The sequence below is a fragment of the Pinus tabuliformis genome, chromosome 5_2, assembly GCF_031772625.1.
Source record: "Pinus tabuliformis cultivar Carrire ecotype Pingquan chromosome 5_2, CPIR1, whole genome shotgun sequence".
NCBI lineage: Eukaryota > Viridiplantae > Streptophyta > Pinopsida > Pinales > Pinaceae > Pinus > Pinus tabuliformis.
In genome coordinates this window covers 848,177,578-848,241,621 of record NC_142306.1, presented here as the reverse complement: position 1 = coordinate 848,241,621, position 64,044 = coordinate 848,177,578, and the positions used below count along the sequence as shown (strand labels likewise).

The 64,044-nt window shown below is 38.0% G+C and overlaps 2 protein-coding genes across 4 annotated transcripts; one reads left to right on the top strand and one right to left on the bottom strand.

Moving 5' to 3' along the window:
• Positions 1 to 13,877: 13,877 nt before the first annotated feature.
• On the bottom strand, positions 13,878 to 24,553 carry LOC149161956 (uncharacterized). Of its 3 annotated transcripts, none has more exons than XM_089435602.1 (7): positions 24,170 to 24,553; positions 23,541 to 23,671; positions 23,243 to 23,323; positions 22,496 to 22,933; positions 14,642 to 14,870; positions 14,462 to 14,525; positions 13,878 to 14,301 (listed from the first exon to the last, which is right to left on the bottom strand). In XM_089435602.1, the coding sequence occupies exons 2-7, from the start codon at positions 23,582 to 23,584 to the stop codon at positions 14,120 to 14,122; spliced, it is 1,038 nt and encodes a 345-aa protein (XP_089291728.1). In that variant the 5' UTR covers positions 23,585 to 23,671; positions 24,170 to 24,553; the 3' UTR covers positions 13,878 to 14,119. The 3 variants fall into 3 exon arrangements, with proteins under 3 accessions (XP_089291728.1, XP_089291727.1, XP_089291726.1); XM_089435601.1 differs by having other exon boundaries at positions 13,895 to 14,301; positions 22,496 to 22,942; positions 23,541 to 23,602; positions 24,170 to 24,550; XM_089435600.1 differs by having other exon boundaries at positions 13,899 to 14,301; positions 22,496 to 22,942; positions 24,170 to 24,550.
• A 17,992-nt stretch (positions 24,554 to 42,545) lies between these two features.
• Positions 42,546 to 44,860, top strand: LOC149161955 (uncharacterized). Its single transcript, XM_089435058.1, has 2 exons — positions 42,546 to 43,800; positions 44,106 to 44,860. The coding sequence occupies exons 1-2, from the start codon at positions 42,546 to 42,548 to the stop codon at positions 44,858 to 44,860; spliced, it is 2,010 nt and encodes a 669-aa protein (XP_089291184.1).
• Positions 44,861 to 64,044: the final 19,184 nt, after the last annotated feature.

Here is a 64,044-nt window from a genome sequence, read left to right as displayed (position 1 = left end):
CTCCTCTAAGAGTTGTCAAGCTAAAGAGCTTTCCATGGCTCTGATACAACTTAATGGCAACCAAACTCACAGACCGGCGCCAATATCCCCAATCTATTCCACACACTCCAATTCAACAATATTTCATGAATCATTTAACATATGCATTCAATATAGGGAATATGAATTTATTATGATAAACTCCATGAGAGATTTTTCTCTGACCTTCCACTTTATCTCACCTCATTTCATAAATATGATTACATACGTTTCAACTTAACAAATGGTGTAACGGGCAGAGCAAATGGGGATTTAAAAACCAAACATGCAGTCCTAAAAAAAATTTGTGCAATCATTACGAAATGATTTGATAGTGCTTGTTCTCCAATTTACTGTTTCGTTGCTACAAAACGATTTCATAGTGCCCATGAAAATTTTGTATTGTGGTCTCGAGGAAGATGAAACGACTCGAATCTTTTCCCAGATCGACCCCCAAATGTCCCTAACTCATTCCTTGACTGATCCAAAGGATCAGTTTACTGCTCAAAAATGCTCAAAACATGTACCAGTGCGTAGATCTCGTCGACCTGAATCCAATGCAACTCGTTTCACTCAAAACCGATATCGTATGGCACCTGATATCGTGTTTTGATCGAATTGCCAAACAACTAAAATTTTAAAAGTTGAGTTGCAGGTACGCCCAGTCATCCATATGCTGTGGGCAGACTGGTGTGTAATTTATTGGCCCATGGTTTGTTGACAAGTGTCTCCTTATGATTGGTTCGTGAATGGTGAATTTTCAATGACTAAGGATTCGAACTTTTTTATTAATTTATGGGTTCTTGACTGTGTAATTGGAGGACCAATGGGGGAGGGCCACGTGGGCCAACCAGAGGCAGCCACGTGGCCTCCCAAGGGTGGTCTAAAATTTTGTTATGGAGGTCGAGCAGCCCACCAGAATCGAACTCTCGACCAAGCATCAAACACCAAGCCACTTTTCCAATGTGCCATGCAATATTTCTTAATCATCATACTTCGCAGCTTTGATTTAAGTGTTAGCGCATTTCACAACAGAGGTTAGGGCCAGGGATATGCCCAGCCCTAGTTCCTGTGCCCTCAGAACCAAGGGGCAGGACCAAGAGCCAGGGCTTAGCCCTAGCCCCGTGGTCTAGCCCAACCCTAAGAGCCAACCCCGAGTCACATGACCCTTCACGGGACCAGGAGCGCGGCGCGCAGAGGGGGCCAGCCCTAGGCCACATGTGCGCCCATGAGACCATGTCACAGTGGAGACAGGGGCGTGTTTTCTAAGCCTTCAACCCAGAATCTTCAACGCTAAACCCAGTCACATGCGCGCCCATATGACCCTGTTTTTCAGAACTAGGGGGGTTAATGAGCAGTTTAACTGTCCTACAATTTCGCTCGTCGGGTGGGATTGTAGGCAAGATTTACGCGCCGGTTCGGGTTTGGGGCACTCAAACCAGGTTTGGGTTGAATTGGAGGATGATTAGCTATGGAATTGGGTAAAAACTTGTAACAAGCATAACTTTCTCAATTTTTGGCCAAATGAGGTGCAGAAAGAACCCAGATGGGGGTTTTTGACAGTTCTGGATCCATTGGAGACATCAATTCTGTTGTTTGAACATTGTTTTGAGCACTTAATGAAAGAGGCCCTGCATTGGAAGCTGGACCAAAAGATGTAGCCCAGGAGAGGAGTGAACTCCTTTATCATGTTTTGTGTTATGTGTTTTAAATATGGTTATTTGTCTCTGTTTAGCTGTAAAATTTGGTTAAAAGTCACTTGCTTATGTGTTTAGTAAATTGATCCATTGCACAAAACACATATAAAATTTCACTTGCAATTTGTTCAAATCTCCAGGTTTTCAATTATAGATCATTTTGGTATCAAGCCTAGGTTATTGTGAAGATTTGATTTGTTTGCAAGTGTTTTTTTTATGCTTACAAGGTTGAAGCTTAAAAGAGGAGAAGGAGAACTTGTGAAGCCAAGATCTCAAATTGTTTCAAGGAGAACAAATACACCTCAAGCTTCAATAGTTATGGCACGTGAAGAAGGTCCTAAAGGGATGTCTAAAGATGAGAAAACATTCAGAAAATCATTCTTTGAGATGTCTGAAATGGTTAAGGTTCTTTATGAAGAAAGGAATTCAAGATTGTATGGAGAGAGCTCAAAGCTTTCAAAAGGAGATAGAGGAAAAGGAGACAAGCCTCCAAAGGGAATGGTGACAAACCACCACCTTCACCTCCATCATCATCTTCACCTTCATCTCATTTTCTTATACCCTTACACAAACACCTCCAAATTCTCCAAAGGGACATGGTAATACTCCTTTGCTTAAACTTGATATAAAATTTGAATTGCCTATGTACAATGGGGAGGTAAATGCTGAGAAATTGGATAATTGGGTTCATTAGATTGAAGTGTATTGCAGGATACAAAGAATCAAGGATGATGAGACCAAAATTCAACTTGCTTCTCTTATATTGGAAAGTACAGCACTTATGTGGTGGGAAGCCAAAACTCAAGAGGACATGAAGAAACATGGTAAGATTATCCTCTTGGAATGATTTTGTTGTTGCAATAAGAAGGCAATTTTATCCATTAGCATACATGCAAAAAGCTATTATGGATTGGCAAAACTTTAGGCAAGCTAAAGGTCAAAATGTGCAAAGCTATACTCAAGAATTTAGAAAAAGAGCTTTGATTTTGGGTATATATTTATCCTCTCAAGACACTCTACTCAAATATATTGGAGGATTGCATAGTTATTTGAGACACACAATTCTCATGTTTAACCCTACAAAACTAGATGAAGTTTTTGTACAAGCAACTCATTTAGAAGCAAGAGGGAAGAATGTTCCTCAAGAGGGCAGCAAAAATCCATTTAAGAGTGGAGACAAAGGAAAGGGGAAATTCAAAGGAAAAGGAAAGAAGAATGCTTCAATCAAGAAAGAGGGAGAAAAACTCATATGTAAACATTGTTCAAAAGAAGGCCATGATGAAGACCACTGTTGGAAACTTCATCCTGAAATGAGACCCAAAATTTTAACAACAAAGGGAAACAAAAGACTACTGCAACTACACAACATGATTTAGGATCTGACTCTGGGGATGAAACAAAGATCACAACCATGGGATTCAAGGTAAGGACTCTATTGCAAGTACTAGTTCTTCAAGTAGTAGTCTCAATGAAACTCAACATGAAAAAGAAAGAATAGAGCTTTTCCACATTAGAGTCATTTCAAAACATACCAAGATAGATACACTGTAGTGGTTCAAAATCAAACCTCATTTCTAAAGACACTGTCAAGAAATTGAATTTGGAACAACTCCTCATCATAAACCATATCCTTTAGGTTGGATATGTGACAATACAAAATTACATGCGACAAAAAGATGGAAATTAAGATTTGCCATCACTGCAAACTTTATAGATGAGGTAGAGCTTGATGTCATTCCATTTGATATTTGTGGCACTGATTTGGGAAGCCCATATCCATATGATAGGAGAGTCATCTTTCATCGCCATGAAAGCAAATATCACTTGTTAAAAATGGAGTTGAGTACATTGTTAGAGCACATAACAAGAAGTTGAATTTGTCACTTGTGAATGCTGGACAAATGAAGAGGTTAGTCAATGCTAGTAAGAACTTTGTACTCTTGATGATCAAACCCAAAGAGAATGTTGAAAATGAAGCTTTCCAAGGATGTGATGCAAAGTTAAAATCTGATTTGTATGAGGTTGTTAACACATATGATGAGATGTTTCAGGAGCCCAAAGGATTGCCTCCTAAAAGAGGTATCCAACATGAGATCCAATTGCAACAAGATTGTCCTCTTCCAAACATTGGCATGTACAAGATGTCAGTCATGGAGAATGTAGAAATCAAAAGACAAATCCAAGAGTTGCTTGACAAAGGGGTCATCAGACCAAGCACATCGCCATGCGGGTCACCAATTGTTTTAGTACCAAAGAAAGATGGTACATGGCGCATGTGTGTAGATTTTAGAGCCTTGAACAAGATTACGATAAAGAATCGTTACCCTCTTCCTCAAATTGATGATTTGCTTGATCAATTGAAAGATGTTGTGTATTTCACTAAGTTGGACTTGAGAAGTGGTTATCATCATATTAGGATTGCTGAAGGAGACACATGGAAGACAACTTTCAAAACAAAGCAAGGTTTGTTTGAATGGTTGGTTATGCCATTTGGGCTTTGTAATGCTCCTGCAACATTCATGCGAGTTATGAATGATGTCTTAAGGCCTTTTCTTGATGATTTTGTAATTGTCTACTTAGATGACATATTGATATTCAACAAATCTCATGAAGAACATGTTAGGCATGTGAAACAAGTCTTAGATGTCTTGAAGAAAGAAAAATTGTTTTTAAAGATGTCTAAATGTGAGTTTGGAAAGACCTCATTAGTTTATTTGGGACATATTGTTGGAGGGGGTGAATTGAAGATAGATCCCTCAAAGGTCAAAGTCATTGTAGATTGGCCCAAGCCCAATAATGTAACTGAGGTTAGAAGCTTTTTGGGAGCAGCCCAATATTGGAGAAAGTTTATTTCTAACTTTTCTTCAATTGCAGCTCCATTACATGCCTTGACAAGCATAAAGCAAGTTTTTCAATGGGGAGGCAAGCAACAAAAAGCTTTTGATGCATTGAAGGAGAGAATCAGTATAGCTCCAGTTCTTGCACTTCCTGATTTAAGACAGCCATTTGAGATACAATGCAAGTGACTATGCCATGGGAGCAATCTTGATGCAACATGGTAAGCCCATATGTTACCATTCTGAAACTTTTAATGGTGCAATAGTTAACTATCCTACTTATGACAAGGAACTGTATCCATTGGTGCAAAGTGTGAAAAAGTGGAAAAAATATTTGATGGGAAAGGAAACTATCATTCACACTGATCATCAACCATTGCAATACTTGCAATCACAAACTAAGCTACAGCAAGCGAGGCACTTCAAATGGATGGGTTTCTTGCAACAATTCCACTTGGTGATAAGGTATAAGAAAGGTATCTATAACAAGGTTGCTGACATGCTTTCTAGACCAATTGTTAGTGCTTCAGTTATTCTTAAGCATAATTCTATCATGCATGAGAGCTATGTTGAACAATATGCTTTAGATGATGACTTTAAAGATGTATATGCAACTTTGTGTCAAGGCAACCAAGTAGAGGAATTGGATTACCATGTGCATGATAAACTTTTGTATCATCTTGGCAAGCTATGCATTCCACAGGTGAAAGAGTCAACATCATAAGGGAAGCACATACTTCTCTTATTGCTGGCCATTTCGGTGTAGGCAAGACGGTGGCACAATTACAAAGGTATTGTTATTGGCCTAGAATGAATGAAAGTGTATCACGATATGTAAGAGGATGTTCTTATGTGCTACAAATAAGCCTAGCATAGAAAGATTAGGAATGTATACTCCACTTACAGTTCCTTCCCGTCCTTGGGAAAGTGTCTCTATGGACTTTGTAGGAGAATTGCCTATGTCTAAAAAAAATCATAATTATCTTTATGTTGTGGCGGATCGTTTTAGCAAGATGTGTATTTTGGTGCCTTGTAAGAAGCGGGTTACAACTGAAGAGACTGCACAAATGTTCTTTCAAAGTGTATGGGTACATTTTAGGTTGCCCAAATCCATTATTCCTGATCGAGATTCTCGATTTGTCAGGAACTTTTGGTCAAGCTTATGGGCACTCATGGACACCAAGTTGAAAAAGAGCACAACTTTCCATACACGAACCAATGATCAAACAGAAGTGGTGAACAAAACGGTAGTACATCTTCTTTGTGGTTATTGCAACAAAAACCTGAGCTTTGGGATGGACGCTTACACTACATTCAGCATGCTTATAACTGGGCAAAGCATTCATTGACTCAAACATCTCCATTTGAGGCACGCTTTGATTACTTACCAAAATCTCCTTTAGATCTTATCTTTGGGAAGGATGTTGCTATTGATGGTCATAATGACATTGATAAGGCCAAGCAGTTCATTGAGCAAGTTCAATTGGTGCATTAAATGGTTCAAGAACAGTTGGAAAAGAGCCAAGCCAAGTACAAGACAAGGCATGATAAGCATCGTGTTGACCACAGTTTCCAAGTTGGAGATGAAGTTTGGCTTTACATTAGCAAAGAGAGGCTTAAAGGATAAGGTAAAAAGATAAAACCAATAAGGTATGGACCTTTTAAGATTCTGGAAAAGATTGGTAACAATGCCTTCTGTTTGGGTTTGCCTCCTTATATGCAAATGTATGCAGTTGTTAATGTTGAGAACTTGAGATTATATAAGCCTCCTTTGATTGATGATCAAGGAGAGCATGTTCAGATTCCTTCAATAGAAGATTTCTCGCAAGAATTTCTTGAAGAATTGCAACAGGATACCATCCTTGACAAAAGCACAAAAACTTCAAAATGAGGGAATGTGGAGTACCTTTGTCTTGGTCTCAAAGGCACAAATCCAAGCAAAGCTAAATGGATTGAGGTTGGAAGGGTGAGGGAATTGTACCCTCATCTATTTGTTGACTAAAAGTAGTCTTTTAGAGGTCCAAAAGCTTCCAATGGGGAGGACTGATCCAAGGGATGAGTTTAGTGCTCAAGAAGGCTCAAAACCTGTACCAATGCGTAGATCTCGGCAACCAAAATCCAACGCAACTTGTTTCACTCAAAACAGATATCGTATGCTCCCGATATCGTTCTCTAATCGAATTGCCAACAGCGAAAATTTTAAAAGTTGGGTTGCAGGTACGCCCTGTCAGCAGTCTGTACGTTGACTAGGCAGGTGATTGTGCAAATGACTGCGTAATTTATTGGCCCATTATTTATTGACAAGTGTCTCCTTATGATTGCTTCGTGAATGGTGCATTTTCATTGGTTGAGGATTCAAATTTTTTTATTAATTTATGGGTTGTTGACTATGTAATTGGAGGACCAATGGGGGAGGGCCATGTGGGCCAACCACAGGCAACCACATGGCCTCCCAAGGGTGGTCTAACATTTTGTTATGGAGGCCGAGCAACCCACCGGAATCGAACTCTCGACAAAGCATCAAGCACCAAGCCACTTTCCCAAAGCGCCATGCAATGTTTCTTAATCAGCATACTTCACAACTTTGATTTAAGTGTTAGCGTATTTCACAACGGAGGTTGGGGTCGGGGCTAATAAGCCCCAACCCTGGTCCCCACGCCCTCGGAACCAAGGGATAGGGCTTAGCCCCAGCCCGTGGTCTAGCCCAACCATAAAACCATGCATTGGGAGCCAATACAAAACCACGAGCGGAGATAATGGAAAGGGGCCAGTCCTAAGAGCCATCCCCGGGTCACATGACCCATCACAGGACCAAGAGCGCGGCGCGCAGAGGGGGCCAGCCTTGGGCCACATGTGCGTCGATGAGACCATGCCGCAACGAAGACAGGGGCGCGTTTTATAAGCTCTCGACCCAGAATCTTTGGCACTAATCTCGGTCACATGCGCACCCATACAACCCTGTTTTTCGGAACTGGGGTGTTAATGCGCAGTTTAACTGTCCTACAATTTCGCTTGTCGGGAGATATTGTAGGCTAGATTTGCACATTGATTTCGAGTTTGGGGCGCTCAAGCCAGCTTTGGGTTGAATTGGAGGATGATTAGCGATGGAATTGGGTGAAACTTGTAACAGACATAACTTTCTCAATTTTTGGCCAAATGAGGTGCAGAAAGAACCCAGATGGGGGTTTTTGATAGTTCTGGATCCATTGGAGACATCAATTCTGTTTTTGAGCATTGTAAAGCCATGTAAACACACTTTTGAGCACTTAATGAAAGAGGCCCTGCATTGGAAGTTGGACTAGGAGATGTAGCCCAGGAGAGGGGTGAACTCCTTTATCATGTTTTGTGTTATGTGTTTCAGATATGGTTATTTGTCTCTGTTTGGCTGTAAAATTTGGTTAAAAATCATTTGTTTATGTGTTTAGTAAATTGATCCATTGCACAAAACACATATAAAGTTTCACTTGCAATTTGTTCAAATCTTCAAGTTTTCAATTATAGATCATTGACACATGGAACGATTTCACTTACCTTTCTTCATCAGGTTTGCAATGCTAAATTTGCCAAACGAACAAAGTATCAAGAAGGTTTTTTTTTCAAACAAGATATTTTGTCTCTGTAACAACGCTCTAAAATCGCTAAAGACCATGCAACCACTATTACAGAATGCAATTGACACGTTCCTTTGTGGGTTTCTTTTTAAGCTGGCACAATAAGAATCAAAACGCAAATGGACAAAATACAACAACCGAAGCCACCAAGGTTTGAATTTTTTTATATAAATTGGTTTAGAAAGCTACAAAATTTCAAAAGGACCAGTATTCAAATGAACAAATGTACAAGAATAGAAACCAGGAGTTCACAAGCAGAAATCGAATTAGTTAATCACAGGAATTTGATTCAATCTCAACCATTTAGCAAGCACACAACTTACAGTCCAAAATTTTTATTCATTTATGCCATTCACACATAAATACCTTCCAGTTCACACAAATTGAAGGTACAGGCGGGTCTGCAACTTCAGAACTATAGTTACAGAGAGAAACAACGAGGCCCTTTCTTCCCCTCTTTTTTTTCCTCCTCTCTTCTCCTTCCCTCTTCTTCTCCTTTGGAACTTCTCCTCACCTCAGGAACTTCCCAAACACTCTTTTCTTATTGTTTCCCAAAAGAAACTGACCATGAAAACCAAGAGTCACAAAATGTGAATCGTTTTCCCTTGCACAAAATAAGGGCAACTAAAAACTAATAAAAAGTTTCTCCTACAATAGAAAATTTCTCAAGATGACTAAAATCAAAACCTATTCCTAAATTAAATATTATGACTTTCTTAACAAAACATTTAAAAATTTTCCAACATTAGTGACCATCCCATCACATTGGTAAGCTCTTGTCCAGTCTTCGTCATTTTTTTTGTGCTCGGCCTAGGCACCTACATCAAAAATCAACAATCATTAAGTTCAATAACCATAGATGCATCATAGTGGACCATAACTAATGTTGCGGGTTCAATAATACTTCACAAAGATCTCACCTTCAAATGTCTAACTAGATCAACTCCCATAAACAAGTTACCTCCTTATGTTAGGGATGGTTAGATGGATAACATTATTAGATGTTTCCAACCCCCAAGGGGAAATAACAAGCCCCAAGTTAGCCCATCAATCCATAGGCGTCTACAAAAATGGTGGCAATGGAGTGGGAATGACTTCACGGCAAGGTGCCATAGCCAAGTGACCAGCTAATGGAGGTCCAACATCCTGAGTGTATAGATGTAAGGAGGGAGCAATCGTGGAGGCATGAGTTAACCCTTTCCTCGACCTATTTTCCACCCCTTTGGTGCACTTTTTACTTCTTTATGATTTGCTTTAATTTGGGTGCATAGTTGATGCAGGAGCATCAACCCCTTATAGTCAAACAACCACGACGAGCTTCTAGAAGGGTGACGTTATTGTAAGAGGATTAGATCCTCATTAAAATGCCTTTGAAAATGCCACATAATCCATCTTGTTAGAGATTATTGAGATCTGTGAAGGATCGTAAGGAGTTGTTAAGAGATTTTAGGAGGTATTTATGGATCCAAAGTGATCCACGAGGTTGTATTGTTTTTATTTATCGTACGCCTGCAATGTGGTAAGACAGGTAAGGCCCATATGCGGCCAAGAAATGTAGATAAGGCCGTAAACCAGAGGCACCATGATCGTGGCAAAGTGTTTAGTGAAACAGAGTTCATTTTTTTGTTTCATTTAATATGTTATTTCAAACTTGTGTACCGAGTCTGCAAATGGTTATAGGATTATTGATCTTGTACGAACTCTGTGTTGAAATAATTATGCATGGAGACTCGTTATATAGGCACATTTTTGTTCCTATGTTGAGTGCGCATCTATGTGAATCGTGGTAGTTTTGTGTGTTTATTCATTGATCCCTACACATAAACGAATCAGCGTTGAATCTCTCACTGTGTGATAGTGTCGGATCGTTGAATCTCGCTATAGCAAAGAACGAATGGTTGTCAACGTAGAGAAGATCATTGTCGTTGTTGCTCAACTTAAGAGAATGCAAGTCTGGCCATAACCACAGGTACTAGAATCAAGAGAAAGAAAATGAGAAAACAAAGGACCCAAGAAACTGTTTTCATCAATAGCTCAAGAGCCCAAGCCTGCTTTTTGAGATTTAGCATTTAGTACCCCTTAATGATGAGTCAATTTATTGCTCATCAAGGTTTGGACAATGCACGAGTTACTTTAATAGATGAAGCATTCAAATGCTCAAGGAACTATGTGATGCCTAATGAGGGGGGTAGAGCTCATGCTCAACTTTTGCCCACACGCTAATTTAATGTCCCAACCATATTTTGCATTTTATCTTTTTTTTTTGGATTTATTATGCTTTTATCTTTCTTTTAGCTGCATCAACCTCTAAGGCAAAGTTTTCTAACCCAAACTCAAGGATCACGATGAAAGGGTGCCAATCCCCATGACCAATGACCACTCACCCGAAGAATGGAGATAGAAAAACAAGAAAGATGGAAAGTGGTAAGTATGGAATACCATGGAATGCTCCTTCAATCAAAGCCTCCTCGGTAGCGTCCTTCCTAAAACCCTAAGACCTCAAAGGATATCCCACTAAACTAGAGGCAATGACTAACCTCCCAGGGGAAGTGAGGGAACAAGAATATAGTCAAGATCGATCAATCATCGAGTTATCCCCTTGATCCATATCAGTGTACCCAAAACATTAAGTTAAAGCACATGATTGCAAAATGGTTGAAGCACCCACTGATGAATGACCCACCTTCCTTCAAGAAGGAATTTTGGATGGGAGAGAGAAATATGACCGAAGCGATAAACGGACGATCCTGCATCCTATCATGTGTTCAAATAGGACTGTTGGCTAGAAGGTTGTCCAAGGAGGAGAAACGTTCTCCCCTAAGGGTTCCCGCCTTTTTGGTGGGTAGCAGTCCACTCATTCATCATTCAACAAACAACCCACTCCTCCAAGTTTTAACAACTCCTTATATGGGCAAAAAATCTCTCCATTCAAGGAAATATAATAGGTGCTCACTTCAAGAACTCAACTCAACTATGCCATGTGGATGTGCATCATCTGCCCTCAAGTTCAAGCAAGGTTGAATGACCAATTTGACTTATGCACCAAAACATGAGGATGCACATCCAAATATCCTAGTTAAGCTAAAATCATCTACTCATTACAGATACTAAACCTTACAGCTTGGACACACCATCCCTAGGACCATTTAGTTCTGGTCTTGGACACACCAAGACATCCTTCACTCAACTCAGATACACCAAGCAAACCATCAACTCAAACACACCAAGAAATTCTTTTACAACTGATATCATTTCATAACCAACGAACTTTTTGACAGCACACACAATAATGGATCAATACACATGCTCCATTTACCAATCAAGACACACATAAGATAACAAATGAACACCATATTTGTGTAGATTGAAGCCTTCTATGACATGCACATAAGCTCAACATCTAGAACATGACCACTATTTTTGCTACTGCAACTCTGATTATGTCATCCAACAACACCATATCCTCCATAACTTGAAGATGGAAACCAACCACATCATCATACGATGTCGATCTTGAAAGAATGGGTTATCCAAGCATAGGACAACAGTTGTCATGCTTCACCTTCTGCACAAACTAGCCAAGATTCCACAGATCTGGGTTATTCAGCATTCACCTGCAGCTGCACCAATTACGATTCCTCCACCTTGATAGCATAACCCTTGATTTCCTCCTTTTTGGTGGTGAATTTTTCTATGCATAGGTCTCCCTATCAAATCATGGTGCTACTCCTCAACTCTTTAACTACCAATATATACAATGTGCAATGGATTCAATGCATGCTTAGTCAACCTTTGGCAGATCAAGGCTCATGATCACACACAAACACTAAAGTATCCATGATTGCCATTCAAACTCCTAATTTGATTCATGATCTAAACAGCTGTAATGCAATCCAAGACGTATCAGTGCCAAACCACAACACTACATCCAACAATTAGAAGGATCCCCTTATATGAAAGACCACCACACACGTACCAAACATTCATATGATCCCATGGAAGGCAATTGATCAACAAAAAAGCATGCACCACTTACTAGGTTAGGTCCAAATGGAATTTGCGGTAGATGAAGATCAAGCTCACCTTTGAGAGGAAAAAGACTTATTCCATGATGGTTGGAGGAAAAACACAAATTTTTCTTGGCTTACATCTTTTCCTTCTGAAGATCTGCAAAAACAATGAGCTTGTGGCACAAAGATTCCTTCTGACACCTGACAATTTTGCACTACCTCTCCAGATTGGATGATCAGACTGTAATCATAGTGCCATAGTTGCTAGAGATCAGATGCCAGAGAGCTAGGCAATATGTCAGAACGCTTATGAAATGAAGCATTCTTTTCAGGCACAACCTGGTGACCTTTCCCGTTGAAATTTTGGTCTAAACTCACTGATGAATAATTTCCTGTTGTGCACATCCAACTAAAATCTAACATGAACAACTCTGCAAACTACTTCCAACCTAGTCAATCTATTTTTGCCATACCAACAGATCCATCATATCTGCATGCCTCTCCAGCAAATTTAAAACAACTAGAACTTTACCAGATCCTCTTGATCACAATGGCAGCAATGCTAGCATGTGGTGGATCTAGTGTTTCCTAACGTGGGTGTCTTCACATCAACCCCTTGACTTATGGGCGTCTCTTATTTCCATGATGGTGTCTAACTATAGTGGCTCTTTTCTTGGTGATGACTCCACCAAGACAGGTCTCCTTCACTCTATGCCCTTCAAAGAAACGACATCTCTTATATCAAAACCATTTAACACAGGCGCATCCTCCATCTTGAATTGCAGCAGGACAAATCTAGGAGCAATTTCACATTAAGAAGCAATGCAAAACAGCCCCCACCAACGCATCTGTCATGTTGTCTTCCATTGTGACAACCAAAAGAATCCACAATGCACATGGTCTCATTCAATGGGCATCGGAGCTAGCAATTTTAGATCATGATCATTGTACCAATGTGATGAACAACGTTCACATACAACACCATTGATAAACAATGGTTCTAAAACACTACCACAGACACCCCATAGTAATCACCCATAAAACAATCTAATCCTCTACCTACAATTATCCTAGATCTACCTAGGATTAACACTGTGGAATTTTCAGGATCACAGCACCTCTCATGACAGAGTCAAGACTGTTCCTGCTCTGATACCATCTAGAGACATTGGCGAGTAGATATTGTTTCCAAACACACAAAAACTGTGCTCAATAATCTGTTAAACCAACAATTGTAAACATATAAATACATGAAGCTTTGCCTTAGACTATAAACACTACCTTAGCACACTAACAAACTCTTGAGAGACATATAAATACATGAAGCTTTGCCTTAGACTATAAACACTACCTTAGCACACTAACAAACTCTTGAGAGAACATCTCAATCACAAACCAAAATAGGAGCCAACAACTCTTGAGAGAACATCTCAATCACAAACCAAAATAGGAGCCAACTAGTTGATGAGAATCTCTTATATCCAACTAGATCTAACAATCTACTAAACCTTGGAAGCAAACTACTCATGCAGAGACAAACTCTACAATACAGTGATGAATACAATAACCACAACCTTCTCATACAAGATAAGTAGAAGTTAATAATTACAACAGCCTGCATCCTCATGGTCCAGAGAAAACAAATTGGATGAATGGCATGGAATTAGGCATACTATGTCTCATATCATCATCATGTAGTTAGTAGTTTCAGACATTGGTCATAAGAATCAGATTTTGACTTCCTAAATACTATAGTCGGTCCACTCCTTGCGAAGAGGTTCAAGAATAAATTGGTAAAATTACATACACTTTAGCATTAAAAAAAATTACACTTTTCTGCTGTTTCATGGAAAATTACTTGTTTCTTATTAATTGTGATGATCCAGAGATAACACATACAGAAGGCCTCTGGAAGTACGCTGACGCTAGGTTGTTGACCTTTGCAATCAGTTGAGATCAGGACTCACGATGTATTGTATTCTCTCATTTATAATACAGAAATAAGAGATAAGGATCACTATGTAGTAATAAATAAGCATGAGCTTCTCATTGTTGGTGGTAAAATAGTTCTTCCTTAATTTACTCATGTGTGTCCTGGGAAGTTGCCTCAGTGTTGAGTAATTTGTGTCTGAATCAATAAAAGACAAAAAGGATTTTGGGCACTTTAGTTTAGTTGGAATAAAGAAATATGACTGCCCGATGGACATTATGAATCCAATGCATGAAAGTGAATGTTCCCGAATTACAGATTAATAGAAATAATTGCACATATGACCAGCATAACTTACAATGAGGGTCATTGAGGTATTCAATAGATGACGGACACATCAATGCTGTACAAAGTCCTAGCCCCTGCATCCGTTATTTTCTTAATGAGTGGAGCTTCCAGAAATTTCCATTAAAAAAGATTTCATACACAACACATTCTATTAAACCATACAAGACATTTTAATGACTAAATAATGTACCTTCTGGACAAGAGTCGACTTCCTTGGTTTTCCTGTATACTTGTGGCCCGTTATTTTCATCCAGTCTTCCTGGATTTCCTTCCGAGTAAGGACAACATGAAGCCTGGGGAGCTTCAATGGTGGTGGTGGAGGTTCCTCTTGAGCTAACCGTTGTGCCACTCTCCTTGACCTCTTCATACCCTTGCCATGTGGTAGATTTGGCGGCGGAAATATCTCAGATTCACTCTTTCTGAAGAAGCAACAACATCAAAATAATTTACATGAGTTTTTGTACATGATATGGCATGCAGAGACTGCAAGGGCCTACAACGTCCATATATTTAGGTTTTGAGATAGTTTTTGTCACCAAATCTCATTTTAGATATCGTGATTATGATGATCGAAGTCCATAATCTGAAATTCATAACTTTACATTTGAACTCGAGGATATAACTAGAGATTTCTAACTACTCTCGCCAACTGAAATATATCCTCAAATCCTTGAGGCTTATGGAAATTCTTTTAGAACATGGAGCATATGTCCGCATAACTTGTTGCAAGATTCAAAACTTTTCAACATGTACTTCCCAAAATAAGTATTTTAGTCTTAACATGATACCAGCCCAAAGTTGATATTCTATTTCCGATTAGTAATAGCTAGGTACAATATTTGAAATGTCGTATTCAATATTCAGATGGCCATACCCGCAATAACCATTTCAAGTTATTGATCCACATAAAAAATAATTTTAGAGCGTTCCCTTTGAATTCAGATGTTCTGAGTTTCGTTGCCCTATAATTGAAATGATATAAAGAAAGTAATATTTTCCTCAAATATACTCATATTTGTCAGCAAAACCCCCAACTTCGACTAATTAGTAATAACTACCCCCTAATTAGCCTGAGAGATTTTATGATGGTCCAGAGTGCTTTGATGAATGCCCACACACAATATACTGCAAACATGTTCCATAGATGTATAGCAGGAGTGAAATGCTTTATTGTTAAAAGCTTCTGGTTGCCTTATTTTGAAATTTTTAGGGTATCAAAAACAAAGTTAATTTATTGTAATCAGGAACTTATCGCAGGGAGCCTGAAATATAAATTATCGGCAATATCAGGGAAATTATTCGAAGTTATCAGAAATTATCAGGAAACTTCAAACAAAAAAAATCATTTTTTTAATTTTTTTTAACCTTTAAAGCAATATCATATCAAACAAAATAATTGCCACATAAATATGAAAACAAAATTGACAAGATGTATAAGATGTCAAGTGGTACATCACAGATCGATACTGAAACATGACATCCATCCTGAGTAATGAAAGAATGGATTTCCCCTTCTTTGCTTGATAGAAAATGATCACAACATCCTCAACAATGTTATCAGAACCGGACTAGTCAACCCCCAAAACTTGATCTGGACTAAAAGACCGGTCAACCAAAAATACATAAAACATTTTAACTTTGAAAAAAAAAGACATATGTATTCATGTGCATCCATATGAATCCAAATCAGCAAAGTTTTTCCTGTATATAGAAAGTACAGGTGCATATAACCAAAATACAACCTAGTGCAATCCATCTATGAACCAAAATACATCAATAAAGAGGCTCTAAATGGCCTCTAGAGTCCAAAAAAAATAATGCTTCAACAAATAGCTACATAACAACAAAATCATTGTCTATATTGGGATCCTCATCATAAATATCACCCTCTAAGCATTAAAATAAGATAGAAAAGCTTAACATGCCTAATCAGTGATTTTGCTTGAGTGAAGGGTACATTTTACTAGGGTAATGACAGAGGAGTTCAACAATCAATGCCACCAACATCAAGGTACATAGAGGGCTTGGTGCTCTTGATTAAATGTCAGTACTATACACTCATATGTGACAGAATCTAGTGGAAATGTTGTAATGCTGCCAATCTGAAATCCTGACAATATCATAGCCTTTCAATATCCTGAAATCCATGGCCTTTCAAGCTGGGATTCCACAAGAAAAACAGAGCTCAATCCAAATTCTAGGTTGAATCTATGCACAGAAGATTAAGTCATGTGAATAATGCAGGATAAACAGGCAAATCTAAGTAATAACAGCTAAGGTTTCGCAGACAAACACAACTAAACCTTAGACTTCATAAATCTCCCGTTAGATCAATACAACAAGCTCTTCATGCTATCACCATTTATCATACAGACAAATTTCATACACCACTCAAAATCATTCTAAAATACCTTCTCCCAGACTCTTCACATCTTCAGTACCCTCTACCCCTATTTCTCAGCAGTCTCATTGAACTACTTTTGGTCATTTATTGGACATTAATAAAAGTATATTATCTTATCTCCCCCTATCTGCGTGAAGAAAATGAATGTGCTCATAGAATTTTTTTAAAAAGGTCATCCTTACACAAGGTGGAAGGTGAGGCTTTAACTGCCTCTCCAGCTACCAAAATTGAACCCAGACGAATTGAAATTCTTGTAGGGAAAGCACAAGCGTCAGGTCATAACATTACTGTAAAACCTGCAAAAAATGGCATGTACTAAGAGAAAAAATAAACTGCAAAATTCTCAACAAACACAAGGCTCCTGCATCAGTTACTATGTACCATTATTAAAATATGTTTGGATCTCTTATGAAGATAAATTTTTAGTCATATTATTTTAAATTTTTATTATTTTTAAAATTTGAAATTGATTATTGAACTATTTTTGGTCATTTGTTGGACATTAATAAAGGTATCTTATATTATCTCCCCCTATCTGCATGAAGAAAATGAATGTGCTCATAGAATTATTTTAAAAAGGTCATCCTTCCACAAGGTGGAAGGTTAGGCCTTAACTGCCTCTCCAGCTACCAAAATTGAACCCAGATGAACTGAAATTCTTGTACGGCAAGCACAAGCGTCAGGCCATAACATTACTGTAAAACCTGAAAAAAATGAGTATGTACTAAAAGAAAAAATAAACTGCAAAATTCTCAACAAACACAATGCTCCTGCATCAGTTACTATGTACCATTATTGAAATAGGCTTGGATCTCTTATGAAGATAAATGTTTAGTCGTATTATTTTACATTTCTATTATTTTTATAAATTTGAACTTAATCATTTGTTTTGGACTCGAGTATTTATTCTAAGCCTTTGGCCCACAAAATGAGACCATTGGTTAATGTGAGTGGTTGCATCAAATATTAAATACCGATCAATCCCAAATGCAAGTTATATGTCGAAGGCATGAAATTCCAAGTGCAATTTCTCCTCCTGATTTAATGTAAGTTCCCATAATTACCTTCTGTTGTTGAGTTGAGATCTAAAATGCAAGAGCAATGATGCACACACCAAAAAAAGAAAAAAAGAAAAACTTTTGGTAGCAAGGGTGTGTCACTATGCAGTGGCATTGCTTATAAGAAATCTGATTATGTCTTCAAAGTAAATGATGAAATGGTAACATTGATGTTGTGTTTTAGTACAATGCCGGTCTTAAAGTGAACTGAGTCACTTTTAATTTGACTTTATCGTCTAATGACTGCAACTATAAATGCAAGTTAACCAATGAATGCAGGTGCATCTCGTGAGTCAAATATTAATGCTATTACATACATGTGTCAGTTGTTATAACTTTGGACACCAGATGAAAGTATATAGTATAAGATATAGAAATAAAACCAGATTTATATGCTCTGACCAAGGATGACAAATAGAATCCCTTTTCCGTATTTGACTGATAGGACTCATCACGAGTAAAATTAGCTTCCTATCCACCAGGCTTCTCAGCCTCACAACAGGATCTGTGTAAGCTTTTTGGATTTACTATTAATATACAACAAGATACACAAGAACATTGAGCAATTCCATGATCATAATTTCCATATCTCCTTGTTTTATTCACCATTATAAAAGAAATGAAGAGTTATAATTGAAAACAACCTTATTCTTTCAGAAGTTTCAAAAATTACCTGAAACTCAAAAGAGACCCTTCAGTACTGAAACTTTATCTTGACAAATATGAAAAGTTAAAATAAACTTTAATGCGATAATAATTCTTTAAAAGTGTCATAGAGTCCTTAAAACAGGAAAACTACTGTAGTCACTGGACAATCCCATCAATATTTTTCCTGTACTACAATGGACTAAATTCAGCTTGATGAATGTAGCAAAATCAAAGGCTCCATTGTAATCACATGAGAAACAAGGCCATGCAACAAACTGAAAATCCTTAATGTGAATCCGACCTTTATGACAGGTAACAGACTTCAGCAATGGTCAGCAAGTTCCCCGGGGCTATCTCAGTGATTGTAACCCGTGGCAAACATAACCTTCTTCACGGGCTTGAAAATATCAGGTTCAAAACTTGTAAGATTGATTCAAAACTTGGAGAGGTATAGTTCAACCATGGTATACTCAATATAAGGAAAGGCCCCTGAAATCAACAAATTTAACCTTGGATACAAAATTAGAAATTCTTAATAGCACTGTGGCATTGAACACAAATGCAAATCAAAAGTGATTCAGTGATATTTTTTAAGGAGAGACTTATTTGAATATATATATGGTTATTACAAGAAGCATGCCTACTGGCATATGCACAGACTACCAGTGCCAAATTCACCCTCCCAAAACCTCTTCCCCGTCCCATGCTTAAAGTCCTAAACCTCTCAGTATCCCCAACATGCCTAGCTACCCACCACAAACCAAACCATCTCACTAAGCCAAACTTACTGTACCACTGCACAGGTCCCTGCTTTCAAGTTGGGGAAACTTCTCCACCAACTTAATAAAATCAGGATTCAAGGCACAAGCCTAGTTAATTTCCCTTACAACTAACGTCTTGGCTCAATCTCTTCAAGCTTCACCATAACTCTGTCCAGCCGTACTTCTTGCATCTATAAATTATTGCAGCTACTGACTTGATACAATTTCCTTCAGCTGTTTCTGCTCCTTGAAAACATTGTGCAAGCTGGCCCCAACTTCACTGTATGAAGCATAAGATTCACAACAGCCACGTATATATTGCAAAACTCCTGACCAATTGCAGGTAGGATTGTCTCTATGCTTTCTCTCATCTCCTTATCCAAAATAATAAGATTCCTATGGGTGCTTACTCCTTAGGGGCCAAAATCCTCAAACATTGGTCCTATCCTTGCATTACTATCTATTGCCAGCTCTTTCCCTGACCTTTGGCACCTTTCACAACCCTTTCAGAATCAATATCGGAGTCCTCTGATCCCTCATCCTCCTTCACAGTTTTGAGCTTATGAAGAATCCATACTTGTAATTTGCTCATTTCTACAAATAAAACTATAATAACTTTCGTGACATTGTGATTCCTTTATAAAGACTAAAATTTAAGCTTCCAAAGAGACCTTGTTGCCGTTTGTGTTCCATCAACGTCTCAATTCAATTATAATGAGAATATATAAGGTAATGATCCTCAAGAACGTAGTCATTATATGTAGCCCATAATCACATGTCATTCCAAAAATAATTTTTAAATACACCTTAATACTCTAGTCCTGGTAGTTTATCCCATACTAAAAGGTCATTATTTTAGATAAATTGGCCCTAATTTAATCCCCACACTTGCCATTTTACCCGCCAACCTATCTTGCCCCTTCTGACATCATCCCGTTTTAATTATGTGAACAGTGATACAAGCTCCCTACTTCCTCAAGAAAATCTTGGAGCTTTCAATTTTAATACAGTTTCCAGCCATTAATAAAATCCCTCAAACTTGACAGCTTTCTAGCATTCAGCCTACAGATGGTCCTTGCATCACTATAATCTCTGCTTCATAGTTTGTTGCCTAACCGATTCCTAAAGCATAATGGTAAATTCACTTATCTCCTCCTTCCTGATTGGCTGCCTCATCAAATTTTAAACACGCCCACCTTTTAGGGACTGATTACAAAATTGGCCAGTCTTTTCCTGCCTTTTAACAGTGAAGGAAATTCTTCAATACTAAAATAGACTCCAAAGGGATATCCTAATTAATCCCATATTTATAAACCCTCACCAATGCACTGAGTTAAGCCTACCAACTCTACTACCTAGTCAAAAGTTAAGCCTTAAAATCTGACCAACAAGAGCTTTTGCAAACATGATACTAATCTGTAATGAATAAAAAATCTAATCAACAACTGATCAGTGATATATTGGGTTATCACAAATCCAAAATGCTGATTATATACAAAAATATGCTGTTAGTCATGAAAAAGAATTGACTACCTAACCCTAACCCTAGCCAGAGATTGAAATCACAGTTTAATAACCCCTGATAAGTGTAACGTGCTACTAACTCCTGAAGTAGCCAATAACCACAAGAGCATTTTGATGTCCTTTATTAACCTCTCTGTCTATCATATTGGGACCCTTGCAATAGATATGGATTCATAAAAAACTTGTGGTTTTCAGTTCCATATTGATCAATTTAATGTGCCCTTCTACCGGCTGAGCTACAGAACCAGTACTACCAAGAATGATGCTAGATTTCACCTTAAATGACATTTGTATTACTATAAAATGTTGGTGATGGATTCCACTCTTGCAGATTTGCCAATTGTGTCAACAGAAAGAGAACTTTGCTGTATAAAATATACAGCACAGAGCTGGCAACCTTAATTGAAGCAGCCTCTTCATAAAAATATTTTAGCAGATGCACACATATAAGCTACAAAAAAAGGAAGCTGTAGTTGGCAGGGAATTTCTGTACCAAATCTTAAGGGACTTTCATGTAAGGTTTATTGCCTTTTACATAGAAACGAAGTATTCAAGAAATGGACACAAAGAAGAAAATCATACTCAAGAAATAGACACAAAGAAGAAAATGATCTGCACATTTATAGTTTTGTTGAGGCTCACATTTAAAGAGAAAAATCTTAGCCTATATTTATTTTAATGTTTTGGTTCATTTCAATTTTCTGACCTTTAAAGAAACCTAAGTTTAACAACAAACATTGGGATGGTTCAATTTCAGGAAGATAAAGAGACGTCAGAAGCCAAAAGGGATTCAATTTTCAATAAAAACGAAACCTTTGAGGGCCTAACATTATAGTTTTTTTTTTAGTTCAGGGGACTAAAGTAGTTTGCCTATATAAAACCATATATCCCTTGACCAAATGTACAATCAACTTGTGAAAGAAAATGATCTGCACGCTTATAGTTTTGTAGAAGCTCATATTTAGAGAGAAGATTCTTAGTCTATATTTATTTTAATGCTTTGGTTCATTTCAATTTTCTAACATTTAAAGTCATATAATACTCTAGCATGCTACAGGAGAGCAGAAACATAAGTTTAAACAAAAAACCCTGGGATTGTGCAATTTCAGGAAGATAAGAGACATCAAAAGCCAAAAAGGTTTCATTAATCAATAAAAACAAAACCTCCGAGGACCTGACATTATAGTTTCTTTTAGCTCAGGTGACTTAAGAAATTTTCCTATGAAAACCATAAATCCCTTTTACCCAATATACATTCAATTTGTTAAATAGATCCTGGAAAAGAGAAGAGAATTCGAACAGAGAAATATTAGAACAATGACAAATGCTAACAAAGTTTATAAAGAGTTTATTTGCGTCCAATGACTTTCAGAACAGCTTCCCTCAAGCCGGTCATTGTACTATAGAACTGCACTTCTTTGCTTATCCTTTTTTCTATCTTGCCTATATGTATTCTCCATTAAATGTTCTCATAGCTTTCTCAGAGAAGATCTGACGAAGAACAATAAAGAACTGAAGTAGACGCTTGGCACTAACTTTAAAATTTCAATATAGTCATTACTGATTATCCAATGTGGCATGTGGAGCAAAGCTCACCCTAAAAGAAATTGTTAAGTTGACATTTTTCCAGGAAGAAGTTTGAGATTTACCGTTTTGGGGTCCTTGGACATTGATTTACCCTGCCCTTTTCAGAAGCAGCTTTAGGAGCTTGCCTTCGTCTTTGTCTGCTAACTGGCTGATTTATTTGTTCTTGTTGATTATGATCTGATGCGACTTCTTGCTCATGCCTCAAGTTAGATCCATGATTTTCCTCCAAGTTCTGTTGTTTGCGCCTCCGCACCCGCACTCCTAAATCTGTAGTGCTTAATGTGCCATTGCCATGGCCAGTTGCTCCTCTTTTTTGTTCAGGTTTATTTTCTTTGAACTTTTTTGTAAAAGACTTTGGTCGAGGTTGCAGAGAATTATTCTCTTTATTAGCTTGATTGGATGGGAAGAATTCAGCATCCACTGATTCTATAGGCTCCGTGCCATTAGTTTTTGTGTCCTCAGAAAATTCATGGGTGTGTGGCTTGGCCGCATCACCATTACTGCAATTCCTGCAACTTAGACATTGTTAGGATCATGTACGTAAACCATGTTTAACATGCATCCACAGGAAAAACAAGGGCTAAATTGCTAATTGATACATGTTTTTATGTTATTAAGTGAATTCAACTTGTTTACTTAGAATAGCAACCTAACTGGTGACTTTTAAGTACCCAGCAGGGTACAAGAAGTTTCCTATTAAAACCCTATAAGGGATCAGACTGAATTTGATCAAAACAAATGGTAACTCAATGATGATATTCTCGGTTGCTTGAAATGGAATACATATAGCAGTTTTGTCAGTTCATTACCTTTTACAATATGTCAGTTTGATGCTACTGGCTTCGGTGCCTTCTGCATCGTCAAAATGCTTTCTGACCCCATAGGAAGTTCTGCAGCGTTTGTGATGTTAGAAAGATACATATGCCAATGTACTAAACCTAATACATTACCAAGAAAATAAAATCTTTATTGCTAGCCCCAAATACTTGACTTTCGATTCGAAATTAGCACCAGGTGAAAATGAGTTTTCCAGGTACTATAAATCTACAATTCACGTTATGGAAAACTCTATTAAAAAAAATAGTGCCAAAACAGAAATATATTCACCTGCCTAACTCACACTGCCAATCCATGAACTTCTCGCTTTCCATCAGTAATCGATGGTTTGGCTGAGAAAAGTGGCCAGACAAAGGAATTAAGAATATTTTTGGCAAAAAGATTTATTTGCAGCTTGCCACCTGTGATAAAAATAAAGTCAGACCAGCTGTAAGCCTATCTAAAACTTTTCGAAATCATATTGAACTGTAGCAGAACTCAAGATTCCAATATAAACTGAGACAGCAAATGATCAAAAGAACTTCTTGGGTACGATTGGAAACAACTGGTAGAAGCATCCCAATAATTTTCATCCATTTTCCAAAAGATTAACAAGAAACCCAAGTGATTTTCATCCATCATTTCATGAAATAACAAGAACCCATAACCTCTTCCATTGTTGACTGCAGACCCAAATCAAAGAATTGAACTAATCAATAATGCCCACGCGAAACAAACACAAAGCAAGGCATCATTTGCATTGGATTAAACATTATCACAACAGAGTTTTGGGAAAGGCAAATTTATGTTTCACATAATACATGAATTGGATAATCAAGCAAGACTAAGTTTCACATCAGCCCAAATGGAAAAATTCAATTTAAATGCCTAGGGATAAAAAAAAAAAGGAATAACATTACCAATCAAAGATTTGATGTAGCAGAACCTGGAAGGTTACACCAACTGTATGCTCCTTTGCACTGAATTCTATTGCAGAGATGGTAGTTTTTACAAGTGCCCACCACTCTTCAATAAAGAATTCCAAAAACCACTTTGGTCTCCTAAATAGATCCACTGGGAAACAACAAAAAATTGAAAAACGACCAGGAGAACAATCGAATTGCCAATGAGGGAATTAATCATGTGCGAGACAGGAGATCTAGGGAGAGCCTAATGATGAATGAAGAGACTAAGGAGGACCATGATCCGCCCGTAACCAAAATAAAGAAAAGTATAATAGAGAAAAAGAAATAGCATTAGAAAGTAAGCATATCACTCCTCAGCCAGTGGATAATCCGGTCTATTCCTGTCAACTTCTTTTTGATGGTTTTTCTTTTAATTTTTAATTAACTACTCTATTTATTTGGGTACCTGTTTCCCAAGTATAACATGGTCCCATGTAAGGTTTCTAAGTGTGTTTTTTGACTTACACATTCTCTCGTTTTTATCCATACAATGTTTGACCAATGCAAAAGCAACATCACAACGTCTCTCTGGCTGTGGGGCCTTTTCATTTTTCACCTATTTAATTATGGTTTTTTGTTTTTTTAAACCCAGGAAGTTGCATTTCACCTTTGTGTGTGGTTTTCTTGTTGTGTCAAGTACATTGGTCAATTGTTGAGGCCATGCTCACATAGGCCTATCCTTCCACCACCTTCGCTATTTGTGATAGCGATATTTTGCATTAGTCTTTCGGAAGTCAATCGATACAATACCCCGGTTATTCTGAATTTTGTATTCTGTGTGCCATTGTCGTACAAGATTATGCTCAGTCTCTCCCCAAGATTCGCTGAACAGAAAGACTTTTAGGTAACGCTCCCACAAGCTAGCAGCTCATATCTCACTGGACATTGTTGGCATATGGTGCAATCGAGAAGAGCGTTTCATAACAAAATTCTATAAGCGAAAATGTCTCAAAGAAGAATTTGGGTATCTAGATGGGCCTTCAATACACGTGCATCCACATAGGCTTTAGATATTTTTTTTAATGTTGGCATATGTTTGGTTATTGTGCAATAAAACTTTCACCCACATAAAAGAAAATTTAAAAATTGCTTTTTTTAATTAATATTCTTTAAATAAGTTATTTATTTTTGTTATAATGTGGTTTAGTTAAAATTTGAAATAGTTATTAGCAAGATCATCCAAGTTCAAATTATGGTGGCTAATTTTTTTTACTGGGGTTTATCTGTACAATTATTGTACTGTAGTTAGTTTTTGTGTAGTTTGTGTAGTTAGTTTTTGTGTAGTTTGTATTTTCATGGGATTTTGTATCTTCTTGTTATAGCTTACGGAAGATGATTGCCATGTGTGGCTTTTTGAATTTGTGGTTTTCTGGTTTAAAAAGGTTGATGTGTTTGTTTGTATATTTGTATGTATATTAGTGATGTTGGTTAAAATTAATAAAATTAGTTCAATGCCAACATCTTCATTTTTTTTTTATTTTTTTTCATGATCACTGGTCCAAAGTTCTAGGCAAGGCCCACGATGGAATCACAATGGTTGCCACTATTCACCTCAATATCAAGATATTCAAATTTTTGTGCCCCTTCGAGCTTATAGGAATTATTCGTCATGATTTTCAACTTGTTCAAGTTTTGCCACATGAGCTAACATGTCTCCAAAGGATAGAACCCCGGTGGGGAGAGAATTAAACCCTCTAGCTACCACTCAAGCTATTATCCTTTCACCAATATCCTCATTTTCACTAGTAAAAATATATGGCAATAAGACATCTTAGTTTTTCAATCCAATAGGTTGTTTCCTTTGATCCAAAAAAGAAGAGAAAAAACAAGCAACTAACTCATGCATTTTATTATAATTCCAAAAATTGACTTTAATTTTTGCTTAAATGTTGTAAAATATTTTGGAATACTTACACAATGATAGAAAAAGTACCTAGTTATTCATCTTTCTCTAGTTGTCACTATTATTGTTTTTTCAAGGTCATTTGTGATTATAGGTACTACACATTTTCAAAATAAAAGCGGAAGCATCCATCTTTCTTCTCTTTCTACATTAATTCCTTGCAATTAGTAAGTACATGATTTTTCTTTTATTTTTTTATACAACTTTTTAATATTGTACAGATGGCCATATCAAGGATCAAGAGTTATCCTTCATTTCCTCCTAATATCTTTCCAACTATAAGAATGCAAAGTTGCATCATTTATATCTCAAATGATTCAATGGAGTTTGTATGTGAAATATACTAGATTCATGTAAGTCATAGTTAATGTAAAGTCGAGCCAATATTAACAAAAAAATATCCATGGGGTGGCAGGAGGGGGAGGGATTCTCATTAATCCCGAAGGAAACATAGAAGACAGATATGCTTGGGGCCTGGGTAGGAAGACAAACAATCAAGCTGAGGCTTATGGTATGTTTCTAGGACTATCCTTGGCTCAAAAAAAGGGCATCAGAAAGATCCAAGTCTTAGGAGACTCAATGTTGATTATAAAACATATGAAATACAATTCATCAGCAAAAAAAACATGAATCTAAATCAAATCATTCAGATATCCCAAGGTATGATTCCCCTCTTTGATTTGGTGTCGTTCTTTCACATCCTAAGAGGGAATAACCAGGAAGCAGATAAGCAAGCAAATTTGGCTTGTCAGTTGAATGCAGAAAGAAGTATAGTGAATGAGATAGAGGAAACGCTATGCATTCCCTAATCTTAGTCATGGGTTCCAAATATTGGACTGAGGTCAACATTCTTGGCTCGACCAAGAGTTTAGGAAGGCAAAGCAATTTCAAAATCTTAGGGTATGTAAATCAATATCCCTTACCCCCTCTCTCCACTCACTCTCTTTATACCCCCCCCCCCCACCATCTCCTATTTCACCTCTCCTCCCTCGCCCTCGTCACCCTTCTCCTTCCCATCTGGTTAAGCCTCCTTTCCATTTCGTTCTTCCTCCACTCCATTCAGTTATGACACCCTTCTCCATTTCATTCCATCTCTCACTCCTCAGTCCTTGTCTCATCGGCCTTTACTCGACCCGGCCCGTCCTCGCGCCTCGTGGCATTGAAAGACTCACCTCGCTACAGCAACGTGGCTGCGTCCATCACGAAGGTACTACACTTGGTTTAGGGAGATCTCACAACGTGAGAACCCAAACTCCACAGCATAGAAGTTGTTGCAATAGCCAACGATCCAACATAGGGGACGGTAAGATAATGGGAGAGCATGAGAAACATTTAATCCCTCTGCTCCGAACTGCTCAGACTATGTGTGGGAGGAAGGCGTGGGTTAGGATGAAGGACGAGGAGAATAGATGGGAAATTATGGTGGAGCATTGGGATCTCAACTTCATGAGTACCAATCTCTAGTATTGCATCAAAATCCAGACTTGCACCTTCTATAAATGGGGTAACGGTTTGATATGTTGTCATGGTTTATGGTTAATCTCTTCTCAGGTGGTCTTTGCAAAGGCCCAACGACTAAAGTTGGGGTCACTGAGCAATTGTTGCGGGTCTCGAGTCAAAGCGTTAGCCATCAAGGTGGTCTCTGGTGGCGTATGCAATCGAGAGGTGAAGTTGGGTGTTGATATGCAGAGTGTCCCTAGGCTGAGTGATGTAAAGAATTGTGCTGGTAAGTTGAGTCGGGCGGGGGAGTTTGGATAGCAAAATGCGAGCTTTGGGTTAAGTGTCTAGAACATTCCTGAGTTGGGGGTCTGCAGTATCTTGGAGATTAGGCTTTCGGGTTGTTCCCTGGTGAAGAACATGAGCATGCATAGTAACTCAACGAAGGAAAGTTCTTTGTTCGGTTCCTGGGGCTACCTTCGGCCTATGATGGGGGGGTCAAGGGAGGGCAAAGCTCGGGAAGGTGGCAACAACATGAATACCTGTAAGGTCTGTGTGCAAGAGAATTTGGAAATTCAGGAAGGTTTAGCTATTCTATAGAGTGTATCCACCAGTAGCAAAAGGAGGCATTGGCTATGCAGGAGCAGCAGCTCAAAAAGGAGTGCATCCGGCAACTGGAGCACGAGGTGGGCGCACTAAGACAACAAATTGAGCACCTGAAGCTCAAAATGGAGGAGAACATCTCAAGTACTGAAGAAGAATTCATTGGATTTGATCTTAACAATCCAACGCGGATGGAGGAGTAATATGTTCTCTCACTCAGTTTAAAAAAGTTTATGTATGGCAAACTATAAGTGTAAATATTTATTATTTCAATATTGTAAAATGTATATCCACAAGCTATTAGTAATGGGATATTTTTGTAAGAAGTATGGGGAAAACTCTCAGGGAAGGGATAGGGAATAAATGAAGTTTCAGATGACCTTAGCAAGCTTTAAATTATGATGTAAAATCCCAATTTTGAACGTGAATGAGCACGATTTATATATAAATACACTATTCATTCTGTTTAAAAAAAAAAGAAGGATAGGGAACAAATGAAGTTTCAAATGACCTTAGCCATCTTTAAATTATGATGTAAAATCCCAATTTTGAACGTGAATGAGCACGATTTATATATAAATACACTATTCATTATGTTTAAAAACAAAAAACAAAAAACTATCCAACTCTAACCCATGAATGAGAAGGATAAAAAACTATCCAACTCTAACCCATGAATGAGAAGGATAAGTTGTAAGGGGTTAGGTAGTTGTAAATGGCAAGGTTACAAGAAGCAAGGAATGAGTTGCATGAAGCAACATACATTGACTTTGTTAGTTATGCTATATTCCACCTACACCCATGTGCCCTACCAATTATGTTGGGTTACACCTGCATCCATGCTTATTTGTAAAGCATTGATATATCTGGAAAAAAATTATGTAGCATATACAAAATACTTGTTAGAAATCAGATCTTCTCAAATTTGGGATACTAGGATCCCATACCTCTCACTTTCTATTAAAAATGCCATTTACAATTCATGCAATCAATTGTTGTTGTGTCAAATGTGATTATTAGGTTTTCTTTTTCTCTCTTTTTACATATGATGTTTTGCTTATGGATATAAGTATTTACATTAATGAAAAGCCCATTTTTTTTCAAAAAATATGGCCTTGCATATTAGGTATTACAATTGAGAGTGATGATACAGTGTAAACACATTACCAATTTTCTTTTTCTTCGGTGAATTTTTGGATGGAAAACAAGTCAACAACTAATTCAAATACATTTTTTTTGTATAGGAAACACTAATCTTCAACCAACCAAAAATACAAATTATTATCCCTAAAAAATTCAATAAAATTTAAACAATACAAAAGCATTTACCAACAAAAATAACTCTTAAAACTAATAAAAAAAACATTCCATACTTTAATATAAAAGAAATGTGTCATATATAAAAAGCAAAATAGAATAAAATTTTACATCATCAAACTTTTCATTAAAAATAATTTAAATTTGCTTTAACCTCAAAGAAATAAACTAATGAAACACCCAGTAACATCAGCTACTCCTCACTAAAAAACATCAACTTCTTCCAAATAAGAATCGTAATGAAAAATCTTAATGCTTTATATAATTAATATATAAAAAATTAAAATACGAAGAATTTTATTACATTAGTTTAAATATATTTAATTCACCTAACCCATAAATATTTTTCAAAAAAATATTTCCTTTTAAAAATATTATCTCCAAAAAATCTACATCTTAAAAAAATATATTTTTAAACCAAATTATTTTAAAAAAATAAAAATTATTAAATTAAAATATAATAATCATACTTTTATAATATTATTACATATTATTACATAGCTTATTATAAATATTCCCTTTTGCCTTTCGAAGCGATAGCAATACCTTAATAATAATAATATAGAATAAGAATTCGCAGGTCGCAGGAAAGGAAAAGAAAGCATGAACCAACAAACAAATTATTATTGTTATTTTATTTTATATTAATAATATTATTTATATTAATTTTAATGAATATAAATTTAAATGTTAGTTGACTTTGTTATATTTAATTATGTATAAAGATTAAATATTTTTTTATTTTAATTATGATTTACAAATGTTTTTATTATATAATATTAAAATTAAATATATTTAAAATAATATAATTAAATATATTTATAATAATGTTATTATTCATATCACAATTATACAATATTAAAATAACGATGAATGAGTTTTTTTTATAAAATTTAGTATTTTTTATTGAAATATGAAAATTACATTTTGTATGTGCTTTAAGCACTCAAAAAAGGTTTTTACCAAGTTACATAAATATAGACATCTAGCATACTGTGATCAATATATCAAAATAAACCGCTAAACATTTGGAAGAGGTAGAGGCAGAGGTTTTTCAGAAAAGTTGGAATTAAATCTCAAGGCCCAAAAAAAACTTTATTACATAATTAAGAGGGAATTATGAGTTATAATAGGTTTTTCAGAAAAGTTGGAATTAAATCTCAAGGCCCAAAAAAAACTTTATTATATAATTAAGAGGGAATTATGATTTATAATAATCATGTAAATTCCAATTTTTTCTTTCTCTCTTTGTACTTTTTGTCAATTTCCACAGGAAGATTTTGCTAGAATCACTGTTAGTTCGAATACCGGTTCCACTTGGGGCCGATCTTTGTTTGAATCTGAACTCCCATATTCATGAGCTTTCTTTGTTCCCACAACTCCATCACCTTGACTTACCATCTAACTCCTCATTCATGTTCTCCCTTCTTGAGGTCCCATATTTAGCTCTCTTTGTTCCCACAACTCCATCACCTTGACTGACCATCTAACTCCTCATTCATGTTCTCCCTTCTAAGATTTTGTTGGAATGCCTCTCAGTTCGAACACCGGCTCCACTTGGGGTTGATCTTTATTTGAATCTGAATTCCCATATGCATGAGCTCTCTTTGTTCCCACGACTCAATCACCTTGACTGACCATCTAACTCCTCATTCATGTTCTCCCTTCTTGAGGTCCCATATTCACGAGCTCTCTTTGTCCCCACAACTCCATCACCTTCACTAACCATCTAACTCCTCATTGATGTTCTCCCTTCTTGAGGTCGCTCCTCATTCATGTTCTCCTCTCTTGATGGGTTAGTACCCTCCATTTTCTAATTAGGGTTAGTACCTTCCATTTTCTGAATATCTTTAGTATCCTCAATTGGATTGGCATCTTCAATTTTCTCTTCAGATTCTAGAAACTCCTTTTTTATTTAGCATAGCTCCCTTTTTCTTCTTAGAAGGTTTTTTAGCCTGAGAGCGAGAGTCTTGTAAATGACCTATTTGAAAACAAGTGTGACATCTAATCATTGTATTTTCATAGTTCAAAGTTTGTTCCACTGTAAAGTTTCATTATTTAGAAGTGTATATATAGACTTTATAAAATATATATATTTTTATAACTACATTTTTATAGTTTAATTGTTAATAAAAATAATAATAAATTAATTACAATTTTTGAAATAAATTTAATTTATCCTTGTGAAGGAAAAATCCTACCATGGTTTTATATATAAACTATTGATGAATTGTTCATATATATATATATATATTATTTTTATTAAATACTTAGGTATAGTGAAATATTAATTTATTTTTTACAATATTATTATAAGTATTGATCTCAAATTTCAAATTTCTTTTTAAAGTGTAAAATAAAAAAATTGCATTTTTATATATATATAAATATATGTAATTGTTATAAGTTGTATTTTTGAATGCTATATAAGGTAGATAACTTAAATTTGTAAATCCAAAAATCTTTGTTGGGTTGAGAAAATTGACAAAAAAACAAAAACAAAAATATAAAATTGAGACTCTAATATTTTAATTATAATTTTTTTTAATTCCTTTATATAATATATAAATAATTTGTTTTAAACAATATATGATATGATGATGATGATGAATGTCCACTAAAACCAATATGGGTTATCAAACCTGAAGAAAGTAAGAGATTAATTAAGATTCTTAAACATTTATTTCTATGATCGAAAAGAACGGAGAGAAATGTCCCTAGATCATAATAGTTTCGCTGACTAAATAGGTAGTGTGGCAAAGATTTTGAAAATCAGAACAGATGTGAATAAGAGTTAGGCAATAGAAGAGAAAGTGTTTTTCATATTATGTGCATTGAGACTCCTCAAAGACCTTTCTACATTTTTATTGTTGTGCGTTAACCAATAAAAGCAAGTTCCATCACCAACTCCATCCTCTGGAGTTTTGGTGTTTGCAAGTTCCATCACCAACTCCACCCTTTTGAGTTTTGGTGTTTGGATAAAATTTGTAAGTAAAAGTATCTGGTGTAGACTACATTGTCCACATTAAAATGGTTTTTTTTGTTATTAATATAAGTCAATATTATTTAATCTTGCATATTAAAATATTTTATTGATCCACATTGAAATATTTATTATTATGTATATTTATACATGCCATATATTAATTTTATATAAAGAATTGGATGAATTACACCTCTCTTTCTCATTATTTTTTCTTTTTCCTTTTTTTAAACAGTGGGAAAATTATCACAATTCTATTGTCAAACAGGTAGTGGGACAACAATCATTGGTTGTTATGGCCAATGCAGGTTGACTCATCATCATTATTCAAGGAAAACCATTCCACATGGAATTACTAGTTTTAGGGCATACTCCACGCTCAAACCTCTCATTCTTCTTATGGGCTTTATTTTATTTTTTAACTTGCATTTTTTTTATATTAAATATTTATTATATACAACATTAAAATATATTTTTTTAACATTGTATTTCTATATATAGGTATATATAAAGTTGATATTAAAATAATTAGGTAACATAGATTTAAATATTGCTTTGAAATATTTTTGAAAAGTATAAAGTTTAAACATCTTACTTATACTTTTTTTTACTTCTAATTACTTTGTCACTTGTTAAAGTTGATTTTAAATTATATTATGTTATGAGGATATGGGAATATTTTATTTATGACTAAGAGTGAATAAAATATTCTTACCACATTCAGTTGTAATATCTTTTTTTGGTCAAATAAGAGTGGAGCCTTCTATTAACCGCATGAAAAAAATACATATGTTACATGGCTTTACAAAGTAAGGACCAACAAGGGTTGTCCCTATGAAGGGTAGCCAACTACACAACCCGAAATAAACCCAAAACCCTCAACCTGAGGCTTACAAAATAAGTCTCCATCCATGATCCCGTGATATCCGACGGTCACAAAACTATCGCCTTGGCAACATGTGCCCCTTTTACCTGGTTCACGGACCCGATAAGGAATGTGAGCCAAATTTTATGAAAGTTCGGGTCCGGTTTGAAACTTAAGCTTCGATCACTTTTAGAACTCGAAACCCATGCGAAAGTGCCCCTGTTGATCAGACGGTCCTCCGAGATATCAGAGCGGAAACCTGCACGGTCTTTACTCTCCATTTCAAACCCGATGAGGATTGTAAACCGCTTAACTAAAAAGCATCGGGTCCGCTTTGGTGGTTAACCTCCAATTACTTTTCCACCCGATGGCCATTCGATTACAAAGGCTGTCAGGATCCGTGGCCGACGACCTACTAAGAGGCCTGTTGTTTACCAAGTGCCTCTCCCTTGTGGAAAGCTTCGTTTTAAGCATTTTCCTTCTCCCTTTTTTTCTTTTTTTTTTTTAATTAATTTTTTAAAATCAACGGTTAAGAATGGCTTACACTTCCGCTTTCTCCTGCTTCCACTAATCTTTCTTCTTGTTCAGTCCTGAAAGTATGGAAGTTTTCCATGTCTTTGTCCACTTGTCTTTGACAATCCTCACGCAATTTCCCCGAGGGTGTCAAATCCCATGCATACCTGTTGTAACTTTCTTTGCAAAACACTCCTTCATTTGCCAGATGATCAGCTAGCATATTGGCTTTTCTTCGCACATGCACAAAGCTAGTTGTTCTCAGGGTTTGTAGGTGGGAATGAATGCGTTGAAAGACCTACAAAAGTCGCCAATGTTTTGATACTTTTCCAGGTGCTTTTCCATTGCAGATCTTCTTGGCCGCATTAATAACCAATTCCGAGTTAGCTTCAATGATGGCATTATGAGAATTTGACTCGATTAGTATTTCCAGGCATTGCTCTAAGGCCATGAGCTCCGCCATGTTATTTGTAGTAGTTCCCATATGACAATGAAATATGTCCTTTATGCATCCCTGCTCATCTCTAATGACCATGCCAAAACCAGCCACCCCTAGGTTACCTTTAGAGGCTCCATCTATGTTAATTTTCAAGAAACCATGAGGAGGAGGTTGCCAAAAGTCTTTACCAACATTTATCTGGCTCACATCCTTGTGTATGCTCTAGGGAACTAGTGAATGGAGACCCAACTGCAGTAGTATACGAGTGTCCTGGGGCAGAGTCGAGTTCTCAGGAGGTCTTCCTAACATGGCACCAATAGTATCTTTGAGTTGTCTTAATATCTATGCAATAGTGTTATGGGTTGAGCCAGTTTTTCTCTTGAAAATCATGTTATTTCGTTCTTTCTAGACATTCCAGATTAAGAAGCCTGGAACTAGAGTCCAAGCGTTGTTGATGAGCTCATTGCCTGAGAAGTTTCTTCTCCAATTCCTCAAGGTGTTGGTAATACTGAGGCCATCCCTGTCAGTTTGCCCGAAGACTGAGGCCACCCAAGCCCACAAGGTTGAGGTGAAAGGGCAAAGGTTGAGTAAGTGTTCCATTGTCTCCTCTTGTGTACCACACAGATAGCATTTGGATGGGCCAACAAAGCCTTTCTTCAGAAGATTTTCCCAAGTTAGAATTTTCTTTTGTTGAACCAACCACATGAACAACTTTATTTTCATCCAATACGGTTTTTGCCAAAGGTCCTTCCATGCTTTATCGGGATTTTGATAATCACACCCTATGGCTATCTGCTTGGATTCTTTGAGGTTAAAGTTACCTTCTGTGTTTCTTCCCCATATTAGTTGGTCAGACTAGGATGAAACCAAAATCTTCCTTTGTTCCAAGTCCATAGCAAGAGATTTTGCCTTAGCTCTCAAAGGGCTCTCTTCCTTTTAGCCTAGATCCTTCCAAGTTCTCCATTTTCTATTTTTCCTTACCTGATCCCAGAAGTCACTTACCATGCATAAACCTTTGTTGTCAGTGTCATTCTTGAGATCGGTTAGTTCTTCCCTAAACAAGTTTGGTTCTTGCTGCCAGTTATCCTCCCAGAATCTTGCCAGGTTCCCATCTTAGATCTCCCAGACGCTGTGCTGCTGGACAATGCCTCTATTTTCCCAAGCAAGATTCCAAATGTGGGAGCCCTTGATAAGCCCAAACATTCGAATATGATCCCTCTCCTGCCAATTATTTGCATATTTCTATTTCCAAAGCTTGGCCCATGGGCTTGTCGGTTCCTTGAGCCACCTCCACCAAAGCTTTGCACCCGAAACTTTGTTGAGGGTTTCAGGGTCATGAAGCCCCAAACCTCCATGGGCCTTAGGTTTGCAGAGCTTATCCCAAGCTACCAAAGCCCATTTCTTTTTCTCTTCCCCTTTGCCCCAAAGAAAATCTCTTTGAATGTTCCTGATCTGTTGCAAAACTCCTTTAGGAACAGGAAGAGCTGACATCATGAAAATGGGTATGGCCTCTAGGACAACTTTTGTGAGCACAAGGCGCCCTGCTAAATTTAAAGATCTGCATGTCCATTTTCGGATCCTATCTTGAAGTTTGTTAACGACTGACTCCCACACTCCCTTGCTTAGAGGTTTGTCTATAAGGGGCATTCCAAGGTACTTAGAGGGTAATTGATCCCTTTGGAACCCTAGAATTCTGGTAAGGTTTCTCTGAATAGCAATGTCTGTGTTAAAAAAGAAAACTTTTGATTTGTCAAGGCTTACCTCTGTACCAGTAGCCATAGCAAAGTCATTCAGGAGTTGTTTAAAAGCTTTGGCTTCCTTTACCGTGGGAATGCCCTGCAACATAGTGTCATCCACAAATTGTTGGTGAGTTGAAGTCGCTCCATCTGTGGTGAGTTTCAAACCCTGGATTCTTCCCTCAGCACTTGCCATTTTTATCGCTATGCCTAGCCCTTCCATCATGAGCACAAAGAGGAAGGGGGAGAGCGGATCTCCTTGTCTTAGTCCCCTAGAAGGCATGAAGGTTCTTGAGGGTGAGCCATTAAGAAGGATTGAGAAACTGGTCGTGGATGCAAGGGTCGTGACCCATCTGATCCAATTGTGGTCAAAACCATAAGCTTTCAACACTGCCCTCATGTAAGACTAGCTTAGCTTGTCATAAGCTTTCGCTATGTCAAGCTGTATGATCATACCAGCTTGCTTGTTTCTCTTCAGAGAGTGTACCATCTCATGAGCTTGTATGATATTGTTGAGGATTTGTCTTCCTTCCACATAACTAGTTTGCTCCTTTGAGATAAGAGTTGGAAGAAGGGGCTTGAGTCTGTTAGCGATCACTTTGGAAATGATTTTGTACACCACATTACATTAAGCTATGGGTTTGAATCTGTCCGGTGTGATGGCTTTTTCCTGCTTCGGAATCAAAGCAATGAAAGAGGCATTGAGAGCCTTCAAGATTGATCTAGATCTTCTTGAGTCTTCCACTGCATCAAGGATGTCTTGTTTGACTGTTTTCCAGCATGTTTTGAAAAAGTCCACATTGAAACCATCCAGGCCAGGAGCTTTCCCATTTTTGCATCTCATTGATAACTTCCCTGACCTCATCTTCAAAAACTGGCCTATTGAGATTATGATTGTCTTCCTTTGTTACAATCTTGGGAATGTACATTGTGAATTTGTTAATAAAATGTGACTTGTCTAAGAGAGGCTCCTTTACAATGCTAAGGAAGTGTTGTACTAGGACAGATTCCAATTCTTTGTGGGTTATGAGCTCTTTCCCTTGAGAATCTTTGAGTTTTAAAATTCTGTTATGTGACCTGTGACTCAAAGTTGACTTATGAAAAAACTTTGTGTTTCTTTCCCCTTCTCTAATCCATTGTACTCTTGATTTATGTCTCCAGAAAATCTCCTCTTGCCTGCACCTATCATCCCATTCCTTTTGAAGAGCATCAGCTTGAGCTTTCATGTCCTCAGTAAAGCCATATGTGATCATAAGCTGATTAATCCCCTAAAGTTTTTATTCAACTTCTTTCTTGGCTTTGAAAATGTTACCAAACTGTTTTTTTTTTCCAATATTTGAGTCTAGCTTTGATGTGTTTAAGTCTTTGTTGTAGCATGTACATTTTGGTGCCTTGAAAGGGTAACTCTTCCATCCACCATTTATCAATATTGCTGGTGAAGTCAGGGTGAGAGAGCTAGACATTTTCAAACCTGAAAGGTCTATTCCTTGGTGTACCCATAAAATTGGCTTCAAGTTGGACAAGCCAGTGGTCTGAGCCTCCAAATGGGAGGATTAAAGCTGACATGTCAGGGCTTGTGAGAAATAGGTCCTCTGAGATCATGAATCTATCCAGTTTAGAGGAAACTTGAGAAGTCCCTCCTCTCTTGTTGTTCCAGGTGAAAGTGTCATTTATTGTGTTAGCATCCACTAATCTCATGTTATTTATGAAGTTCTGGAAGGCAATGGAACCTCTGCCTAGTGTTCTGGTGCCACCTTTTTTCTCTATAAGAGATTTGATCATATTGAAATCCCCCGCCAGAATCCAGGGTATATCAGGGTCTCTCTCTTAGCTCCTCAAGGGAAGTGAGAAGCTTGAGTTTGTCTTCTAGTCTTTGAGGACCGTAGACATTTGTAATATGTAAATCTCCTTATCACCCCCAAGTTGTATTACCAACGAAAGATAGTTCCTGGACGCTTCCGCATCCAAGATTCCAAGTTTCTGGGGATCCCAAAGCGTAAGAATACCTCATGCCAAGCTGTCTGCCTTAACCTCTAGATACTCATACTTGCTTAACCAATTGCTATGGATTTATCTGATTTTATCCATCAAGCACTTTGTTTCCTGAATGAAAACCATGTCTGGTTTTTCTTCTTTTATTCTACTGCTAAGATTTCTTTGTTTCATTTTACTTCCTAGGCCCCTAATATTCCAGGTTGTAAACTTCATTAAGAAAGGTTTGTAAAAGAGTAACTGGTGAGATCTTTCATCTTACCTGAGTTGATCATGAGTTTTCCACATTCTGTCAGCAGCTCATTTTGTCTTTTCCTTCCTCTTTTCCTACTCGAGTTCTTGGAAGAGTGCCCCGGTGTTTCCTCCATTGTCTTCATCCCTCTATTTTCCTAGCTGTCATGGTTTCTTTTGACTCCAGAACTCTTCGATTGTGATCTCCATAGGAAGAGTTGTTGAACCCTGTCAAACTCCTCTCTTGGCATGGAGTCAACTCCTTTGTTAATACCCTGCTCCAGAAACTTTTCTAGATCCAAGTTTTCCTTCTCAAGAATCTCATGAACACATGGAGTCAACTCCTTTGTTAATAACCTGCTCCAGAAACTTTTCTAGATCCAAGTTTTCCTTCTCAAGAATCTCATGTAGTTCATGATCCTCCGTTCCTGCCTCACTTGGGGTCATGTCATGGTCCCTGCTGAGCTCCACAATGTTCGGTAGATCATCCTGTTGTTGGCTATTTTCTGGTATGTCCTCCATGATAGTATCCCTATCCTTCTCATTGGTTTTAGTCTCTGATTTCTAGTTTTCCCCGTTGTTTCCAGTTACTTCTAAGATTTTGAAACTATTGTGGCTCAGTTGTCTGTCCTCATTGATTTTCTTTTGGTTCCGCTTTCCTCCTTTCCCCTTACCCCCCACCTTGGTAAAACCCTCAGGATCTTTGCTTGTGGTGGTTTTTTTGTTGCTTTCTAGTTTGTTTAATGGGCAGTCTCTGTATAGGTGCCCGTGTTCATGGCACTTACGGCATCTAAATGGGACATGCTCATAGTCCACCGCGTGCACCCATCCTTCATCATAAACTTATAAAATGACCTCGTCTTGGAATGCCCCAGATAGGTCCATATCCACACAGATCCGGGCAAAGGAAGTGTATTTGCCTCTTAATGTCGCATCTGATATCTTTATAAAATGCCCTAGTTTATTGTTGATAGCCTTTAGAGACTTCGACAACCAATAATCTAAAGGAAGGGAGTATAGTCTTATCCATACTGGTACTGAAGTGAACATTTCTCGTTCTGGGACAAAGTTCATCACCCATGGTCGCATGTAAAGGCCTGCAACAGCATAAAAATAGGGTCCTCCCTTGAACACTTTGTCTTTATCTTCTAAGCTCATGAACACCACCGTAAAGAAACCCTTGGATCCAAGGTGAAGGTTTATTTCCCCCTTTGGTTTCCAGTGGTTCCTTATCCATGCATGTAAGGCCTTCTCCGTCGGCCAAATCCCCATAAATTTGCATATGATGGCGTGTTCCGTCATGTGATCTTTGTGCACCTGTAGTGCTGGGTCACTTAAAACGACTCGAGGAGTGATGGTCGATTTAGGTTTGCAGACGCTTGTCGCCCTCAGAGGTGTAGCTGTCTGACTGCTAGCCTCTTTCCTCTTCTCCTTGCTATCTTCCTCCTGATTTACTCTCTGTTCATGAGGTTTGATATTTCCTGTGTTAATATCCTCAGTTATCACCTCTATTGGTTTCTTGAAGCAATGCATATCAGTTTCCTTGTTTCTATTCGTGGCTATTTGACTGTAGGAGGGAGTAGGACTCCCTCCTCCATGACCCGCCATGGTTAACAGTGCCAAACCCTGACTCAAACCCTAGATCAGATTGCAGAGCTTTTTTTTGAGCCCCACACTTCCAAATCAACTCTAAACATCACATTCAGTTGTACTATCAACAACAAATCAAGTGACCATAATGAAGTTGGCATTATTGATTTTTAAAATGCTTTTACTTAAGACTAACTAAATATGCATATTTATTTTTGTTTTTTTTTATTATAGTCAACATTGTTTTTCTATTTAGAGAATATTTTATCTTTAGTTTAAAAGGGACACTTGTCAACTCTAGGTTGAGCATGGACGAAATTGGACATCACTCTTATACTTAGTTGTCGAATGCGCCTTTTGGCACAATGATTTAACTATTTTATGTTTTGATTCTTTTCTCACGAATATAACTATACAAATCTTGATGAAATTGTGGTTTTTTATTATTTAAAAATATTTTGAGTGTATTAATAAATTTAACATCAAAAAAATCCCTCATACACTAATTTTATTTTATAACTCAAATTTAAGATTCTAATAAATTTTTATCCAATTTCAAACAAAATTAACCAAAAACAATAATAAAAAATCCAAAATATATAAAAAAAAATTACAATATTTTTAATATTTAAAAAAACTAACCTGATAATTTTAATTTTTCCCATATATATATATATATACATAATAAAATTTTATATATAAAAGAGATCTAAATCTGGAATAAAGTCGATGAAAACTAGTCACTCCTATGATGCCAATATCTATAGGTAAAAATAAAAAATAGTTAACTTTCACCTATGATGCCCCAGGTATATAATGAAAAATGTCATTCATTTCACTTAAGATGCGCTATGTATATAATGAAAAATGTCATTCATTTCACTTAAGATGCGCTATGTATATAATGGAAAATGCCAATTATTATAAAAATGTTAAGTTATAAATGTCATGGGAAATGATGTGCATAAAGATTCTAATGGTTGGAAAGTGCCCTCCCTCGTACTTTCTATGTAATTTAGAAAAAGGTGGTCGGTTGACTTAAAAGAGGAGAAAGGCACATCAGGTTGCTTGAGAATAATATTACACTTAAAAAGCAACTTTTTATTATAAATTTTTAATTTATATTAATTTGATGATTGCATGTGAAACATTGTCTGAATAAGCTTTAGAATTTGGTATTGGTAGATTATATTAATTTTATAATAAACAGTTTATTATTATTATATATTTTAAAATAATAATAATAAAAAATTGATACAGCTAAAATTTAAGAATATCATTTCTCCCAAGAAATTAGTTTTCTTTATTTTCATATTTTAATTATTATATTAGGATTTTTAAGGTATAAAAAACATATTTTTTTAAAGGGATAAAATTTTGTAATGCAAGATGTCTAAAAATAATTTTAAAATTAAATGAAATGTATTATTATTATTATTTTTTATAGAAATATACCTTTTTTTTGTGTTGGGATTATATCCAAGTATTTTAAGGTATAAAAAGAAGTTAAAAAATGGAAAATAAGAGGTTTTTTAAATTGTTTTAAATTTTAGCGAAAATTATTTTTGATTCAAATGGGGATGTCTAATTATGTTTAGTCTTGAATGTACCATTGGAGATAAAGGAAGAGATTATTTTGTATAATCAAGATAATATTAAAAATATCATTACCTCAAATTTTAAAGAGAAATTGTAGTGTGATAAGGAGTAAGAGGAAAAAGGAAATTAAAATATTATAAGGGTGTGATCAAAATATCTTTGTCTTGACTACTACAAAGAAGAAAATAATATTTGTTAAAATAAAAACAAATTATTATGAGCTTCATATCTAAATGGAAGTTGGTCAACTACGGAAACTCTTTATGATGAAAGAGTCTATCACCTTTATGACATGAAAAGAGGATTGAAGATGAAAATCACTTTCTCCTAAATTATCCATAATGAACTCAAATTATATTTAAAATTCAAAATATTTGTCACATTACCAATATTGTTGACTTTTTAACTGAATAACATCATGGTAATCTAAAATATTTTCTTAATATTTTATAAAAATTAAAATAAACTTTTAAAACCATTAAGTAATATATATATGTGAGAAGCGACTATTTATCTCAATGGATAGTGTTCTTCATCACCATTATTTAAATTTTGGAATGATTTATAAAGAATATTTTATTCACATATAAAAAATATATTGTAAAAAATATTCAACATATTTTTCTATTTATATAATTCATTATTAATTAAAAAAAACAATATTAATAATGATTACTAAAATAATGATTAAATAACAAGATGATATTTTTCCTTATCAAGTGGAGAGGTGCTCTCCAATTATGGAAGAGATGTCTTATCCTTTTTTTTCATATCCTATCTTGTTATATAAACATTTTGACTTAGCGAAATTACACAAAATAATAATAATAATAATTAACGTTTAGCTATCAGGGTTCTTTATTTTGTTTATCAAATTAGTATGATACTCTCTATTAAGATCTACTCTAGTTACGATACCCCTCTATGCCACTGACCCTCTGCGACTGAGGTTAGTGCCTTGGCCCTGTGGACGTTTCGGTAGGCTCTTTATCCTTTTGTGGCGCTACTCTTGCGCGACGCTTCGGCCCTCTACCATTGCTTCACAGGGGTTCCTCTTTGGTTGGCTTGAAGATCTATGATCGCTGGGATGTGCTCGATTCGATCGAGTTAAGGCGTACCTTCAATGGAGCCACCACCGCCTCCCCTTTCTGATTCTGAGGCTTTTATTAAACTTCTGGATTCACTCCCAAAGAAGAAAGCGAACGAGGCTGTGAAGTTTGTGAAGCGTTTGGATGACATCCCTGAGATTTCGCTCCCACCTAAGGGTCCGATTCAGGTCTCCCTTTCTCTAGCTGAGTGTGCTTTGGTTGGAAAGTTCACTAGACTTTGGCCCTCCCCCAAAACCACGGAGAGCTGGGTCGCAAGAAATTGGGCGCCGTTGATCAAAAGCAGAGTCACTTCGTATTTTCTAGGGAAGGGATTCTTTCTGTTTACATTCTCTGTAAAGGATGATAAGGACCTGATATTCCACAACGACCTCTACTTCATGGGCCCCCAGGGGTTGTATCTCAATAAATGGATGCCAAATTTCGACCCAGCAGTTGACGTTCCCACAACCGTCCCTGTGTGGGTTAGGTTGCCCAATCTGCCAGTGCATTGCTCGAATTGGGAGTCTCTTAAGCACATCGGAAACACATTGGGCAAATTCATTGATCGAGCAAATAGTAAAGACCAATACGACTGTGCTAGAATCTGTGTCGAAGTTGACCTTGAGGTCAGTTTGCCCGAGGCAATAAATATTAGGGTTGGAAGTTGGATGCATCTTCAAAAGCTGGACTATGAGCAGCTTCCATTCAAGTGCAGGAAATGCCATGTCTATGGCCATTTTGCTAGAAGCTGCCCAAACAACAGTGAAGTGGAGAAAGGCAAGGAGGAAGGATGGACTCAGGCCAAAAGGACCAAAACCGCTCACAAAGTGCCCAGAATTGGTAACAAAAATGGCAAAGTCCCCCAGGCAAGCTCTGGGATTCAAACATCTCAGATGGAAGAACAAGGAAATACATTTACACAGTTAAGCTCAGAAATAGAAGACACCCAAGTAATAGAGATGCAGAAAGAAGGATCGCCCCACAAAGAGCCCCCCTCGAGACCAAAGAAAGTCGAAAGCACTGTAGACAGACTGAAAGAGACACCCACAAAAGAGGCTGAGGAGGTGCAAGGTTCGGAGGACTCAGAAGAAGAAGGTGAAATAGGGGATTCACAAACCTCGGCTAGAAGATCATTGAGAGGCCGAAAATCTGCTCGTGAAAAAAGAGAACAGGAGACTTATAAAAACAAACTCCAAGGAAGCCAACCAACCCTCGAGAAACTTTTGGCAAAAACTCCGAAGACGACCAGAAACCAGTCCCAGAGCTCTAAAGGAGCTCTCCACTCAAAAAGTAAGTGATGAAGATTGTCTCCTGGAAGTGTAGGGGTATGGGGAGCAGAATAAAAGAAGAAGCCATCAAAAGCCTGATAAGATCCGATTCTCCTGATATACTCCTCATCCAGGAGACTAAAATGGAGGACAAGGCCTTCCTCCATATTGGCAAAAATCTGTGGAAGAGAAGTGAAGGGCAAGCTGTTTCAGCTTGCAGTGCCTCAGGAGGCCTGGGCACTCTTTGGAACGCAAATAAATTCTCATAGATCAAAGAGGTCACCAACACCCATTGGTTGTTCTCTAAGCTGAAACACGTTGATTCAGATGAGACCCTCTGTCTCTTCAATGTGTATGTCCCCGTCAGCGTAGGAGAGAAAAATCTCTGCTGGGATTCCATTAAAAGCTTGGCAGATTCTGAAGATTTAGCGAACATCATTATTGCAGGGGACTTAAATCTCACATTATCTTTGGCTGAAAAGCGTGGAGGAAGCATTGTAAGGGATCCAGCGCGAGAATGGGTTGAGGACCTGCTTCAAGATTGGGACATGATTGACATTAAACCTTCGTCGGGAAAATACACCTGGTCCAATAAAAGAATCGGCCCGGGACACATTGCTACAAGGTTAGACAGATTTCTTGTTCAAAGTACTTTTCTTCTTCTTGGTTTAGAGTCTAGAATGCATATTCTCCCTTGTAGTGTCTCCGATCACAGACCCATCAAACTTTATCTTTTGGCCCATATGTATCAAGGTCCTATCCCTTTTAAATTCAGTCCCCTTTGGGTTAAGGAACAGTCCTTTATGCATTTAGTAAAAGATACTTGGAAGCAACCTGTCAACGGCTCTGCCTTCTTTGTTTGGGAGGAAAAACTCAGGAGAGTTAAAGCTGCAATGAAAACTTGGGTAAAATCCCTTCCTAACCCTGCAGTGGAAAGGAAAAAGATCCAAGAATGCCTCGAGATTCATCATCTGAAATCGGAAAATGAAGAGATCACAAAAGAAATTCTAGATAAGGAGGTTGACCTTCAGAAAAAAAATTCTCAAGGCAAGCTTGGCCGAGGAAGAGTACTGGAGGATTAAATCTCGTAGGCTCTGGCTCAAGGCAGGAGATAGGAACTCATCCTTCTTCCATAAGCAAGCCCAAGCCCGGAAAAGCTTCAACTCCATTTCAGAAATCAAGGAAGAAAACATCAATCACAGAGATATACAAAGCATAAAAAACGCTGCTTTCCTCCACTTCAAAAATCTGTATAGCGAAAAAGAGGGTCTGGGGCACATTTCAACTTTAGTGAATGAGGTGCCCTCTCTGATTTCTGCCAGAAAGAATCAGTTTTTGGAAGCAGATGTCACTAATAACGAAATAAAAACCGCCCTCTTTGCAATGGAGCTAGATAAGGCCCCGGGCCCAGATGGATTTACTGCCAGATTCCTCTAGAATTGTTGGCATATTGTGGAAAAAGATTTATGCAGAATGGTCCGGAAATCTCAAGCTTGTCAGAAAATTGGGGGAAGCACCAACTCGGCTTTCTTGGCCCTCATTCCCAAGGAAAAAGGCACCAATTCCTTCACCAGATTTCGTCCTATGTCCCTTTGCAATATAGGCTATAAGCTGATAACAAAAGTGATCGCAAACAGACTGAAAATCATCCTACCAGACATTATTCTTGAGAATCAGGGAAGACAGATTGTGGGCAATTTTATCCTGGTCCAGGAGGCGATCCACTCAAGCTTGACCCGGAAAGAGAAAGGAATGGTCATCAAGTTAGATCTTGAAAGTGCTTTTGACAAGGTGAGACATAGATTTCTGTTGGATGTCGAGCACAAATTTGGTTTTGGCCTCAAATTTATCAACTGGATCAACCTTGCATTAGTGAGCCTTGGATTGCCCCTTTGGTGAATGGGAGGGCTACTGATTTCTTCAAAGCCTCTAGAGGGCTGAGGCAAGGGTGTCCCCTCTCCCCCTTGCTCTTTTTCCTCCAAGCTTCTGTCCTCAGCTTCCTTTTGAATAAAAAGCAAAATGATCAAGAAATAATGGGATTGAACATCGCAAGAGGTGTCAAAAACATAAATCATGCGCTATTCGCGGATGACCCTCTCTTGCTGGGTGCAACCTCCTTGACCTCGGCTAAAAGATTCAAAGATGTGGTGGATGCCTATTGTGAAGACTTTGGAAGCAGCCTTAACAAAGGCAAATGTCATATATACTGCTGGAACTCTAATGCCAGATCGCTCCAAGCTATCTCCAACTGTTTCGGCTTCACAGCCTCCTCTTCATGGTCATCCTTCAAGTATTTGGGGCTTCCTGTTTTCAAAAAAAGGGCTCTCAGCAGAGACTGGCTGCCTCTATTGGAAAAATTTAAGTCCAAAATCCACTCCTGGGGCTTCAATTGGCTCAATCTGGCTGGCAAGACAGTGCTTATAAAAGCTGTCTTGAACAGCCTTCCCATTTATCAGACTGCAGTTATGATGGCTCCTATCGGCATCATGAGGAAAATGGAGGACTACATAAGGAATTTCTTTTGGAAAGGCGGCAAAGCAAATGAGAAGAAAATCCCTCTATTAAACTGGGATATAATCTCCTTGCCCAGAATGGAAGGTGGTTTGAACTTCAAGAACATTAGTAAGCAAAATATAGCATTGGGTGCAAAACTGCTATGGAGGATAATTGCACCAAATCCGGGCTGGGCTCAGCTGGCGTTGTGGAAAAAATACTACCGTGGGCAGAGAACACGCTGTCTGGACAATCCCAACTCAATCTCCGGAACGATGATCCACAAACTGTGCGCAAAAGCTTCCTCAATTAATCTTCATGCACACTGGATCCCTGGAAATGGTAAGCGCATTAAAATCTGGGATGATCGTATTATGGGATGCGATCCCCTAGCTGATGATTGCTCCCTGGTTTTGTTAAAAGAATGGATGGACAGAGCTGGATACAAAACTCTGTGGGACATATTGCGCTGGGAGAATGGTGAATGGCAGAGCTGGGAAAAGGCATAGGTGCCTAAGAACCTCTCCAAAGACTACGCTACCTTTCTATCCCACTTAAAAGGCAAAGCCCCATTAAAAACCAGAAAACCAGACACTCGGGGATGGGGCCCCGATCCTTGGGCGCTATCCAGTTTCGCAGGGTTATAGACAGATTACTCTGCATCCTCATGTTCCTCCCGATTCGAAGCCCTAGCAGGGGATCTGGTCTCAGACAACAATCCCTAAAATCGACTCCTTCTGCTGGCTCCTTTGCCATCAGCGAATCTTGACCGACGACAGGCTTCGAAAAAGAGGCTATATGGGGCCCTCCCGTTGCTCGCTTTGTGGTGATGACGAAGAAACTGCTTCCCATTTGATGCTTTTCTATAAATTTGTTGCAGAATTATGGAAAGCGGCCTTAAGCCCATGGAGTATTGACTTCGCCCCCCCAAATCGCTGCTCAGATTTGTTTTCAAATTGGAAGCTAAAGTACCCTGGTGGCACTCCTCAGAACGTTCATATCAAAGATGCTTGGATCGCCCTTCCCAATTTAATTTGCTGGCATATATGGCTGGAAAGAAATCAAAGGATTTTTAGAGACAAGAAGAACGATCCCAAGATTACCCGGGTAAAAATCAAAAGTCATCTAAAAGACTGTTTGGGAGAACAGCTAGACGGGGCTGACCTTTGTGAACAAGACGCTGCATGGGGCGTTTCTCTTGATCTCCAATTCATTGATATAGTCAGGCATCCCATTCCTCTAAAACACTGGCAAATTCGCCTTAAGGCTACAAAATTCATTGAGTTTTGCATCAAGAAGGCAAAAAATGCTCTCTTCTTTGACGGAGCAGCAAAAGGAAATCCTGGTATTTCCGGAGCAGGTGGAGTTGTCAAAAGTGCAGAGGGCAAAACTGAATTTAGATACGCCTAGGGAGTGGGCTTCAATACCAGCATTCAAGCTGAAGCTCTGGATCTTCTCTAGGGGCTCAAGCAGCTCATGTTTCTGGGTATTAAAGAAGCAATAGTATTTGGGGATTCCTAGATGATTATAAAGGCCATTGTGGACAATACTTCTCCTTCTGATTTAAGGTTATCAAGACTGATGAGCAGAATCAGATCCCTGATAAATTCCTTTCAGAGACTAGAATTCCTTCATGTTAAGAGAGAAAACAACAAAGAAGCTGATGCTGAAGCCAATAAACCGGTCCTCCTCCCTCTCGGAGCTCTCCTAAGAGACGGAGACGAAGGCTGGGATCCCATCCCTTAACTATCTGTTTTAAATGTTTTACTGTCTTCTATTGGAGCAGTTTGTTTGAATCTGCAAATTAGGAAAGATAGAGAATATAAATCGGAATAGAATCTGCAAAATTTGTAGGCTCACTAGTGGGGAAGTCACTTGGTTCCTAGCCGAGGAGAAATCTGAGCTCTGCCTATCTATTTGTAACCTGAATTGAGGCATTTCTGCCAAGAATCAATATATCATACTAACCGTTTCTGTCAAAAAATAATAATAATAATAATAATGAAAACATTTTTTAAGTGAAATTACATTAATAATAATAATAAATAGAGAATTAACTGATTATAATTATAATTATTTATAATTAATAACTAAACCAGTCTAGATCCATCTTAACTCTAAATATATTAAGTATCAAGAAGGATCAAATCTATTTTCATTCTAAAAATATTTTTCATTACAAAAATTTTTATCCTTAAATTTAATTTTATGTTATGTTTATCTCACAAAATAACAAATCCATTATTAAATGCAATAATGTAATTTTTTTTAATATTATAAATTATGTCTTTTTCACTTTAAATATTATAAAAGTAATTTTAAATTATTGAAACATAAATATTAATAATTAACATTAATATAAATTATAGTAAAAATTTTAAAATATATGGAAATCATTTTTATATTAAAAATAATAATAATTAAATTATTGAAACATAAATATTAATAATTAATATTAATTTAAATTATAATAAAAAATTAAAATATATTGAAATCATTTTTATATTAAAAATAATAATTTTTAACGGTTTAAAACTACAATTTTTTAAATTTTGTCATAACAATAATAAAAATAATTTTTTAATAATAATAAATTTGAAAGATAAAAAAAAACCATATAATATTTAACTTTCTCCTTAAACTAAACTATGCCAACATTAAACTTATAAAAGCTTTTTAGGAGTAAGGGAAAAACCTCTTTCTGAGAATATCCATAAAATATAATATAGTAAAATAATAGAAGAATATTATACGATCATTGTAATTAGAATAAGAATATATCTATATATATATATATATATATATATATATTGGTTGATAAGTGGGTGAATCTTGAAAATTACTCTTACTCTGTGGCTGAGAGGCCACGACTCGGGGCATCTAAGCCATCAAAGTCACCTGGGGATCGCACCCAGCCTGAGCCGCACCAGCGGAAACCATGCTGGATTTTAAGGTATCAGCGAGACTAGAACCGGTGACCTTTAGCTTACGGAACGCCTTAACAACGCGCTCCTTCACCGACTGCTCTAAATCTCTTTAGTAATTATATTTTGTTTTTAATATTGACGTCAAAAATTTGAAAATTTTATAATGAAATGTTAAGATAGAGTGTTTATATAGTTTATTAGTGTAGCTTATTTGGCAAAGCATGTAAATGTGTTACGTAAAATGTTATGAAGTTCTTAGTTATATCTCTCATTTGGCAAAGCATATAAATGTGTTATGTAAAATATTATGAAGTCCTTAGTTCCATCCCCTAATTAAGTACAAACATGATGCATCTAGTGGTTATAGTGGTAGCATACATAATTGACTCTATATCACACAAGTAAGACACCACTCATTAATGTGATACCATTCATCGTTCCACTAATTACAAAAAATAAAAGGATAAGAATGTTTATGTCATGATAATGATCAAGTTCAAACACAAATAAATATTGAATTATCTTACTTTATTTTATTTTTAAGTTAAAAAATTTGCATTATTCCTCAGTGGGGGTGATAAACCAAGGTAATAGGGGTGACAAGACAACACATTTCCATCGCCTCACTCAACAGAGGGGGAAAGTGGGGCCATCCCATCCCCCAAATGCATACGCTTCCCATGATGAACACACACGTTATTGAACTCATGATATCACATTTATTGCGATGGGCATCAGTTTGAGTATTTTCCATCGATAAGGATTTGTATCTATCATTTTTCTCTCCGCTCCATTTGACTTGATCCATCTTGGAAACGTTGCCTTCAACCCTGCCTCACATTGTGTTATTGCTCATTATGTTTGTAGTTTCGATATCTCTCCAGGGGGACGAACTAAGTCCTTCAGATCTGGCCGCCCCCACTTCCTCCATTTACAGTCTTTCACCTATAGGTGAGGTCAATTTCATTGGCATATACAAGGTGGTGTTTTGTGAATTTGGCCTCCCAATCGTCACTTAAGTTCATATTTCTCGTAAGTAGAGCGTTGATGGATTTGTGCTTCCACTCAACCTAGCAGTTTGGGTTTGGAGGGGGTCAATTACAAAGGAAGGTGGTAATTTGGCCAATCTCATATGGACCTCTCCATGTTTATGTGTTTGGATCCAAGTATTTATTCCCTAGTTTCTCTACATCCTTAAAGGCACAAGTTATGGTTCACTTTCATTATGGTTGTGGTGGTTGTTAGTCATTTTATTATTCATTCATCTTGGTGGAGGCTTGACTTTGAAATTGGGGATGCTATGTTATGCAACATTATATGGTTTATTTTTACAATGGGTGTGGTGGCTACTAGTCATTTCATATTTCAATTATCTTGGAGGGGTCCCGACTTTGAAACTAGGGGTGTTGTGTTTACTATTGGCTCATTGACCCATCATGTGTTTTGGCTTCACCCTCAAGTCACCTCAACCAGGTATCTCTCGTCCTTTTGGTTTGTTGCACCTATACACTCACCCCTGCTTTGTCCTTTTCTTACTTCCTCGCATGAGCACTTTACACATGGGCAACAAAGTCTCTCAACAATGCGCTACACTCCCCCATTTGTTTTGATTATTATGCCTAGACAACGAGTTAGGAGCTGCAGAGGCTCCTCTAGCCATGCTCAAGGTGGCAAGGGGTTGTTAGTGTGCCCACATCGTTGTATGTCGATATCATTCACAAATCCATGACCCTATCCAACTTGAATTAGATCACACTATAATAGAAGTTATGGTAGCTTCTGAAGAGTTTACTGATGCAAACATTTTAGCTTCCATGGCTAAGTGGGATCTTGACCCATGGCACACTCATGGGAGGAAAATCCAATATATCTAAATTGTGGAGTTATAATGGCATATTAAAGCTTTCCTTGACAAAGTATTGGTAGAGAGAAATGAAGTAGAACAATAAATTTCTTTACAACTAGATGGCATCTAAGCATAGCACTGGGTAATGTCTCTCGAGTATCGTGACATGGCCCTTCAACTTACCTAAATTGAAGCCATGCTTTCGAGGCAAGGGTCAAGCATCCCCAATGACACCATCAACTCCAATAGATGTTTCTACATCCACTTGACTAACACCATGGTTTACAATTTTAGTAGTAATGTGTTTCTCTTTTTGGGTTTCCATATATCTCATGTTTATCTAATTTATAGGTAGTCAAGTTCTGTAGAAAATCCTGTAGAGTTACAAGCTATTGCAATTTGGTAAAGCAAGAGACAAGAATCTACTTCTACTCTCTACAACTAAAACCCATAAAGATCGAGCAAACGGTAATCAATAGAGGAAGAGAATCAAAGGCACATAACACAATAAATGTCTGGGGAAAGCCACAACTCAAAACCCCAATATCTGTTTTGTGTTAATCCGGAAAATCAAGATGAAATTACAATGCTTGTTCTCTCTGGAACAACCCCAGCACTCAGGAAATTCAATCTCCAACTCATAAGAAATCTCAAGGAAAAAGCTTAGCCTCTTCACAAGCTCTCAAAGTCTATATTCCAATGTGTAATTCCTATGAAGGATAACTTGTATTTAAAGGGAAATACAACCTCTAAAAACTGTGCAATCCCTCAAGGATCAGCTCCTAAATGCATGCACTATCAGTGCAACTCAGAAAAATCTAAAACAAATAGTACATTGTCCATGCACTCTAGTCTCATTTGGGTCTTTCTCATAACCAACATGCATGAGTTTCTAATGAGTAAATATCCAGTTAACAAAAGTAGCACTAGTGGAGTTCATTAGTGACACCATTGATTGTTAACTCACTATTAGTTCTCTCAATCAGTTTGAGAACTAATTTAACTGAACTAACTCATGAAACTGAGTCTTTTATTTTACAACTCATAATTAACTCACACTGGACTCCTACAAAGTAGGAAGAAAATACACATGACGACAGAAAGACTTCCAACTCAGTTAAGTAAGTTTAATAAACTTAATTAACTAATTTTAAGTTGCTATGAGAATAGAATTCGAATTTAATTCATAGTTTAATTCAAGGATAAATTAAACTGGAATTTCTTGTTGCCATTTCCCAACACTCCCTCTCAACAAGAAAGGGATTATCAACTACCTTGATCCTGTCTCTGTGAAACTAAAATTTACATCTTGACAATGCCTTTGTCAAGATGTCAGCATCTTGCTCCTCCGTGGGAATGTAATATAACAACATGATCCGCCTTAATACACAATCTCTGAGATGATGATATCAGATATCAATATGCTTGGACCAATCATGAAAGACCGATTTTCAAAGAGTTTGATACAACTCTGATTATCACAATAAATCATTGTCAGATCCATCTGCTGACCAAACAAACCAACCAGGATCTTCCTCATCCAGATAGCCTCACATGATGCCTGACTTGCAGCCATGTACTCTACCTCTACCGAATTGAGTGCAATCGATCTCTGTTTCCTGTTGTACCAAGAAACTGTTGCTGACCCAATACTAAAGATCCCTCCTGATGTGATCTTCCTGTCAGATGGACTCCCGACCCAATCTGCATCGGTGAAGCCTTGAAGCTTCACTCCCTCTCTCTATTTGTACCATAACCCAAACTGAGTAGTGCCTCTGAGGTATCTCAATACATGCTTTGCTGCCTTCCAATACAGCTTGGTATGCCTAACCATTGCTTGAATAAGTTGGTTAACTGCATAACACATATTCGGTCGTGTATTCACCAAGTACATGAGTGAACCCACAAGTTGCTTGTAAACAATAGCTTCCACTACTTCCCTTGAAATAGCATCCTCCTTTCCCCAGTTACTAGCTAGAGGAGTCTTAATGGGTTTACTTCTTTCCATGCAGAATCTCCTGAGTATCTCGTTGGCATACTTTTCCTAAGATACAAACAACTCCCCATCTCCCTACCATGCCTCTATGCCAAGAAAGTAATGCATGAGCCCCATGTCCTTCATCTCAAACTCTCTTGCAAGGTCCTCCTTGCAATATTTGATGAGCTTCTCATCACCTGTCAGTATGAGATCATCTAGATAAATTACAATGATCAACAACTTACCTTCCACCACTATGTGATACAGGTTCGCATCCGCTTTACTCTTCGTGAAGCCCAACCTAATGAAGTAGCTATATATCCTGGTGTACCAAGCACAGGGTGCTTGCTTCAACCCATACAACTCTCTCTTGAGTCGGCACACATGCTACTCACAGTCCAAGGTTTCAAAACCTTCGGGTTGCTCTATGTGCACCCCTTCCTCAATCATTTCATTAAGGAAAGCAGTCTTCACATCCATCTGATGGATCTTCCAACCCATCTGTGCTGATAGTGTCAAAATAGATTTGATTGACGAGTACCTTGCAACAGGAGCAAAGGTCTCATCATAGTCAATCTCCTCTACTTGTGAAAAGCCACGAGCCACAAATCTGGCCTTATGCTTCTCCACACTACCATCTGCAACTTGCTTTACCTTGTAACGCCAACGGGAGCTCACAACTGACTTGTCCTCCAGTCTCGGGACCACATCCCAAACATTGTTTCAAACTATGGAGTCATACTCCACCATCATATCAACCTAAATCGACTGTTGCACTGCTTCTTAAAAGGAAGATGGCTCTATCCAACACATGCACCCATAAGTGCCATTTATCTAGTGTACCTCTCTGTTGACCTCCTTTCTCTGTGTTGAGAAGAGGATTCTCCCGCATTCTCCCGTGCATCATCCAATAATCTATCAGCCTCTCTAGTGCACTTTCTTCCCTCTCTGGAAGACTCTGCCTGAGTGGATGTCTCCACTCTCTGAACCTCTGCATGTGGTTGCTCCACATCAATCTGAGGCCCCTCAACCTTAGGAGCTAAAATCTCCTCATTCGCATGTAGCTCAAGATCCCTTTCAAGGGATACTCGCATGGCCTTCTCCTCACCGAACTTGATATCCCTGTGAACCAATGTCATCCGACTGGTCGACATGTACACCTGATAATTGTGGGGTGTATTAGTGTACCCCACAAAGATCCCCAACTTTGTTATTGGCTCAAGCTTCTTCCGTGCATTTTTGGTCACATGGCAATAAACCGATGACCCAAAAATCCTGAAGTGACCAACATGTGGCCTCTTATTGGAATAAGCCTCCTCTGGTGTCTTCATCTCAAGTATCCGATGTGGGCTACGGTTTTGAACATAAACCGAAGTGTTGTATGCCTCAGCCCACAAGTGTAGTGGTAGGCCCTGATCATGCAACATCACCCTTTCTATCCCTTTTATTCTTCTATTCTCCCTCTCAGCAATCCCATTCTATTGAGGGTTATGGGGTGCCGTCAACTCTCATTTAATACCTTCCACTACATAGAAGTTCTTAAACTCATTGGAGACATACTCACCACCATTATCACTCCATAGAGATTTAACCTTCTTGCCAAATTCTTTCTCTACCAATGCTTTGAACTCACAAAACTTTGTGAAAGTTTGATCCTTTTTCTGCATAATTACGAGAATAATCATCAACAAATATAACATAATACTTGTGTTGGCCGTGGATGCTGTCGAGAATGGTCCACACACATCTGAATGGACTCTCTCCAGAATAGACTCTACTCGACTGTCTCTGTCTCCAAAGGAAGACTTGGTGTATTTTCCCAAAGTACAACCCTTGCATGTATCAACTTGCTCAAGCGTAGTTTTGGTAAGACCAGTAGATATTTGTTGTAATATCTTCAAATCCCCATGATGAAAGTGGCCCAATCGCCTGTGCCACAACTCATCGACGTCTCGGCTTAACATATTTTCTGCTTTTGAACTCAAAGCAACACAATCCTATACCTCTATCTTATAGAGATTCTAAACTCGAATCCCTTTCTTCTTTACTTGACCCGTGGCTATGTGTCGAAGGAACACCTTTCCTTTCGAAAATATCACATCATAGCCTCTATCCTCAAGCATGGAAACAAATACCAATTTCCTTGTTAGTCCGGGTACATGCATAACATTCTTCAAGGTGAGTGGAGCCGCATGCTCCCTCTGAAAAGTAATAGTGCCCTCACTAGTAACACTATACTTACTGTCATCACCCATCTCGATATGCATCTTGAGATCTTTCTCCTCCATTTCACTGAATAACTCTTTGTCGCCATTCATGTGGAAAGAAGCTCCACTGTCGAAGTACTATACACTTCCCATCATTGAAGATACCATGCATGCAATGAGGGAAAAGTCCAATTAGAATTGGGAGGCCAAAGCCTCACCCACCGCTCCTCCCGAAGACTTCTCCTTGGACTTACTCAATGGACAATTTGTAGCAAAGTGACCCATCTTGCGACAATGAAAGCACTTAACTTTCGTCATGTACTTCTTCTTACCTCCATGATAAGAATATGATTTGGAATGGGAAATTTTACCTTTCCCCTTCCTCGCCTTAATCGCTAAGGCATAGTTCTCTTCATCATCAGTCTTTGATGAAGAGCCATCCCTGGTGTTCCTCCTGATCTCATCCTGCATCAAATCCGACCATAGTCATTTCCAATTTGGTAGCTTCTCCCGACCATTCATAGAGTCCTGATAACTATGCCAACTCTTTGGGAGTCCAAGAAGAGCAAGGCTCACCATATCCTCCTCGAAAATCGTGATTCCAACACTTCCAAGTTCATCCCGACATTGAGTGAACTTGGTCAAGTACTTTGGAATTGTCTCGCCTTTCTCCATATTGATTTTACGAATCTTATCCTTCAGTGCTGATCCAGGTGGATATTGGTGGCCACCTGCCAAGTCCACTTGGACCCCCACCATTGTTTGTTTCAGCTTTTCAGTTTCCTTAATTGTAGCACAATTTACAATTTTTAGCAATTTTTTGTGCCCTGAACTTCCGGAGCCGTTTTGAGGCCCTAAACGACGTTTTTTGGGAAAACTGGGAGAAACATTGGTTTATGAACCAATGTTTCTCTTCCCAAAGTTGTAGTTCTCGGGTAGTTCTTTCTGACGAGATATTGTGTGCGTAAAAAAGAGATCGTATGCCAAAGTTATGACCCCGGGAAGTTGATGTACCAATTTACCCAAATGGGGCCCACAATTTGGCGTTTCGTCTTCTAGGGTTAGGTTTTTGGATGTTTAGGGATTTCCATTGTTTCCCAACAATAAATAGGCCTTTTAGCCTCCTTGTAACACAGTTTAGAGGCATGTAGCCACCATATCTCTTCTCAGAGATAAGCTACGATCGCCTTAGCTGGTTTATTTCCATTGCTGTTTGTAAGCATATTTTAGTATTTTACATTAATGAAATGAAATATTGTTTCCGCTGCATCTCCGTGTTTATGGTTATCTTTGTAATTTGTTGCATTCCTATTTAAATCCAGATTAGTGGTATTAGAGCGATCTGTTTTTTCTCTATTTTTCTTTGCATGTCCCCAACGAGGTCGGGATATAAGGAGTTAGGGCTTGAACTAGTCAAACCTTTGCAAGACCAGCCTCACAAATCCTGACGACCTCCCATGGTAGATGAAAAGAAAGATGAGGGGGTAGGAGATCCTATCAAAATCTTACTCGAAGAAGCCCTCGAGTGACAAAGGAACGCGATGATGGACAACTTTGCCCAGATCCTTCAGCGGCTACCTATGTTGGCATTATGATTCAGGTTTGGCGCTATGGCACAGGTGTTGTACTTGATGGCAACTCACTCAAGTGGCAGATCTCTGTTCAGGCTCTCAAAATCATAGAAAATGAGATACCCACAGGTGATCCTAAGAGAAGCTGCGGACCCACAGGTACGCCGACCAAGAAGTGCAGACATACCCGCAGGTTCTCCGTTCATAAGGTGCAGACCCCAGTTCACTCACTCCAATGCAGAGAAGCGCGCACACGTGGGAATTCTTATGTTTGGCCCTTGGTATTTAGCCCGTCATTCATGATCCTATGGTTTTGGTCCGTGGTATAGGATCTAAATTATTGAACCCCGGTTTGGATCCCTTGTATTGGTTTTCGATGGTTTTGTCCCATGGTTTGAATAAGGGCTTGCCTATAAAAAGGAAAGGAGATCACTTGGCTAGTCACTTGTGAAATTTGAATATCTTAAGATCTGAAATTTTGGGTAATCGGTTTAAAAAGCTAAATCTAAATCAAGGTGAAATCTGTAAAGTGTAAGGCGGATCTGTTGATAAGTCGTGATCTCTTGGGCATGTGATCAGATCTGTGGATCTGACAGTCTGTGGTACATTGGAGGACTGTTAATTTGGCTCTATTTGGAGGTCCGCAGGCGATCCACAGCTCAGGTGCGGAGGTACGCAGCGCAGCAGAAGGTGCAGGTGCAGAGGTACGCAGCGCGACAGAAGGTGCAACTGCGGGGGTACGTAGAGAAAAAAAAGGATCAGGTGCGGAGGTGCGCTGTCAGGCAGACAGTGCAGGGGCGGATCTGGGCAGAGGTACGCAGTTTAGCAGAAGGGCTAGGTGCGGAGGTACACAGAGCACAGAAGGATCAGGTGCGGATTTGCACAGTCCAGACACAGAAGAACTGCGGATATTCGCAGGCTTCTATTGGTGAAGTTACGAGCCCCTTTTGAAATAATCATTGGCTGCCTTTTATCTATTGCTGCAGAGTTTTGGGTTTAGATTACTGGTATTGCTTTTCTGTTTACAGCATTCTGAGAAGCTGGGTGATTCATTGGTTGATTGTATAAGGAGATTGGTTGATTCACATGTACTTGATGATTATTTGATGTTCTTGGATCCAGTCTGAAAATGAATGAAACGTGGTCCTTAAAGAAGTACAAGAGCTAAGGGGGTTATAGCTCCCTTCCAGGAGAGACTGGAAAACGAGAGAGGGTTGTAGCTCTCTACAGGTGGCAGCCTGCGTACTGGTAAAGGACTGCACGAGTACAAAATCATTGTAAAAGAAGTTTCTAATTGAAAGAAGATAGAGACATATTGCAGCAGGTGATTTTCACCCACATTGGGTTTCCACCTTATATCTGGTGTTCTTTGGTGTTACTATCTGTTTTTCCTTGTTCTTGTTCATTATTATATGGTACTGACATACAAGTTAATGATCAATATCTGAAGAATAAATTAAAGTATAGATCTGGAAGGTGTATTGAAAAGAATTTGATAATACTGATTCACCCCCCCTCTCAGTATTATTTCCAAAAATTTGTATCAGAGCAGGTCCTTCTGAAGAAGCTTGATCGCTTGAAGAAAGATCTATCATCATGAGCAACTACGAGAGGGAAGCATCAATCAGGCCACCGATTTTTGATGGGGCAAACTTTGTATATTGGAAGGTAAGATTTATTGCCTATCTTCAATCTTTGGGTACAAAAGTCTGGGATATCATAGATACAGGGTATACTTTTCCATCAGCAACTCCTACAGATCCGACTGAGAAGAAGAAATATGAAACAAATAAAAAGGCGGTCAATACTCTATTAGGATGTCTATCTCAATAAGAATTTTTCAAAGCTATGCAGTATAAATCCGCAAAAGAAATATGGGACAAGATTGTTCTGAGCTATGAAGGAGATGATCAGGTAAAACGAGCAAAACTTCAAACCCTCAGAATTCAGTATGAAAATCTCAGAATGTACAATGATGAAAGTGCTAACTATTTCCTTCGTGTAGATGATATTGTTAATTGTATGAAAAATTTGGGTCAAGAAATAAAAGAGGCTGTTGTGGTTGAAAAGGTTCTAAGATCTTTGTCCCCTAGGTTTGAATCTAAAGTTTCTGCAATAGAAGAAAAGGAGAATCTACGAAATCTTACCATGTCACAGCTGCACGAAATTCTGACTGCTTATGAAATGAGGAAAGGAGGACCATTAGACAGGAGAGAAGCTGCCTTCAAGGCTTCCGGCAAAGGAGATTACTATGAGTCAGGACACGTGTCAGAAGAAGAAGAAGAATCAAATTATGTCAAAAACCTTCAACGGGGTGTTGGACGATTCCGAGGTAAGTTACCTTTCAAATGCTTTGCTAGTGGAAGAGTCGGTCACTATGATGCCAAATGTCCTCATAAGGATAAGATTGACAAGGGGAAGGAACCTGTTAGATGGAACAAGAAACAGAATGCAAATAAGAAAAGCTATTACACTCATGAAGATAGTGATGGAATTTCAAATAGTGACGAAGATGAACGAGGTAATAATTATAAACTTTTAATGGCTTTTGAAGATGATGATTACATGGATGCTATAGATGAAGAAGGTCTTTATGAAGAGATTTCTAATCTCAAAATTTGCTTAGAAGAGAAAAATGTGATTATTGATTCTCTGCAATGTCAACTGGCTGAAAGGGAAAAACATCTTGAAAAATTGGAATGTGAAATTGTTGGTATTAGAAAAGAGATTGAGAAAACAAAAGCTCTTAACCTTAAATTTGTTAAAGGATTTGAAACTCTGGATGAGATTATCAATGTGCAGCGTTCTCCACTAATCAAAACAGGTCTGGGATATAATGGAGAAGCATCTCAACCATCCACCTCCAAAAGTTATCTTGATGCAGCAAGGAGGAGCGAGCAAAGGCCTAATAGAAATCATCAAGAACAGTTTACCTCAAGAACGAACAAAGACTATCAAGAAAATCGGGGGCAAGCTACCTTAAGGACAAACAGAAGCTACAACTAGCCACAGGTAAAATCTTCCCAATTTGCCTCAAGAATGGATGTCAGTAGAAACTACAATCGGTTGGATGATAGATTTGATAATCGCAGGAGTTTCTTCAATGGCCAATGTTTCTCTTGCCATAACTTTGGTCACAAAGCAGCTCAATGTGTTGTCTATAAGACAATCATGACTAGAAAAGCTCAAGAACAAAGAAGTATGTCTGGAATCACGAAGAGGACCTATAACAACTTTTCCGCCCTTGAAAGTGAAATTGAATGTTCTATTTGTAATAACTTCGGTCATGAAGAGTCTGAATGAAGGAGTAGGTTTCGGAAGACAACTCAGAAGGAACAAATCTCAAATACCAGAACATGGAGAATGAAGGAACCACAACCAGAAAGATGTGGGATAGCTTTATATGCAGAAGGACAGGAAAATTAATGGTACATCGACAACAGATGTTCGAAGCATATGACAGGTGATAAATAAAAACTTGAATCATATAACGCTCTAGAAAAGGGAAAGAAAGTTTCTTTTGGAAATGATACCCCTGCAGTCATAAAAGGAAGAGGCACTGCTCAGTTGAAAGAAAAGGTCAAAGCTGGAAATGTTTTGTATGTTGATGGCTTGAAGCATAATCTATTGAGTGTCAGTCAGATGTGCGATCAAGGAACCGAGGTAATATTTCGATCAAATGGATGTAGTGTTTGTGATCTTGATACAAGAAAAACAGTGATCAAAGGCAGAAGAAATCCAAATAATTTATACATATTTGAAGAATGACAACAACAATGCTATTTGAGCAAGGATGATGAACACTGTTTATGGCACCGGAGGTTGGGGCATCTAAGCTTTTCACAAATAAGGAAAGCATGCAAATACCAGGCAGTTCGTGGTCTTCTAGATATCAAAATTCCAGACAACACCATATGCAAATCATGTCAGTTTGGTAAGCAAACCAGAACTAACTTCCCTGAGAAGGAAGGATCAGCCAACAGGCCTCTTGAACTAGTCCATACAGATGTATGTGGTCCATTTAGTACAAGGTCACCTTGAGGAGAAGAATACTTTATATTATTCATTGACGACTTCTCCAGGATGGTTTGGTTAGGACTTATGAAACACAAAGACGAAGCATTCGAAAAATTCAAATCTTTCAAAGCCTTGGCTGAAAACGAATCAGATCACAAAATTAAGTGCCTCAGGTCTGACAGAGGAGGGGAGTGGACCTCAAATGAATTTTTCGATTTCTGTGAAGAACATGGAATAAGAAGGGAATTCTCTACAGCTAGGACTCCTCAGGAAAATGGAGTGGTGGAAAGGATGAACAGGACGGTTCAACAAATGGCTCGTTCTATGCTTGATGAGTCTGGAACTCCCGCAACCTTCTGGGGTGAAGCTGCATTTGCTGCGGTTGTTATTCTCAATAAAACAAATGTCTGAGTGAACAACACTCAAACTCCTCATGAGCTCTGGTATGGTGAGACTCCTTCGGTAAAGCATTTCAAAATTTTTGGAAGCAAATGCTATATTAAGAATAATGATGAACAACTTGGCAAACTTGAACCTAGAGCAGATGAAGGCATTCTCCTTGGTTATTCTCCCCACAACAAAGCATATAAGTGTTACAATAAAAGACTTGGAAGAATTGTTGACAACATTGATGTGGTGGTTGATGAAAAAGGAAACATTCCTAGGCAAGTAAATTATGAAAATATCGAAGAGGATGAAGACTACCCTCCAAATCAGACTGAAGATGAAGAAGAACCTCAAGAGGCACCAGAAGAACAGACAAGGATAGAAGAGAAGACTCCATCCAGGTATGTTCAAAAGAATCATCCAGAATCTCAAATCTTCGGGCAAAAGGAGGCAGGTGTACAAACAAGAAGAACAATTGCAGAAGCTTCATGCTATTTTGCATTACTCTCCTCCACTGAACCAGAAAATGTAAGAGAGGCATGCAAAGATGAATGTTGGGTCAAGGCAATGGATGAAGAACTTGAGCAAATCGAAAAGAAAAACACTTGGGAATTGGTTCCTAGACCAAAAGATAAGAATGTCATAGGGACAAAATGGGTCTTCAAAAATAAGTTGAATGAAAATGGGGAAGTAATTAGAAACAAGGCCAGACTTGTTTGTAAAGGGTATGCTCAACAAGAAGGAATAAACTTTATAGAAACTTTTGCTCCTATTGCAAGACTTGAGGCCATCCGAATGTTCCTTGCTCTCTTAAGCTTTCAGAAGTTCAAAGTTTTTCAAATGGACGTGAAATCAGCCTTTCTGAATGGAGACTTAGAAGAAGAAGTATACGTTGAGCAGCCAGATGGTTTCATTCTTGGGAATGATCCAAATCTTGTATGCAGACTGAAAAAGGCTCTCTATGGTCTTAAACAGGCTCCAAGGGCTTGGTACTACCGTTTGGACAAATATCTTCATCAACAAGGTTTTTCAAAAGGATCAGCAGATATCAATCTTTATATAAAAATTGAAAATGACAAAGTGCTAATACTTGTTGTATATGTAGACGATATTATCTTTGGTAGAAATGAAGAAGCTACGAGTCAAAGCTTTGCCTTGGTGATGCAGAAAGAATTCGAAATGTCTTTGCTTGGAGAACTGACATATTTTCTTGGATTTCAAATCCAACAAAATGAAGACGGTATCTTTTTGTCTCAAACCAAGTATCTCAAGCAGATCTTGAAGAAATATGGCATGGAAGATGCAAAACCAGTATGTACCCCCATGGTTACATGATGCAGCCTCAGTGAAAATGATGAATCAGCAGCAGTGCATCAGCCAACCTATAGATCTATGATTGGAAGTCTACTTTATTTGACAGGTACCCGACCAGACATCATGCATGCAGTAGGAATAGTTGGAAGATTTCAGACAAATCCAAAGGAAACTCATCTTCAGGCAGTGAAAAGAATTTTTAAGTATCTTCAAGGAACTCAAAACTATGGCTTATGGTATCCTAGAAATACAGATCTCACCCTTCATGCCTATACAGATGCAGATTGGGCGGGAAGCGTGGATGACAGGAAGAAAACAAGTGGTGGTGCATTCTTTATGGGTTCCAGATTAGTATCTTGGTTCAGAAAGAAACAGAGTTCGATTGCTTTATCTACAGCTGAAGCGGAATATGTGGCTGCTGCATCTTACTGCACTCAACTCCTTTGGATGATGCAGACCTTGCAGGATTTTCAAATCACTTGTACACCACCTATCTCCATCTTATGTGATAATACAAGTGCAATCAACATTTCGAAGAACCCAGTCATGCATTAAAAAACCAAGCATATACCTATCAAATATCATTTTCTTCGGGAACAAGTGCTTGAACAAAAGGTCAAGTTAGAGTATGTTCCTTCTAAGGAACAAGTTGTTGATATACTCACCAAACCTCTGCCCAGGGAGACCTTCGAATATCTCAGGAAAAAGCTGGGGGTTGTTGATGCATCATCTTGTTGTTGAATCTCATCTGTTTCAGAGATTGTTGGTTGTACGCGAGTTTCATATGGGGTAGAAGCGTACATTCGCTGGTTATGGCTTGGTCGAAGATCGAATGGCACAGGTTCAGGGGGAGCATATATTATTCTAATAATGCATTGTTGGCATTATGGTAGAAGATCTTGGAGGAAGTACATAAGGAGAACATGGATGCTGATCTGAATATTGCTGCTAATGTGTCTCTATCTCTTTTGTCAAGGTCCTTTATGGTGTATGGTGGATTATGGTTCTTCTTGAAGAAAGTTTCTTTTGCAGATCTGGTTTATAGTCAGGGGGAACGTGATCAGCAGAGCAGAGACTTCAGCATGTTCTCAGGGGGAGCATAACCCTTTGCCCTTGATGTCAAAGGGGGAGAATGAATTTGAGGATCTTGGAGTTGCCATCAAGTCCAAAGGGGGAGATTGTTGGCATTATGATTTAGGTTTGGCACTATGGCACAGGTGTTGTACTTGATGGCAACTCACTCAAGTGGCAGATCTCTGTTCAGGCTCTCAAAATCATAGAAAATGAGATACCCATAGGTGATCCTAAGAGAAGTTGCGGACCCGCAGGTACGCCGACCAAGAAGTGTGGACATACCCGCAGGTTCTCCGTTCAGAAGGTGCGGACCCCAGTTCACTCACTCCAATGCAGAGAAGCGCGCACACGTGGGAATTCTTATGTTTGGCCCTTGGTATTTAGCCCGTCGTTCATGATCCTATGGTTTTGGTCCGTGGTATAGGATCTAAATTATTGAACCCCAGTTTGGA

Coding starts and splice junctions, on each gene's coding strand:
- LOC149161956 (XM_089435601.1), bottom strand. CDS start 23,584: ATGGAAAGCGAGAAGTTCATGGATTGGCAGTGTGAGTTAGGCAG. Junction 22,943..23,242: donor AAACTGACATATTGTAAAAG/GTAATGAACTGA, acceptor TCTAAGTTGCAG/GAATTGCAGTAATGGTGATG. Junction 14,302..14,461: donor ATACCTCAATGACCCTCATT/GTAAGTTATGCT, acceptor TTATTGATTCAG/ACACAAATTACTCAACACTG.
- LOC149161955 (XM_089435058.1), top strand. CDS start 42,546: ATGGAGCCACCACCGCCTCCCCTTTCTGATTCTGAGGCTTTTATTAAA. Junction 43,801..44,105: donor AGGAGCTCTCCACTCAAAAA/GTAAGTGATGAA, acceptor ACGTTGATTCAG/ATGAGACCCTCTGTCTCTTC.